General features: G+C 33.0%; 4 protein-coding genes across 4 annotated transcripts; 1 reads left to right on the forward strand and 3 right to left on the reverse strand.

Annotated features, from left to right (window-relative positions):
- Positions 1-1,137: 1,137 nt before the first annotated feature.
- LOC120267460 (membrin-11-like) lies at positions 1,138-5,304 on the reverse strand. Its single transcript, XM_039275125.1, is given in 7 exon segments — positions 1,138-1,578; positions 1,726-1,752; positions 1,754-1,846; positions 1,848-1,874; positions 2,072-2,137; positions 2,140-2,194; positions 4,952-5,304. Coding segments are annotated over 7 exon segments (738 nt in total). The 5' UTR covers positions 5,260-5,304; the 3' UTR covers positions 1,138-1,416.
- A 48,571-nt stretch (positions 5,305-53,875) lies between these two features.
- LOC120267236 (monothiol glutaredoxin-S3-like) lies at positions 53,876-54,238 on the forward strand. The gene has a single exon (XM_039274922.1). The coding sequence runs from the start codon at positions 53,876-53,878 to the stop codon at positions 54,236-54,238; it is 363 nt and encodes a 120-aa protein (XP_039130856.1).
- Positions 54,239-58,647: 4,409 nt separating this feature from the next.
- On the reverse strand, positions 58,648-59,121 carry LOC120267237 (ethylene-responsive transcription factor LEP-like). Its single transcript, XM_039274923.1, has one exon. It carries the CDS (start codon positions 59,119-59,121, stop codon positions 58,648-58,650), a length of 474 nt encoding a protein of 157 aa, XP_039130857.1.
- A 7,558-nt stretch (positions 59,122-66,679) lies between these two features.
- LOC120267239 lies at positions 66,680-68,492 on the reverse strand. Its single transcript, XM_039274924.1, has 2 exons — positions 68,189-68,492; positions 66,680-68,025 (listed from the first exon to the last, which is right to left on the reverse strand). The coding sequence occupies exons 1-2, from the start codon at positions 68,490-68,492 to the stop codon at positions 66,680-66,682; spliced, it is 1,650 nt and encodes a 549-aa protein (XP_039130858.1).
- Positions 68,493-72,089: the final 3,597 nt, after the last annotated feature.

Consider the following 72,089-nt stretch of genomic DNA (forward strand, 5'->3'; position numbering starts at 1 on the left):
GCAAATAGTTGGTCTTATAATTCTAAAATAATTTCATAAAAATAAACTATAAAAGATAATTAATGTGAAAAGATATTAAGATTTTATTAATACGGCCAAGGTTGGAAAACATTAGGTTGAAATAGCCCATGCATCATGGATGTCAATGTGGGCCCTTATGTCATTATAGATCAATTTAAATTTTAGATATTTTTAATATAGAATTCATTATAAAAATAATTAATGTGAAAAGATATTAAAAATTTTATTAATAATTGACTTTCAATTAAATTATTAATAGTAGGGTAAATTCTCGATTTATTTCGAAATTAATGATGGTTTTATATTTTTACCCGTGAGAGTACAAATATAGAATTAAAAGATTTGAACCATTTGAATGTTTATATTAAAAAAATTACAGCAAAAATTTATACATTTTTAAAGTTGAAAGCAGAATTGAGAAGATTATGAGCATGACTTCAATGAATTTGAGAAAAAATAATTTCTAATGATTCCCAATTCCCATCTAATGAATTCACAAATGCCCAATATTTCCCTGCAATAATTTTTAATAATAATTACCTATTTTTATAAGGGCATTTAAGCAAAAGCACCAAAAGAGAATTGAGTGAATAACTCCAATAAAAAAAATAATAAATAAAAAAAGTGTTTAAAAATCAACTTAGAAATCATATTAAAACACACATTCGACAAAAAGAAAAAGATGAAGAGCAACTTACTTTGCCATACAAAATAATCAACACTTTTACCACCCCCACCAAATTTTTATCTTTTTGTAAAAATAATACCATTTATTTTTATAAAATAATTATATATAAGTGCTTATTTCATAAGTTAAGTAATTATAGAGGAAAGATCAATTCCAAAATTGGCCTCTGCAGTTTTTATATAAGCAAATATGAACACCCATTTGGACAAAGATGAAAAACAAGGACACTTTTAATACAATGCCAAAAGCTACAAGGAGTTGAAACATTTACCTGTCCAGGTCCAAAGCAGCTAGTAAAGGAAAAGTTCTTCCTGAATCAACATGGCAATATAAAAGTCATCGACGAACTTCAATGCACTGAAACAGATCGATTGCTGCAAAAACCCGCACAGAGGTTAAAGAATACAAATGCTTAGGTAGAAGCACAATCATGCTAAAAAATTACTCAATTGATGGTTCCTCCGTGAGCAGAAATTATACTATATGTTGGGAACAACTTACCTTTCGAGGGTTTTGGCAAAACAAAAAAAATCTTCACTGTATTTTGTGCCAACCAAACATATGAATACAACGACGGCATCCTGTAGGTATTAATTGAAAGCTATTGCTGTAACTTGCCCTTAAACTGCTTCATTTGTCACAGAACATTATAAGTTTCCCAAGATACTTCAAGTTCCGGGTAATATCTCATCGTTGCCATTCACAAATCAATGAGTCCACCTCCAGAACAGATACACGACGATGATTGTTGCTATCATGCCACCATAAGCAACCCACTTGTCTACACGGTGGCGCCGTTCAATCAGCTTCAGGACAGAATTAGAGAGCCCGACTGTGTTCAGAATGTCCAAAGCTTTCCTTTGAGCTCTCTGCAAAATAAAAAATTGGTTTCCAGTAAAGACATTTGGTATTGAGAAATTTAATAAACATCAGTGTTCATAGATACTGGAAATCCCTTGTCAAAGACAAGAGTTTGTAAAATAATACAATACAAGATCTGGCAGAAGCAGAGTTACCTTCAGACGATCCCTCTGTTCAGCGTGATTTGGATAGGACAGCTACCCCAGTGGCATAAGCTTCTTCAAGCATCATAGAAGAATTGCGGGCTGACTGAAGCGCTTGTGCTTCATCGTCAAAAAATCCTCAAAACATGCTCTGATTCGCCCTATTCTGCAATTACATACTGTTTAATTTCTGGACTTGATCCATTAACTAACATACAAGTTTCTGCCCAATTAAGATTCAAAAACTATAATGAAAGTAATATAGAGGCTAGCTGACATCATATTAACAATAATTCAGCTGGAAAATACAAATTGGTTCCTCTTCCTGCTCAAGAAGAATAGAAGGCAGATAACATACTGCTCTTTGAAACAATTCTGCTCGCTCTTTAGCCTCCATCATCCGCTTTTTGTTGGCGCTAGAAGAAGTTTGTCAAGGCCTTCTTTGAGTGAATCAACCTCTTCTGTTACTTGTTCTACTTTCCTGCACCATTAGACACAGAAGTTTGTCAAGGCCTTCTTTTTAGTGAATCAACCTCTTCTGTTTACTTTGGAAGCAAAGGGAAAAACCCCTACAGACATGCAGTGCCCAAAAATCAAAGAAAAAGGTTCTGGACTTGATATGGAATGGCTCCTGCATCAGGATCTCAGGACTCATCCTTTTCACATCAAGAGACAGATTATGATAAAATAGCCATCAGAGAGCATTATGGCGCAACATGGGAAGAGAGGAAACACAACTTAAAATGTGTGAACAACTTATCAAAAACCTGAAAGGAGAAGATTGCCGTATTATGATAATGTTCAAAATAAAAAAAAAATATAGCTGGTCGGGAAGAAGATGATCCAAAAACTTTTTCTCTTGGAAGGAAGAAAGGTGGTCTTCCAATTTGTAAAGTTACCAACTGACTTTGAGTTTTCCCACAGTTGACAAATAAAATCCATTGTGAAAGAGTGCAGAATGAGAAAATTCTACAACATGGTACATTTAGAATGATATATGGTTCAGAGAAAGACTGCCAATAAGAAAAACATGACTTATATCCTTGCACAACATGCATGTATCACCTAAATACCTCGAAGTTAATGCAGAAAATTATTGACACTCATGCTACAAGGCCACAATCAGCCAACAAAGAATGAAACTCTAATAGGTAATTGGAAACAATGGAAAAAGTCATCCAGTAAGTTATCTGGCTAAATGAGGGAGGAGGTAGTCTAGTTAGTTTGTTTAACTTATAAACCAATAAAAATGGACCCTTATTTGATCAAGATGGAATCAGTCAAGAAGTTGAACGTATCTTGCAGAAAATGCCTGGGTGCTGATGGATCTCAGCTAAAAGCTTTTTGGTGCATATTAGCATAAATTAAGCATGTGAATGCAAAAACTTAAAAGTGAGCCAATTTCTAGTTAGAACAAAAGAACTTTATAAGTAAGCATATGAGTGGAAGCATTCCCACAATCAATTTAAGTTGGAAGCATTTCAAGTTATGGTTACCCTCCATTTTTATTCTTAGTCTCCGTATTACTCAAATGTGCCAGTCTTTTTTCTTGAATCATCAGGCTAGAGCCTGTTATCTTTTGAGTTCCCTATATATCATGCAGTAATGCTATCCTAAACTTTTCTGTTTCCTGAATTTTTTCATATTCTTTACAATTCTTGAAACTAACAATACATAATGGTACTTTCATGCTCTCTCTCTCTCTAGGACCGCAATTAACACTTAGTAGTGCAATTACAGTACCTCAAGCATATATATTTGCTTCAGTTGCACACAAAAACATGAAACTTCCTTGATAATCAGTTAGAGAAAGAGCAACAGGTTTAACTGTTAAACAGAGTCCCTTCATAACATGCATAAAGCGGATATGACAATTTTCCAAATTGAGAGAATCAATTCAATGGAAAATCAACTGTTGAATCTCATTTGCATACTGTTCACTTATGTCCTACAACACACAGTGAATTAAATAGCCCTCAATAATTAAAAGCTTTTTACCACAAATGGCATTTTCCACGAGGTTCATCTCCCCAAAAACCAACTATCCGTACAACAATCTCCATCAAACATCAGTCCTCATTATACAAGTCTAAAGGAAAGCAGAGTAAGCATTGGGTGCAATACCAATAAAAATTCCCTATAAAACTTTAATGTCAGAAACTCCTTGTAACAGAATACCTTCAGTAAAAATTTATATCTTTTCCAAAATGCTCTCAAGAGCAAGGTATTTATCATGAAGAGCAAAAATTTCACATGATGCCCATATTTCAAGAATGCAAATCTATCTTCATTTTCTCTGAGTCGTTAAACTTCATTAAGCCAAAGAAACCTAATATCCTCAAATCAACAGGACAAAGAAAGCACAGAAATGGACGAAAAATTACATTATGTTTCTACGGGAAAATTCATTCTAAAATAATCAAATCAAATGGGCCTCAGTATAAATTATACATCTTTGAACCCAAAATGCTCTCAAGAATATCGGATTTATCACATAGACCAGCAAATCTTTTCACACGCACATAATTCAAACTCACAAAATCTTTCTTTATTTTTCTTCCAAGCCCTTAGACTTCATCAAGATAAAGAAATCTAAACTTCTCAAATCAATAGGACAAAGAAAGCAGGTAAATGGATGAAGATTCCATTCCAATTAGGGAAATTTTCATTTTAAAAATATTCAAATCAGATCAACCTTTCAGTAGAACTCATCCATCTTGGACCCCAAAATGCTCTCAAGAACCTTGGACTTATCACATAGACCAGCAAATTTTTTCAGATTAGATGCATACAAAGTTCAAGCACAAAAATCTAACTTCATTTTCTCTGGGCCCTTAAATTTCATTAAGCCAAAGAAATCTAAAATCTTCTAATCAACAGAACAAAAAAATCATATAAATGAATGAAAATTGAAGGTTCTACGTATCCAAATCAGATAAACCTTAAGTAGACGACATACATCTCTGAGCCTAAAAAGTTCTCAAGAATCTTGAATTAATCACATATGCCAACAAAATTTTCACACCATTCGCATAATTCAAGCACACAAAATCCATCTTTATCTGCTTTTAGCCCTTGGACCGCATTAAGCAAAAGATATTTAAACTTCTTGAATCAACAGGACAAAAAAAAAAAGAGTAAAAATGGCAGAAAAATGGGAAAATTTCAATCTAAAAAGATAAAATCCAGATGGAGAGGGATCCAATTCGACACATTCAAGAAGGAAAGGAACACCAACCTCTTCCAGAGATCGCGTTGGCCCTTGGCAGGAATGGAGCGCCAGAGGCGGTCCATGTCGGTACACAGGGATTGGATCTGGGCGATGTCGCGCTTAACGGAGAAGGAGAGCTCCGGCGAGTCGAGGCCAATCCCCAGTGGGGCCGAAGACGATGATGACGCCGCGGCGGAGGAGAAGGAGGAGGACTCGAAGCGCTCGAGGCGGGCAAGACCATCTCTGGTTCGGAGGAGAAGGCGGCGGGCGTTCTGGTAGATCTCCGACAGCGAACCACCTCCTCCGGCTGTGGCTCCGGCGCCGGCTGGATCCATTGGCGATCGAGGTCGTGAGATCAAGCTTGGTTTCGTTTCGTGAGAGGCTTTTGGAAATGCTTCTTCGGTTGTAATTAATAAAACTTTGGTGGTTTTCTTGTTTTGTGTTTTAATTAATTTTTTTTTTAACTATTAGACCTTTTTTTAGTAAAGTGAGGACATAAATTTCCATTAAATTAAATTAAATGCATAAAAAAATTTGGTCAAAATATTTTTAATAGTTCATGTTTATGCACATATACATACTTATACACATTGGAAAAACTACCATTTTTTTATATCTATATATACAAAATATTAGAAAGCTAATCGAATTGTTTCTGCAGCTTAATTTTTGATTTATTGATTAGTTTTCTTCCTGGTGCTTTCTTAGGTGTTTTGATTAAATTTATTTTTTTAGTTAATGCCCGTACTCATTCATGTATAAATATTCATTCTTTGATTGTTTTTATTGTTGCATTCATGTATAAGTATGCATTCTTTTGTTTTGTTTTTATTGTTGCTAATCCTTGAGATTTAGGCCACTTTACATCCTTGAGATTTAGGCCACTTTAGGGAGGGGATTACCCTCTAATTTAATTGTTTATTATTAACTACTTTTGTTATTTCTTTAAGTATTGAATAATTTATTTGCAATTGTTCTCGGAATATTATTTATTTTATTATTCTTTTATGTATTAAATTGTTAATTGTGGTTGTATATTTAGTTCTTAGTATAAATTTCCAATTTTTTTTTGTGATTTTTAAATTCTCTATCTTTTCACTATTTATTTACTCTTAATTATTCACTTATTATTATTATTATTATTAATATTAATGGAAATTGCCAAAAAAACCTCCTAAGTTTGCAATATTGCCAAAAACATTCCCTTAATTTTGCAATCCCTAAAAACCCCTTCCTTTTAAACTCAATGTTTTTCAAACCCCCAAAGCATGTAACAGTGGTTAACGGAGTGATTGTTAAATTTTATGGACGAAAATGCCCTTGCACGGGAAGTTGTGGCTGCAGCCATTTCGGTGGTTTGAGAGGAAGTGGGGGGTTTTTTCTTGGGGTAATCCCAAGAGACGAATTTACTGGAGCCGTATACTTGTTTTTTCTCAACTCGTGTCCTCAGTTTTTTCCTTTCCGAAGTTGTCTCTACCTGCACATCCTCTGTAATTTTAGCTTTTCCCTTTCCACCGGTGTTTCGAACGAGAAGTCCGGCGCAAGTATTCGGTATTTCATCAGTTTGCAATCTAAGGTATTGATTATGGATTTATGTTAACTATTTTGTTACAAAGAAAGATTTTTTTCGGTTTTTGTTTTTGTGGTTCGCTTTTTATTGGAAGATATCGAAGTCTGCAGTGGGGATTTCTACCGGGGTTTTGTTAGTCTGAGGCGATTTCTGGCTAGGGTTTTTGTTTTTGTTTTTGCATTTTCATCAGTACACACTATCGAAATAGTTTTTTCGATTGTTATGTTTGTGTAATGTTTATAATGTACGTTTTCCCTTTCATTTGATATGGTTGCAGTTTTACAAATGAGGTTTACATTTAATAAATGAGAGGTTACCGTTTAAATACTGTTGTCTCTGTTTAAGTATTGTTGTCTCTGTTTAAGAAACTAGGTCTCTGTTTAACAAGTGATATCTCTGTTTAAGAATTGAGAGGTTACCATTTAAAACCTTATATTTCTGCTTAAACATTTGTAAATACTGCTGGCTGAATGTGTTGTTATTGTCACAGGCTTGTGATTATGGCGGTCAACCTAGCTAATGGGCGATGCTACTTGACACCGGTAGTGGAGACCTTGACTGGATTGAAAGTTCACATGACCCCTCGACACTGGGAGATCATCCGAAGAACACCATTTGTAACATTTACTGAGCTGGAAGCTATATTCCAAGAGAGGGCCCTTCTTGATTCTCTATTGCAAAGGTACGATGGCCGCACCAATAAATTCAGGATCGGGGAAAGCCTGCTGAGTTTCAGGCCTGAAGATGTGACCCTCATTCTTGGTCTGCGTTGTGATAGAGACGCAGTCGTGTTTCAGAAGAAGAAAGCACGCTCAGCTTTCGAAGATAGGTATTTATCAAAAATCTACCAGAGACACGAGAGACTTTATCAAGAAAGCACTCTTGAGCAACTCGTTGGACGAGAGGGAGAAGAAGAAAATTTTACCAAACTCCTGATGGTGTACCTCATGGGTACAATCATCTTCTTAAATAGCTCATGCTCAGTTCCGAACTAGAATGTTGATTATGTCGATGATCTACCTGGCATGGGGCGATACGCATGGGCAGCGCGACACTGAGTGGCTTATGGATGACATTCCACAAGCGACCGCTCGAGTGCAAAGCTGGATGCTGCGAGGGAAGAAGACCAATACAATGTATATTAAGGGTTGCTCGGTAGCGCTTAACATCTGGTTTTACGAGTTGACTGAAACCGGAGAGGAAGTCCGTTTCGGTAAGATCTCAAGGATGCTGTGCTACGGTGAAAATACTTAGTGGAAGCAAGAGACGATAGAAACCAGTTTGTCATCTCTCGAAGGAAAAGAGGTAATAATTCATGAACAATGTGTTTAACAGTAGTCGTTAGTGGTTAAACATATTATTTAGCGTTTAACTGTGTTTATTTACTGTTTAAAACATATTATTAAAAGTTTAAACATTTTGTTCTTTGTTTACGTTTATGCTATAATGTTTAAATATATAAGTTAAATCTTTAAATATAGTTTTTATTGTTTAAAACTCGAATGATTTCGCTAAGATTGTTTTAGTTTCACGTATGTTGTCTCAGAGTTGGTTCCGTGAATGCTTCGATGAAGATATATTTGATTCGGACCAACCGACAGGGGTGGATGCTATTGCTTCAAGAACTCACTTGTCAAGGTCAAGACGAGAGGGCAACCCTCTTCCGTCTAGCGCCGACGCCATTCTCCCATTACCTCAACACGCCGCAGCATTCCTCGACGCCGAGAAGCCCTCCCCTACCCCGCCAGATTACGACAACCCCTGCCGACCCACGACACAGCGGTCAACCGATCTTAGTCCCCCCATCAGCGGCATCCCCGACGGCACTCAGCCAGCGTAATGCGCACCTGTCTCTACGAGCGCGCAGATATTGACGACCGAGTTTCTCGCATGCCGCTCGGGTCGAGGCATGGAAGACGGCAATCACCGACTCGCGGGCCGTCCCTCCAAACAAAATGAAGCACCCGGGATGGACGAGGCGTCGAAATTTGACGACAACGACTTCATCGAGATGGCCATTCCAAAACGGCCACGTTTCGAAAAGAGACTTGCAAAAAAAGAGGAAAACAATACTGCTCCTCAGTATCCACTGCCCGATCGACGATGAAACAATAGCAAAGCGCATCGGCGGCGATCGTCGATACTGCTGATGACATGGAGCCATCGCGATGGAGATCGTAGATGATGTTGGTGCATCGACATCTGTGATAAGATCGCCGACTCTATTGTTAATCGAAATCCTCCGAATCCTGGAGGACCCGATAGACAGCATGCAGCATCAAAGATGGACACGATCATCGAAGAACAAGAACCGAGGTAAGGTTGTGTCTCCTGTTGATGTCGTTGTCAGCGTGGCTACGCGATTGAGAAGATCATTGATTGCAGTGTCATGAAATCATAATCATGGTGGAACCAACGATCGACGAGTGCCACAGTCAGAGACGGATCCCACAACGGCAATGAAGCGTAAAGATATGCTCCTATTGATGTCATATCGCGTCTGCATCGCAGAATTTGTCGCTAGTGTCAACAGTCCATCAACAATGCTCGATAACGATCCCAAAACAGCTGTTGACTAGGGGAAATGGAAGCCACTCACGCAATGGCAACGAGAGATATGATCCTTGCCAATCAAAAATTAAGACGAAAGTTCGGAGAGTCTTTATCTCAAGATGACAAAAATACGCTGGACAATCGGCGCTCAACAAATACTGAATAAGAGTTGATAAAGATCTTCTTCAAGCGCCCTATGGACAAAGTAAGTTTTGAAGTTTTTATGTTATTGTTTAAACTTATATGTTAACCTTTAATTTATATATATACCGTTTAATTATTTGCAATATCATTTAAACATTTGTTATATCAGTTAAATAGGTACAATATAGTTTAAGTATCTCTGATACCGCTTAACCGCGCACTGTCGTGTGGAAGAATGACTTTCTCAGCACCACACGGTCCAGACTATTCACTCTACTTAAGGGGAAGGAGATGGTCTCAGACGATGTGATGAAACCTTTCGTATGCATAATACAAAAGTCACTGAGCATAGTGTCATATCCTTATATGAAGCGCGCCTCCATCACACGACCATTGGCGTTGTTTATGTCAAAGCAAGACGACGCACATGAAACCATTATGGCTATGATCGGAGATGCTGCGCACGACTTGCATGATGTTGAAATTTTCATCCTCCCGATAATCATGAATGACCACTTCCATGTTAGTGCTCTTGACAATAACAAACAAAGAATACATGCATTATTCTTCATGCCAAAGCGAGGGAGTACGATAAAGACGCGTTCGAAATGGTAAGTTCTTTAATAAATTGTGGTTGATTAATAGTATTTAGTAAATAATCGGGTATTCTAATCTCGACTTGTATACCTCCAGCAGGGAGGCTATTCGAGCATTTGTAATGATATGGAGTTCGGCGAGTCGGCGACCACGAAAAGTACCCACTAGTTCACGATATTGAAACCCCACGACAAAAAAACAAGGAAGTGTCGATTGCGACTGTCTATGTCATGCGGTTTTATCGAGCAATTACTCGCTAATGAGAAGCTACTGCCTCTGCGAGACGGGCGTCCCTTATCTCGATGATTAAAAGTATGTTTCCCGCATACTTTAAGGAGGGGAGGGCAGCAGACATCAGCTAACAAAGGGGGTCTTGAGCGGGTTGATAGAATTCCTTGTTTTTGTTTGTTTTTAAATGTAAACCAATTTAAATTCAATTCATTGTTTTCGAAGAACATGACAAATTTTTTTCAATGTAAATTTACTAGTCTCTATACTTATATACTTGACTTTTTTTTAACTTTCAGTTTCATTGTTTAACTTTCAATTTCATTGTTTAAATATCAGTGTTTTTGTTTAAAATAATGTAGTCACTTGTTAAAATAAGTATTTTCTGTTTAAACTGACAATGTCTCTATTTAAATATATGTGTTAACTGTTAAGAATAAGAGTTTCACTGTTTAAAAATCAGCTTATTTACAATGGCTATTTGGCGATAGTTTCATTGCAACATCTGCGATTGTGACCGGAGCCGTAGTAGCGGCTGTAATGTAACTCTCGGACCTCAAAGACTTGCGACACGATCCTTTTTCAGTCTAGGGGCGACCAAATTGCCTTCTCGTCGTAGAGCGGTCAGCGAGCCTTGATTCACGATTTCCGTCCAGTGGAGCTTGTCGTTTATCGGGTATAGGAATATAGCTTCTTTATCGCAAGTTTGTAATTATTGACGGTGAAGTAGCGCTATTAAATCAATGAGCGTTGGTGTGCATGCGCATTATTGCAGCACAAGCGTGTTTACATGGGATACCATAAACTTGCCACCTGCGACATGAGCATGTTATGATGACAAGATATACAAAGTTTCTGCACTGGTTAATCACTTCATAACGATCATCGACACAACGACCAACACGAAAATTTCGACTATCCTCAACAAGTATCTCTACCTTGAATGTATGTACGGGCGTAAGTAGGGTCTCCCATTTGTTAAACGCTTGCTCAGGCGGTTGCATAACATGCACATCAATTTGAACCCTGTCTGACGTAGAACACAAATCTCGAAACAAGTTTAAGCAAAGACATTGATAGTTAAACATAAACACATTTGGTTAAACAATATTATTATAAGTTAAACAATGAGGGTCGATAGTTAAACACGAGACAATAATATTTGAACATTTCTAAAAATGTTTTTAAAGGATAAGACTAATTCTTAAGTGTAAATCAACATTCGAAATACCTTATGGAGTCGAGCCATTTTTGTCATGGTAAATGCCGAGACTTCTTTGATCCAAGCGTTGAATGACTCCGCGACATTTGAATACATCTCACCCCAACGTTCACCTCTGAATAGATAATTCGACCAATGTATCATATCTGATATATTAATCAACCCGATGATGGGCTTGGGTGTTGTGGCACATGAGTTCATTCACGGTATCATCCAATTCTTTAGCCTTGGATGCCCTTGTCATACGAAGATATGAGACCCGACACTCCTCCTCAATGCCTTCCCAATTCGATGTTGGCTTTCATAACATTGGCCTCCAAGTGGCGAAGGCGGTATGCATGTGGAGAAGAAGGAAGACTCTCACAATAAGCGTTCACGAGGCCCTTGGACTGTCCGGAATATGAATGTAATTATCTCATGATAATCTCGATTCCTCGTATAAAAGCATCGCTAACTTGGATATGAACCAAGTCGATTGGCGTCGGTCTCGTTGTCGAGCAATACCGAAAAGGCGGCGTGGAAGAAACCATTATTTCTATCTTTTCCTGTGGCACCTAGTAGAGTACCCCAATACTTTCCAAGGATGTGGGTACCATCAACAAACAGCAGCGTCCTGCAAGCCCTCTTCGATCCCACGATACATGCTGACGAAAGAAAAGAATGCACGTTTAAAAGCGCTCATCGTCTCTTTTTTCGATGGGATAAACATAACATAGTAGAATCTTACTACGAGAAAAACTCATTTTTCGAGTGGGATTCGAGCAATGGCACTATCGTCTGTCTCGACAACAAGATCGACTATAAGCGCGTTTGAAGATGGAGTACATGTGACACATCCAGCTGGAAGTCGACATCAGTCTTCTCTTTGGACAAACCATTTTTATATCCATCGAGTGTGATAAGCTTCACCCTCGATAGGAAAACATCGAGGACCCCATTTCTCACATATCTCAGTAACACGACTCCCGAAGTCGACACAGTGAACATTACCACTCTTCCCTCCCGTTGTATCTAGCAATACCACAAAAACTCTCCATAATATAGCGAGCAGAACTCAGATCGAACAAACTAAATGAGGGAGGAGGAGAAGAAGAAGAAGAAGAAGAAGAAGAAGAAGAAGAAGAAGAATAAGATGATGTAAGCGACCTTCTAAAACTTTGTTTCACAAAAAAACAAGTAGAAAAGGCGAAAAAAACAAATACATAATTGTATGCATAAAAGGTCATACATGATGTGATTGGGCGGTATTTTTCCCACCATTTTCAAGGGAAAAAAGGTATTTCATAACATGGATCCATTTGAAGTGACCAGAAAGAGGTAATCCCAAGAGACAGATAATTCTTGGCGCCTGTTATACTTTTCTTCCTCTTTCCAACACTTCAGCTTTTCTTTTCTGTCGGGCATCCTTAGCTCGAAGTTCTTCTTCGCTTTCCATATTGTCATCGCTGGAAGGAAAGTTCTCATCTTATCATGAGTCTCTGTTTAAATGTCAAACTATTATGTTTAACAAATGTGATTTAGTGTTTAAACTATTGGTCCACTGTTTATAACTTTTTTATATCGTTTAAACACATATGTAAACCGTTTAAATATTATCATTTTACTATTTAAAAATATATGTTATTGTTTAAATTGAATGCTTTTACTGACATTATGTTCACTGCAGAGCCTCCATCAAGAGAACACTTGAGCAGCTTGTTCACTGTTTAACTAGTTTAGATATCATTTAAACACATAAGTAATGTGTTAAATATTTTTGATTTAACTGATTAATGTTATTGTTTTAAATTGAATGCTTGTTGACGTTGTTTAAATATCATTTTCATTGTTTTAATTTCTAAGTTTATCATTGAAAAAAACATTGTATCTGTTTAAACAAAAATATTTAAGTAAAAGCGTTAAAGAGAATGTCTCTATTTAAAAAAATCAAAAGTTAATACTCAAATAAGTTTGTTTCATTTAAGATAATTTACACATTTACAATGCCCTCTATTTAAATATCAAAAGTTGACACTCAAATAAGCGTGTTTCATTTAAATATTTAAACATTTACAATGCCTAGTTGGACCTTCGACCCGGCATGAAGATCATCGACACCACGGCCAGCATAAAGATTTCGGCTTTCCTCAACAAGTATCTCTACCTTCGAATGCTCACGGCGGTTTGCATAACATGCGCATCAACTTGAACTCATGACTAGCGTAGAACACGAACACTTAAACAATGTTAAACAAAGACACTGATAATTACCTAGGAAAAAGTATATTTAAATGAAGAACGAGATAGTTAAGCAGCGACAGATGATGTTTGCACATTATGGAAAAGATTTTTAAAGGATAAGAACAAATCTCAAGTGATAAATATCAACTTCGTCTTAAAAGGATGTGTCACGGTCAGTCCTCCTACTGTAGAATCTTCATGATGATGTAATAAGTGAAAACTTTTTTTATCTTGCCCAAGTCGAAACAACCATAATTACTTCCTCGATCGTCCTCTGTTTGGGGAATCTTTTCGCATTGAGGCGATTCTGCGAGCATTTTCGACCTTGACGATAAAAGATAGTTCAACTTGTTGATCTCAAAAATAGTGAGTGCAGGTGAGCCGAAAATCCTGGACACTTGAAGAAGAAACTCATTCGAGAAGAAGCAGAGGAGGCGAAGGAGGAAGATGAGGGGTGTCCAGGGGAAGGGGTCTTCCTTCTCATTTATGGTGTGAAGTCCACGAGCCGGTTGACAATTCGGATCCGAGAAAAAAAGGGAAACACACGGGGGGACCGAGCTTTTTCTCGTTACTTGAGGAAGGGGTCTTCCGATATTTATGTTAAATTTAAGAACATTTAATGGCATCATTAATTCTTGTGCACCGGATACCATAAACTTGCCATCATCACACTGCAACACTTTCAATTTAAGCGGAGAAGATAAATATTTTTAAGCTAAGACATAAAGTTCTTGAATAGTAAATTATCAATTTTAAGCGTTAATTCAAATAGTTACATCTTGAGAATTATATTAAACAAAAGAAGACAATGTTTAGATGAAAATGTAATATATTTAAATAGAGAATGACATAGTTAAGCGATAATGAACTTATACAACTAGATAAACATAAAAGAAGAATCTTACAACGAGAAAAAAACTCATTTTCGGTAAGATTAGACAATGGCACATCGTCATGTCTCGACGAGGGATCGACTACTGGCGCATTTGAAGATGGAGTACCGTAATACATCCACTGGAAGTCAACATCGTTTTTCTATTGGACAAACCGTTTTATATCCATCGGGTGTGATAAACTTCACCCTGACATGGGAAACATCGAGATCCTATCACTCACATATCTCGGTGAGCTAACACCAATTTCAAAAGTCGGTAGCCGTGAAAATTAGCACTCGAATTGAAGAAATTCTCACCTTATTAGGAAACCGGCAAAATTCAAATCGAACAAACCAATTAAGGAGAGGAAGAAGAAGAAAAAGAAGAAGGAGAAGATTTGAGAATAAGTAAAAACATGATGTGATTGGGCGGTTTTTTTCCCACCATTTTCAAGGGCAAAAATTAAATTTCATAACATGGACCCATTTGAAGTGAACAGTAGGGGGTAAAAGGGAACTTAAACAATAACGGAAAGGGTGTTTGGAGTTTGGCAAAGTTGGAGGGGCTGTTTAGGAACATTTGAAATTCACAAGGGGTAAACAATAATTTTTCCTATTTTATAACTATTATTATTTAAAACAAGTAATTGACCCGGTTGTCTTAGTCGAGTACCCAGTTGAACTGATCAAGTCAAACCGGGTCAACTCAAAGTGAAAGAGTTACGTAAAAAAAATTATTATTTATTTTTTAATGTTATTTTCTGCTTGAATTTATATTTTAAATAATATTAGATTATCATCACATATTTATTTTATTTTATTTAAGATATTATATTAATATTTATAAATTATAAGAAAGGGCATTTTGATTATTGGAATTTTTTATATTATTGTTTTTTTAAAATTTTTTTATTAATTGATAATACATCTAACATATTTATATACAATTATATTTATAAAAAAATATATTATATTCATGATAGAGTCAATTTTGATTTGATCATTGACCTATGACTCAGAAACCTTCCCGAGTCTCCCTTGGGTCGGGTTTAAGAAAATTAATGTTTAACATAATTTTGATAATTTTGATAATAGTATTTAAAAAAATAAAAAAAACTTAATTTAAATTTTTAAAAAAATTGTTTTATTGATTCTCCCATTATTTATAAATCGAAGGATTCTCTAACTTGTTTGAAAACCAAATTAGAAGTTTGAAAATTAAAAAAAATATATATTCTTATCGAATAGAGATATTAAAAATGCTATAATTAATTAATCATTTCAATTATGTTTTTGATTCTTCAATAAAAATGAGTGACAACTAAAGGATAATTTCGATTTAAATGAAATTAAAATAATAAAAAATATTTATCCTTTATACATTAATAAAAAATTGATAAAATTGTATATAAAAGATATTGTACTACATATTATTTACAATTTACTCTCTCTAATAAATCATAATTAATTTAGGATCAAATTACAAATATCTTTTGGGTATAGCAATACAACACCTCAAATAATTTATAATTAATTTAAAATTAAATTATAATAGACACATTAAATTCTTTGAAAATATTATTTTTACGCAATAAGATCAATCATAGACACATTAAATATGAAAAGTAATTATTTTATAATCAAAATTTGATTTCAATATAAGAACTTGTAATATTTTTTGATATCAACTCATTTAACCTTGTAACCACATAGGGTTCATTGTGGTGAGTTTTTATTTGTATTTTTTAGTTATTTTTATTTATTTTTATTATTTTTTTAGCTAAAGCATCAAACTCAACGGATAAGATATTTATCCATTCAAAACTGAAAGTAAATGAAAAAATTGTTATATAATAAAATGGTCATGTTTGTTAAGTTTGGTATTGTTTAATTTTTGTCAAATTACAATGTTACAAAAATTACAAAATTACCTTTATCAAATCATGTCTCAAATCAGATTAATCAAGTAGTCACAAGCATTCACGAACCTACAATAGTTTTTGAAGAATTACCAAACCTATCAATTATCCTTGAACCTTGAAGCTTATCAATCAAAACCATCTCCCAATTAACAAAGATAACAAGTAAAATAGTTTTTACAAAATATTAAAATAAATAATTGATTAATATATTAATGAAAACTTGAACTTCCCATAAAATTAATATGAGATAGGATATTTATCATTATTAATTTTTTAATTTGATAAATAAATAACTTTTATTTATCCAATATAATATTTTTGGAAAACATATTTTAAAATATTTATTGATTAATCAAAACTTGAATTTCCCGTTCATAGAAAATAATATAAAGATCATGATAAATAGAAGACTTTGTTTATCATGAGTTAAATTAATTTATTTCTGTATTTTAAAAAACCATTTTATATTTTAAAATGATATGAAATAAAGCAATTTAATTCATATATTATACACATTATAAACATTATAATATTATTATAATATTGTAGAGTTTTGGCGGTAAATTTTTTTTATATTGCTACTTTAATATATATATATATATATATATATATATATATATATATATATATATATATATATATAATATTTTGCATATTAAATAATAATAGCCTTGGTTTACCAAGCAAATCTATATAATTAAAAAATTTAACCCACAATGACTTAACCTATTGATATCAGGCCCCTATGTGCATGTGAAAATCAAGGGTCGAATCATGGTAATGGCGTGTGGTAATTTTTAAAAACTCACACAAGCGTGGCTTATTTACAATTGAAAAAAAAAAAAGATATGTTATCATATACTTTGATTATTTACACACACACACACACACACACACACACATATATATATATATATATATTATTTTTCCATTATAAATATTATTATTATGGGAATATAAAATTTTTAATTTGGACAGACAGCACACAAAACAAAAGAAAATTCGTAGTTGAAATATTTATTTGTTGATTTAAACATTGAAAAAGAAAAGTATGGATTGATTGGTTCATTTCTAATGAGTTTTTATTCGCATGTCTTTGAAGAATGTATCACCAATTGACTCACCCAAAGACCATTACCCTTGTTCTTAGGTAATCTTTTGTTTGGTTGTGAAAAGTTTTAATAAACTATATTTTTTAATTTATTTCAATTTTTAATTAATTTTTATTTTTTAGTGTCAACGTCTTTGGGTATGATTGAGTTGTAATTTCAAGAGCACGAGTACAATTTTTTTCTTTATTATTTGACTTAAATTACTTGCCAGCCCTCACTCTTTCATAAATTGCCTCAATTCCCCTCTTTTAATTATACTTTTTCAGGCCACGCAGAGGTTTTTAGCTTAGTTATATATACACACACATAATTTTTCAATAGAAAAAAATCATAGGAACTTTATAAAAAAATAAATTAAAAAAATATTATATTTAATTAAAAAAATTATGTGACTATTATGGTAATAGCTTAGCAGTGTTTCGATAGAACTAATTTGATTGTCATATAAAAAGATACTGGGGTTCGACTTCTTCCAAAATGTATAGTTGAGATTTAATAATAAAAAAATTTTTGTGTGCATTTAGGACTCCATATTGTCAAGTATATATAATAATAATAATAATAATAATAATAATAGATAGATAGATAAATAGATAGATATTAAAAAGTTTAGATAAATAAAAAATAAAAAAAATTATTTACATGTATTGTAATAAAAGTTAAAACACTAAAAATTATTTTCAGATGACAAGTAAAATAACACTTAAAAGATACAAGTACTCCTAATTTATCCCATGTGTTGCATGAGGTGGAGAACAAATTGATTTATCCACATCTTTCAAAAATAATAATAATAATAATAATAATAATAATAATAATAATAATATTATTATTATTATTATTATTAATATTATTATTAGAAACATGAAGTCTTTGCTTATATTTTACTTCACCAAAAAACTTTTTTTTAATGCAATATAGACAAAACACTTATCTAAGATTTTACATAAACATGGAATAAATTCATCAACACAATTATGCTCTTATTACGTGTGCTCTAACCTACTTTCTCAACAACACTCTTAAGCAAACTCTCCTCAGCATGCTCGCGTGTGACCAAAGCCAGAGCAAGGGAGGGGCCGCCCAAGTTTACCTTAACATTAGCGAGCCATGAGCATTGCTCATTATAATATATAGAGCTTGGCTCGTAACTGATAGCAGAATAGTCACACCTTGGTCAGCCACAATATGACTCACTAAGCCCACTGAGTCCATGAAAGGAGATGGAATAAATGAGAAGAAAAAAAATACAAACAAGTTAACATGCCAACAAATTTAAATTCTCCCAGTTACAATGTGGTGGTAACAAATTTTCGGTGTGGGTTCAAGTTTGTAAACCGAGCTTCACGTTCCAAATGAAGGGACATGGTAGGATGATCAATCTTTGACTTTGCGTACACCCCAGATTAATTGTGATTGTCGCTTTTATCCAAAAAAAAAAAACATATAACTTCATGTAATAAAAACATGTTAATGGTATGGGTTGAAAGGTAAGGATATTTTTGGCCTATTGATATCGAGTTCTTTACGTAAGGGTTCTTATTTTCGGGAGAGGTTCGAGATCGAAACCCTATGCAAGAGCGAGGCAAGTGTTGTTGAGAACTTTGCAAATGCGCTCCATATTTGTACCCGTCCCTGACTTAAACATTAAATGAAGATGCTTGTAACCTAGTGATAAATAAATAAATAAAGAGGTTTTTAGGCAAAAGTCTTCTAAGGTAAAAAATCCATTTTTTATTATTATAATGTAAATGAATGGCTTTAAAAATTGGCTCCAAAAGTATTTTAAGTATGCATGTCAAGCCAAAAATTTCACAAATAACCACCATCAGTAGGTGAATTGGTATTCCATTTCTCCTTAAGTCAAAAGCCTTGCTTGAGAGTCCCATTATGTAGCTTCTCCATATTTCTAAAAAAAAAAATATATATTAATAGAAACTTTCCATTTACTCTGGAATTTAACTTCATTCAAGAAGCTTCTTGGTCAACCTTCATGCGCTCCTGGAGAAACTCGAAGGGAGGGTGAAGCTCTCTGGTGAAGCTCTGGTGTGTTTCCGCCGGTCATGGCAAGTGGGGTCAATCTCCAGACCCCTATTACTAAGCACAACCTGTCAGCTCCCTCGTCTAGCGCTTTCCCTTGAAGGAGTTGGGTTAATGTTGCAGGTAGCAAATAACTCCAAGCCAAAGAATCCTCGGTTGTTCGTGGGACTGCCCTAGATAAATTAAAGGCTTCTGTGTTTGATTTCTTTCAAATTGATGACGAAGCTAAATTCTGTGCTGAAAGTCGTTTCTTTAACGCTTTGTATGGAAAGTTTCTTGGTCGCACCCCCTTGGATGTCATCAAAACCGATCTCTTGGAAAGGTGGAAGGTGTGGGGGGATGTCACTGTCGTCGATCTTCCAAACTGGTATTTTCTCATCCAATGTAGCTCCAAGGAAGTCATGCATAACATTATGTTCAATGGCTCATGCATGTGAATAGGCTTATCCTGCAGCTAACTCCCTAGCACCCTTTTTTTCAACATGTTTCTGCTCATCCCTCAACTGCTGCAACTTGGATCCAGTTGCACCATTTCCCGATAGAACTCTGGATGGAGACATTCTAGAGAGCTTGGTGAGCAACTTCGGACGTCTTCTTAAAATAGATGAACAGACTGCCTCTCTTAGTTGAGCAAAGTATGCTCGAGTTTGTATTGAGCTCGATATTCTTACCCAGCCACTATGGAGAGGCTTTTGGACTGGCGATGAAGAACATCGTGTTTTTGTTGTGATCCAATATGAGAGATTACTTACCTTTTGTTATCATTGTGGACTTATTGGTTATGGGAAGTCTTCCTGTCCCAATCGATCAACCTTTGTTTCAAAACACTCGTCTGTTGTCAAAAACTCTGAATGTGTATCCATGGAAATGGCCGATCAGGAGGATCAAATGGAGCCTTTAATTCTTCACCAAGTCTAGGATCACCCCTAGGATGGTCCAGTTGGCCTCCATCTGAAGATCCTCTGGATAACAAGGAATTCGGGCCTTGGATGATGGTATCCCATCGCTTGCGTGGTCGAGGGCGAGGAACAGTATCGTGTTTCGGTACTCGAGATTCGCACATGATGCCTGCCTTGGCAGTTGAGCATGGACATCTCTCAAGCTAGTCTCATGTGTCACACAAACCAGAGCCTCCCACTACCATGCAACCTCTTCATTTGCCACGTGGTGAGTGAGGGCCTAGTCAGTGTGGTGGTAGAGGTAGGGGCGGCTACTCCTCTTCATCTCAGGAATCCCATGCTCTTATGGATTCAAATAAAGACATTGTGATTGGATGTCTAAGTGACTTTCCGGTCCTTGCAAAATCCGATCTTGATCCCTCCTAGGGAAGATGGTAGCCCTTTCATTGGACCGAGAGATACAGTAACAACCTTAACTCTTCCTGCTCCTCAGTCACATCGAGCCTTTTTTTCTTCCATTGAGAAAAGTAAAGGCAAGGAGGTTGTCAGGGGTGACGTTAACCTCCCAACTTTCAAAGAAAAACCTCTCTTTCTTACTTCAGCTAACCATAGCTTGCGAGGAGCTGACCAATTTCCCACCTCCTATTATAATGATGTGGTTGCCAGAGTTCTAAATGCTCTATAGGGACATCTCAGCGATCCTGTAACTGAAGATCAGAGCGGTAATTCAATCACTGATGGCGACATGGAGACTGATCCGGACCCGAAAGAAGGTGACCTTGAAGATCCTATGCTTGTCGATCAAGCTTAAGATGGAATCAGAAGAGGGTCCCTCATTCACAGGGGCTCTAACCTTTAAGTCATTGCCCACACGAAGGGACGTTTGGCAACAGGAGCCTCATGCTCCCTTAGTGTCCAGTAACATGATGCTCTTTAACCATTTTCTTGTTCTTCTGTTGCTTTCTTTCATTCTTTTCATATTATATGGTTTTTATGATGAAGCTCAAAATGATTTGTTGAAACTGCGGGGGACTTGCTAACAAAAATATGCTCAATCATATTCGTGAGCTGATTAAGGTCAACAAGCCTATTCTAGTTTGTCTGAGATGCTAGCAGATGAAAAAAGAATCATGACTTTTTGCGCTAATTTTAAAAACTCTTGGAAATAGGCAGTAGTCCCTCCTATTAGGTTCTCGGGAGGCATAATTGTGCTCTGGAAACGATCTGTTGGCTGGATTACTCCTATCGCCATCTCCAGTTTTACAGTTCACCTAGTAATTTCTTCCTAATTCCTTGGTATTTGGATCTTGTCTATTGTTTACAATGGGAAATCGATTAGGATTCAGAGGAGTCTTTAGAATGAATTATCTCGTTTATTTATTTTAAATGTTCCTTGGTGTATTGCTGATGATTTTAATGCGATTAGTTCATATTCTGAACACCATGGTGGCTCTTTTTAAGTGTTATGATCACAAATATGAGTTTTTTTAATGATTTTATTTCAAAAAAATTCTACTTGATGTGCGTTTTAGTGGATTCGAGTTTACTTGGCACAATGGTCGCTCTGGTCCTGTCCAATGTTGGGCCAGGTTGGACAGTTGTCTTGTGAACTACAGCTGGTCTCATTGTTTTAATACTTACTTTGTTTCACATTTATCGAGAATTTGTTCTGATCATTCGCCATTACTTATCTCTGCTTTCTTCAGGACTCCAACTAGAGCTAGGGTTTTTAGGTTTGAAAATTACTGGCTTGAGTATGATCATTGTCATACTTTAGTTAGGTCTTCCTGGGAACTTAAGCCTCATTCTTCTCCCATGAATGCCTTCTCGCACCTTCTCTGAAGAGTTAAGCATAATCTTTTATGTTGGCGTAAGAATGGCTTGAATTTTTTTTATAAAGACATTAGAATCACTGAGTCCCTTTTAAATGACATTGATTCATAAATCTTTACTTCTATCATAGATATTACTGTGGATTCCATCCACCCTTTCGGACATCCGTAGAGGTCTTCATAATAGATATAGTGCCCTTGTAAGACAGTAATATTAGATGGGCCCAACGTTCTAGGCTCATGTGGATGTTACATGGTGATTTGAACACTTCCTTCTTCCATGCCAATTTCAAGATGAATAAACATAGAAATTCCATCTTTCAAATCTTTGACCAACAGAGAATTGTCCAATCCAGTAGAGAAGGCATTGAGCAAGCATGTTTAGATCATTACAGCACTCTTTGGTTTGAAAATTCTAGTTTTTCCTTTTCTCAGTTGGAAAATGATCTTCCTCCTAATCTTCCCCCGATTTCCACTCAAGATAGTGCTCAGCTTATTAGGAAGGTTTCTAATGAAGAAATTTTCAGCATCGTAAATTCCTTAGCTCTAGGAAAAAGTTCGAGACTTGACGGTTTTAACGTTGAATTTTATTGGTTTTTTTGTATTGATATTCAGGAAGAGCTTTTAAATGTTGTTAAGTATTTTTTTTTTTGAAACTACTACAACGCTTAACTCTTTGGGTCTTACTTATATTGCTCTTACTTCTTAAAAAGACAACCCTCACAACGTTTCTAATTTTTGTCCAATCTCCTTGTGTAATGTGTGCTATAAGATAATTGCTAAGATTTTAGCCAACAGATTAAAGATTGTTCTTCCCAATCTTATTGGTGAAGAAGAATTTGGATTTATCCATGGTCGGTCTTCAGCTGACAATATTGTTGCCCTTCAAGAGATTGTGCATTCCTTAGGTAAGGATCGTAGCTTTCCCCCTAGGATGATTGTCAAAATCGACATTGAAAAAGCTTATGAAACTATTAATTAGAAGGTTATCCTTACTACTATGGCCAAGATGAATTTTCCTTCAATCTGGTTAGCTTGGATCAAGTCTTGTATCTCTACTCCCACTTGCTCTTTTCTGATCAATGGCCAAACCAGCAAATTCATCAAGACCTCTAAAGGCGTGAGGTAAGGGGACCCCTGTCTTCTTACTTGCTCATTTAGTTTCTCAAAATTTGATTGTCATCCTCCATCATGCTCTAAATCTTAATTTGATTCATGGATTTGATGCTAACCTCAGTCATAATTTTAATCACTTGATGTACGCTGATGACTTGGTCCATATTTCCAAGGCATCTAGACATGTAGCTAGAAACATCAATTTGTGCCTCTCTATCTATTCTAATCATAAAGGTCAACGGGCAAATTACAATAAATTAGTTGTCTTTTTCCTAATTGGTTGAACCATAAGCTAGTCAAGGGTATCAATAGAATCCTTAATTTTCAAAAAGGGTCTTTCCCCTTCACGTATCTGGGTATTGCTATCTCTTCTCGTAGACTTCCCATCTCTCATTTTTCCCCTATGATTGATAAATTTCAAAGACTCACCTCCTTTTGGACTCAATTTCATATTTCTTATGCTGGGAAAGTCATTTTGATTAACAGTGCTCTCTTATCTATTCTTTCTTACACTTTTGCTGCTTAATATATCCCTGATACTGTTTTTGATAATTTAACCAAGATTGCTAGGAAGTTTCTTTGGCACAATGGTAGCAAACAAAGTGGCCTTCTTCTTGTTTATTGGAACAGAACTATGCTTGATAAGCCTGATGGGGGACTTGCTATCAGAAATCTAAGGATTGTTCAGACTGTCTAAAAAAACTCTTTAAATCTTATTAACAAGGAAGATGTTTTTTGGGTTAATATCATAGAGCACAAGTATGGTAAGGATATTCCTTGGAAAATCAGTATTCCTACTAACTGCTCTTGGTTTTTTAGATCCTTGTGTAAAACTCTGGAGAGTACTAAGTCCAACTAGAGAATTAAAACTATGAAGCCCAATTGTACTTTAGTTCTTGAGAATTCTTGGATTTTTGACATGCCTATCAGTATTAAACCTAGCTTTGTTAATATGGATCTCATTGATGAATCTCTTCACCTAAATGATTTTATCCATAATGATAGGTGGAGTCTTTCTCATATTCATCAGTTTTTGAGTCCTCATATCAATTTTGAGAGTTTGAATTTAGGTAGTATTGATGACAATAATCATAATATCTGGAGTTGGTCTTCCAAGTCCCAAGGTCATGGTATTATTTCTGAGGTTTATAAAACTTTAAATGCTTCTCAAGCTCACATGGATTCTTGGAAGGGTTGGAAAAATATTTGGAGGATCAATTCTCCTCCTAAAACCAAGTTTTTTATTTGGCTTCTTCTACTTGGGATAATTAAAACTTTGGCCTTTCTTCACAATTTAAACTTGGTTTCTAACTCTTGTTGTGGCATCTGTGGTGCTCATAAGAAGACATCAAACATTTTTTCAATTCTTGCTCCAAAATCAATTTGATTTGGAGGAAACTTAAGGAGATCACAAGTATTCGGTTTGATGTTGATAATATTCAGGCAGGAAATTGGATTGAAAATATTAATAGCTCTCCTGCTAATTGGTATGCTACCATAATTTCTATCACCATTTGGAACATATGGCGTGCCAGACAAATCCTTATCTTCAGAAGCCAACAGTTTGATCTTGTCTGGATTGCTCAGTTGTCTGCTGATCAAGAGAGGGAGTATTTCAGAAAGGTTAATCAACAAAGGGAGTTTTTCTCTTGAGTATCATTTACAATTTTCTTTCCATATATTTCCTCTTTGTTGATGCTTCTTTGCTGGTCAACTCTCTATCTGGGGGATGCGGGTTTTACATTATAAATTCTTCTAATAAAATCTTTATTGTAGATTATTCTTCGATTGTTGCTGAAAGTGCTCTAGAGTCTGAGCTGGCCGCTGTTGAACTTGGGCTCTAAATTGCTGAAGTCTGGAAAATCGATGTGCCTGTCCTTTTTACAGATAATTTTAATGCCAGAAATGCTTTTTCTCAAAGCTGTAGAACGGACAACCTAAGGATGAAGCAAAGATGTATCAACCTTCAAAGATTATGCAGTCTCCTCAAGATCAACATTAAAGTCATTCCTCGGTAATGGAACATGTTAGTTGACAAGTTGGTCTCCCATGGGAGGTCCTGCCATGGCATCTCTCTATTTCATCTGGGTATGGATCTCCCAAGATAATTAATGAAATGTTTAAGAAGAAGTATTATTATTTTTAAATTTCTTGCTTTCTAGTTCTTGTTCTAGTTCGTGTTCTCAGTCTTGTTTTTTAATTCAAGTTTGTTTAGAGTTTTTGCAGTTGTTGCTTCAGTTAATATAATAGCTCTCGGAAGCTCTTTTTCTAATCACAGCTATCTCAGAAAATTTAAATGACTTTTGATATTCATTGGGTCCATTAATTCCTTCTGTGTAGTGGTTTGGGAGTTCAATTACTATTTATTCACTGTTGAATGGGTTATGGCATCTCTCTATGTCATTTGGGCATGGATCTCCCAAGATGGTTAATGAAATGTTTAAGAAGAAGCAATTATTATTTTTAAATTTCTTGCTTTCTAGTTGTTGTTCTGGTTCGTGTTCTCAGTCTTGTTTTTTAATTCAAGTTTGTTTAGAGTTTTTGCTCTTGTTGCTTCAGTTAATATAATAGCTCTCAACAGCTCTTTTTCTAAAAAAAAAAAGAACAAAGAAAAAAAAATCACAACTATCTCAGAAAATTTAAATGACTTTTGATATTCATTAGGTCCATTAATTCCTTCTTTATAGTGGTTTGGGGGGTAAATATCTTGAGTGGGTACTATACTATAGTCAAATTTCACTTTGAGCATCAAACTTCAATTTGTATCATTTCGGTTATCCAACTTCAATTTGGTTTCTCACTAGACGAGTACCAAGAGGCTTCTGTGAGGAATTTGATGATCTTGTTGCCATAATTGCCTTGTCAGTAGTAATTAACAATGTCATCTACTGATGTGTGTATGCCACATCATCAACAATGTCCATATTACCACCTATTATGCACACGAGGACATCATCAAATTGCATAATAGGTGACTATATTGACATCGTTGATAATGGGATATGTAGCCTCAGTAGATGACCCCATGAATTGCTACTAACAATGCAATTCTGGTACCATCGTCATTAAATTCCTCTAAAAAATCTCTTAGTACCCGCTCAGTGAAACCAAATTGAAGTTGGATAACCGAAATGATACAAATTGAAGTTTGATGCTAAAAGTGGAAATTGACCATAGTACAGTACCCACTCAAGATATTTACCAGTGGTTTGAGAGTTCAAGTACTATTTATTCACTGTTTAATAGGTTGCTAAAATTGATAAACATTATTTATTCACTATTTACTAAGTTCTAGTATTGGTTTTCTGTGGTAGAAATTGTATTCTCCACCCATCTAGGATTTCATGAGAGAGAATTTATCATTATGGAGTTATGGTTTCTGATATATCATTTTGGGCGCATTTGACAAATATTCATCATCTGGCATGTTAGCTCACCGTACATGATAAATCTCTAGAGGAATGTTAAGCCACTGTAATTTGTGCATTTTTATACCAGTTTGCTCCTTTAACGCTTATACTTCTTTAAGTTATTAATAATAAATACCATAAAGGGACGTTTGGATTACAGTAATAGAGGAGTTCCTCTGCCGGAGGAATCATTGATTATATATTTCTATTCGGTATAATACCCTAGTTGGTCCCTCTACTTTTCTCTCTCTTCCCTTTTGGTCCCTCTACTCAGAAATGCTCCCGACTAGTCCCTCTACTTTTGAAAATGTGCCCACTTAGTTAAAAATGCTCCCAACCAGTCCCTCTACTTTTAGAAATGTGCCCACTTAGTCCCTCTAAGTGGGCACATTTCTAAAAGTAGAGGGACTGGTTGGGAGCATTTTTAACTAAGTGGGCACATTTTCAAAAGTAGAGGGACTAGTCGGAAGCATTTTTTAGCAGAGGGACCAAAAAGGAAGAGAGAAAAAAGTACAGGGGCTATTTTGGTGATTATACCTTTCTATTCTCATGCAATGTTTTTATAACCAGACCGGTTATCGACCTGGTTAGGCAACTGGTTCCGGTTGAACCAGTTGAACCGGCCAGTTCAACCAGATTTAATTTTTTCAAATAAATAAATATTTTAAAATTAAAAAGCATTAAAAAAATAAGTAAAAAATAATTTCAAAAATAAGGAATTAATAATAAAAAAAGGTACAAAATTACATATTGCAAACAATGCAAAGTTAAATTACCTTTATAAGTTCACAAAGTCTCAACTTTACATAAAATTAAAATTTTCAAAATACAAATATACAAGGAAACAACTATAGAACAAATATTGAAAAATAAAGAATTAAATAAAATTTAAGTATACAAGTATACAACAACAACAATAACAACAACAACAAATGAGGAATAAAATAAAGGTATAATACCATAATTGGTCCGTCTACTTTTCTCTCTCTTTCTTTTTGGTCCCTTTACTCAAAAATACTTCCGACTAGTCCCTCTACTTTTGAAAATGTGTCCACTTAGTTAAAAATGCTCCCAACTAGTCCCTCTACTTTTAAAAATGACCTAATTAGAGGGACTAAATCTTAGTTAGAAGTGCTCCCAACTAGTCACTCTACTTTTAAAAATGACCTAATTAGAGGGACTAAATGGGCATATTTTTAAAAGTAGAGTGACTAGCTGGGAGCACTTCTAACTAAGCGGGTACATTTTCAAAAGTAGAGGGATTAGTCGGGAGCATTTCTGAGTAGAGGGACGAAAAGGGAAGAAAGAGGCCAACGACCTTCGGGTCTATTGGTACACGGGTCGCCGATAGAGTTCTCACCGAGTGGTGAGAGTTCGATTCTCGGCTGAGGGCACATTTCTGGGAGTTGTGAATAGTGGTTGTGTACGGGTGGTTTCAGCGCCCACGTGAGCGCGGCCCCGTCCCCACTTATTCCATCGAGGCTTGTGCACGTCCTTGGGTCTCTAGTGGGTTCGCCCCGCTCCTCTTTCCCAAAAAAAAAAAGAAAAGGGAAGAAAGAGAAAAGTACAAGGATTATTTTGGCGATTATACCTAAAATAAAATACAAGCATACACTCTACAACAACAACAACAACAACAACAACAACAATTTCATTCAAAAATGAGGAATGAAATAAAATACAAGTATACTTATACAACAACAACAACAATAAAATACAATCATGCAACACCACCACTATCAACAAAAATTTGGACCGAGTTAATGAGTTTACTAACTTTATTTAAGTTTTTAATTATAAAATAAATAAACCAATTAAATAATTTAAATTAATAAATTAGCCGGTCTGGTCCAACCGATTTACCTGTTGAACCGGTTGAATTGATCAGTCCAGTTCTTTAGTATTTAATATGAGTAATCGGACCGGTTTACCGGCCGGTTCCCGGTTAAACCTGCAAGTCCAGTCCAATTTTTAAATCATTGTCCTCATGTTTAGATGAGTTTTTAGATATAAAAAATCATTCCACACATAAGGTCATCATAACCCCCATCGGAGTTAAACTTCATTCCATATGGTGAGACAAATATATATATATATATATATATATATATATATATATATATATATATATTAGGTTAAAAGGACTCTTTTATTTTTTTTAATAATAATAATTAAAAAAAACATATCCATAGAATCCTAATTAATTGAAACTCCAGTCAACAATTATAGAAGAATTCTTTCTCATGTGATCTTCCCTCGTATTGTGATCATTGTCAACGTCGGAGCTTATTTTTTCACTGTCACCGTCACTATGTTGTCGACTTTGCCGAAAATTTCGGCAAGAATCCATAAAGTTTGAAACTCTGATTTCTTATCTTGGGTATGTGTTTGTGCTGTAATGCACTTGATTTTTGTTTTTTTATCATTGAAAAATTAGTCAGCACATCAAACATATTCTTAATATGTCCCTGATTTCTATGGTTTTGTTAGCTTATCTATTTATCTTGGTTGTTGTTAGGACAGCCGAACCCATTCTCATGCAGGTCGCAATGATCAAGGAAGATCATATTGCTTAACAAAATTACAATATCATTTAAGGTGTGTTTGGATGACGGAATAGAAATGGAGATAGGAATGGGGGTAATGAAGAGAGGGATGTGAATAGGGGTAATATAGAGGGGATAAGAATGAAAACTATGTTTGGTTAGAGAGGGTTATGCATTGGGAATGTAAAAAAATAAGTGGAGGATATATGAGACAATTACCTTTATACTCTTCTTAAAAAACAATTATGTATATATGTTTAATGACAATTAAAAATTATTAACTTAATTAATTAATTAAATTAATTATTTTATTAATTAAGTTAATCAATCAGTTTATTAACTGAATTAACTAAGTTAACCAATTATTTTATTAACTTAATTAATTAATTTAACACAATTAATTATTTTATTAACTTAATTAATTTATTTTATTAATTAAGTTAATCAATTATTTTATTAACTAGAATTAATTAAGTTAATACAATTAATTATTTTATTAACTTAGTTAATAAAATTAAGTATTTTATTAATTAAGTTAATCAATTATTTTATTAACATGATTAATTAAGCTTAATTAATTATTTTATTAATTATTAATTATATTAACTTAATTAATTAAGTTAATTAAGTTAATTAAATGTGGTTAGGTTTTAAGTTGGGATATACAAGTAATATTTTTATTTTGAAATGGGCAAAAATGTAATTTCAAATCTCATTAATGGGTATTCTCTCAATATGGGGGGAATGACTTATGCTTTCAGGGGAGGTAATGAATTTCTCTAACTCTCAATGATTACATGCACAAAAGAACATCAGGAAAGAAAATGTGTAATCAATAATTACCCTACCAAAGATAATCATTGATGCCATTTATTTTCAAAAAAAGACAAAGGCACGTGCTTTGCACAAGCCATCAATAGACGAACCGAAACTCAAAGCTCCATTTGTCATCCTCTGGACCAAAAATAATAATAATAATAATAATAATAAAAAAAAAATGCAACATGGTGCATTGCCAATCCCATATTAACTCGTGGCATTTTAAATGATTGACACGTGGATGATAACTTCATAAATTCTTATTCATTAATATTCCCTCAGTTTTTTTTTCACGTATTGATGCCATTTATTTTCAAAAAAAGACAAAGGCACGTGCTTTGCACAAGCCATCAATAGACGAACCGAAACTCAAAGCTCCATTTGTCATCCTCTGGACCAATAATAATAATAATAATAATAAATAAATAAATAAATAAAAAATGCAACATGGTGCATTGCCAATCCCATATTAACTCGTGGCATTTTAAATGATTGACACGTGGATGATAACTTCATAAATTCTTATTCATTAATATTCCCTCAGTTTTTTTTTTCACGTATCTACTTTACATCCATTAAAAAAAAATTGATTAAAATTAATTAATAATATAAATTTTATAAAAAATTTTATTAATTTCCAAAACTATCTCTAGTTATTTAATACGTAGTTGATTATTATTTATTAAAACTATATAAATACATTAAATTTAAAAATAAATTTAAAAAAAATTATTTAATGCTATACAAAATTTTTAATATAGTAAGTAAAAGAAAACAAATAAAAGCTCCAAAACGTGTCAAATAAAAAAGAATAGAGGGAGTACATAACTCCACATATATATATATATATAGTTGATGATATTACATATTTGGCCTTATAAAAACTTTTATTTACAATTATATCCTAGGAAATTTCATCACCCATTTGTTAGCATTTTTAATGGCTTTAAGTAATATCAAAAAAGAAAAAGAAATTAAACCTATAATTTTATTTTATGGTTCACAAATATTAAAAAAATGGAAAGGAATAATGGAAAATTGAAAATTTATTGAGGTGTATAAGCATAGACATAAATTTTACATGATTAAATATGAAGTAATGAGATTTTTAAAATGATTCATTTAGTTTATATTTTATTTTATTTTTTAATGGATTTAAATATTTATTTAATTATATATATATATATATATATATCTTTCAACGTCATAATATTGAATCAATGTTTTTATTTAAATTAATTGGTTCTTTTTCCTAAGAATTGAGACAAGAAGTTGTAGATCAATTTTTTATAATTAAGAGGGTTTCTTACATCATCTCTAACCCACTACTTCACAATTTTACCTCAAATCCCAAATTTAATTCTGTTCTAGTAAATTATACTCTAATCACAAATCCTAAATTTACTTTAAAAAGTATATTCTCAGAATATTCCTTACATATCATATTTACTATTCCCTCTTTTTTATCTGTCATAAACCCATATAGCCATGTTCCTTTTTATCTGTCATTTTTAAACATCAGGAAGCATTTATTATTATTTTTTAAATTACCTTAACACTATTCAATTCTTTTTTTGAAATTTAATATTAGAGAGAAATGTGAAGATATAAATTAGTGGTAATTTTGGAAAAATACCCAATTTTTTATTAAATTATGTGAAATAACCAATTTTTTTGGTATGCGAGATTCGGTTATTCACGACAGAGAAAAAAGAACGGAGGGAATATTACTATTTAATCACAAAATATTTGAAATTAATTATTTTCAACTATTTTAGTTCTAAATTCGTAGTGCATGTATCTTTCATTGTTATATATATATATATATATATATATATTTAACTATTTTGGTTTGATAAATTTATCATAAATTAATTTAATTAACAATTTAATTAATTAATTAATTAATTAATTGCATTTGAAATTTATAATTATATAAATTAACTACTTATAATTATATTCATCAATTGTTAACTTTATAATTTTATTTACAATAATAAAAAATTTAAAAATTATTAATTAAAAAATTATTAAATGTGTGAGACCTTAAATTTAGGATTAATTTTTGGTGATCCCAAATTTGAAGTTATACACTCCTAAATCTCAAATATAGAGTAAAATTTTGGGGTGAGTTGGAGCTTCAAATCACCCCAAATATGAGATTCGGGGTCATTATTGGAAATGACCATCATCTACCATACATTCTCACTGATAATGACTTGGAATAGTGACACTTTTATTTGCAAGTAATTAGTATTAGAATTTTTTAGTAAAATATCAATCATCAACTGAAAGAAAAAAAAATCAAAAATTAATTAAAATATTTATAATTGGGTCAAATCTGGGTCTTCTTCATTTATTTAAAAAAACAAATTCAAAGTGTCAAACGGCAGCCTGAATTTATCTTCTTTTGTTTAAGTTTTTGATTAATTAAATATTAATTAAATCAACTTAATTTATTTTTTAAAAATTTAAGTCCAAATCAACTGAAGTTATTTGTTAGAGAAATATATCTTTATGTATAATGTATATTAGAGTAATGTATCTTTATGTATAACGTATATATATATATTTTGTATCTCCCTATTAATACATACTCTTACATATTCTTATATTTATTTATTGGGTTATTGCCCTATTGAATGATAGTATACTTCTCTCACATTACCTTACATGGTATCAGGCACCAGGTGATGATCTTGCCAAATTCTGCATCGCCGGACTCCGATCTGCATAAGCTCTTCGCAGATCTGTCCTTCTCGCCGAACCTCAATCCAAGTTGTCATCGTCGGACTTCGATCTTCTTCGGCTCTTCGCAGATTTGTTCTTCTCGCTGAACTTCAATTTTGGTTGTCGTAGATTTGAGTTACCCCCCTTTGTCGTTGACGATAGAAGCCTTTGTTCTCTTCTGCCGCCATGTCCTCTTGTTCTGCTGAACAAGCCCTCCTCGCCGTGCACCATCACCACACGCTGTCCATTGAACACCTCGTTATCTTCCTCTCAACTCCCTTTCCATTAATAGAAAAAAAAACTACTTCTCTTTTTGTGAAGGTTGCCGTGAAGCTGTCAACGCCGTTGAACTCCACTACCCTTCCTCTTCCTTGAGCCATCTTCACCTGAACGCTTTCGTGCAATTCAAGTCCCGAGAATTGAATTTTCTTCTCCCATTTGTTGCCCAGAACCCTGGCCACGTCTTGGATCATGCGTGAAATTCCGGTCTTGTTTTACGTGGCATTCAAGCCTTGGGTTCTGTGAACTTCACTTGACATTCAAGCTTTGATATTCGTGACATTCAAGCGTTTCTCCACAATACTAAGTTTATATATATATATATATATATATATACATGTATTAAAAAAAATATAATACCCGAATTGATCCCTCTACTTTTCTATGTTTTTTCTTTTTGTCCCTCTACTAAAAAATGCGCCCCACTAATCCCTCTACTCTTGAAAATAACCCAATTTAGTCCATCTACTCTTAATCTCTTTCCATCTAGTCCCTCTACTCTTGAAAATGGTTCTCTTCCCATCTAGCCTCTCTACCCTTAATCTCTTTCCATTTAGTCCCTATACTCTTGAAAAATATAACCAATAATTGGCCCATTTTAGATTAGAAGGGACTAAGTAGAACCATTTTCAAGACTAGAGGGATTACTTGGGATTTCTGAGTAGAGGACCAAGAGAGAAGAAAGAGAAATGTAGAAGGACCAATTCGGGTATTATATCTAAAAAAACATGGTAATCCATTTCTAATGGTGGCTGACAGAGAGGTAGACAAACTAATTTAATAGTGATCATGTACTATTTCTTACAGAGACATTGTCCCTCATCTTCTACAGTGACAACGCACTGTTATTTACAGTGCCACGCACAGTGTTTCCACTGTACATCCACATTGATGCTACAGTGATTAATTAAAAAAAACATGACCTCTTCTTCATCTTCTCTAGTGTCTTTCGTCATATGCCATTACTGTAAGCGTTCTAGACATATGAAGCGTTAGTGTCATAAGCTTCAACAACAACAGGAGTAGCAGTCTCACCCTCTGCCTTCTTCTTTTGTTATTTCTTTATCCTCCCATTCTGCTTCAGTCTTAGCTCTTGATTTTCCCACTAATCTACTCTCTTAGGTTGCTCAGCTTATCGAGCAAATCCATGCCATGCAACATGCTATACAATCCAATACTTTCTAGGTCATGTCTGTTATTTCTGGTATGTCTTCTTCTTTATATCTGTCCTCTTCTATGTCTTCTTCCTCCTGCATTTTAGACTCTGGAGCCACTCATCATATGACTGCTGGTGCCTATAGCCTAGTTTCTATCTCTAACCTCCCTCACTTTTCCAGTGTTCACACTACTGATAGGAGCGTTCACCCTGTTATGTGGTGCGGTCGTGTTCAGTCCACTTCATTTGATATTCCTGAAGTCCATCATATTCCTAACTTAGCTTTAAATCTTCTCTCAGTTAGCCAGCTCACTGATCATGGTCTCACAGTCACCTTTTCTTCTTTTATTTGTTCTGTGGAGAATCATCTTACAGGACAAAAGATTGAGACCGGGCGTAGACTCGGCGGACTTTATCACTTAGACCATCTTCATTATCCCGCTCATCAACCATCTGCTATTGTTGCATTTGTGTGTTCTCTTGATCGTTGCCATACTCGTCTCGGTCACCTGACTCACCTGTCTAGTGCTCGCCTAAAAATCTTAACTACTTCAGATAGCCTTGATTCTTGTTCTACTACTTCTTTATATCCATGTATGGGTTGTCAGCTAGCTAAGCACACAAATCATCCCTTCTCATCACGTGAATCTCTTTCAAACTCTCTATTTGACCTTATTCACTCTGATGTTTCGGGCCCAGCCCCACTCTCATCTCTTGGTGGTTTCTCTTACTATATCAGCTTTATTGATGATTTCTCCCGTTATACTTCGCTTTACCTACTGCGTTCTCGATCTAAAGTCTTTACCATTTATTCTCAATTTGCGTAAATGGTATATACTCATTTCGGCAAACACAAAAAAAACTTTAGCTCTGATGGGGCACGTGAGTATCTCTCTATATCCTTTCGAGAGTTATGTACTCTCTACTCGTGGCACTCTGGCTTAGCAATCATATCCTCACACACCAGCTCAAAATGGTGTTGTTTAGTGCAAGCATCGTCATATCTTGGAAACTTCTCGTGCATTTCTCTTTTCCTCTTCTGTTCCTAAAATATTTTGGGATGAGGCTATTAATATTTTTACATCCGTCTATCTCATAAATAAAACTCCTTCCACCACTCTTTTTGGTGACACTCCTTATGAGCGTATTTACTCTCAATCTCCTTCTTATGGTCACCTTCTTACTTTTGGTGGTACTTGTTTTGTCCTTTTGCCCACTGTTGAGCAAACAAACTCTTTCCTCGTTCCACCATTTGCATTTTTCTAGGCTATAGCTCTAAACATAAGGGCTATCGCTACTATGATCCTTTATCTCACTGTCTTTCGTATTGCCCGTCACGTAACCATTCTTGAAGGCATACCTTACTTTTGTTCATTTTCTCCGAATATTTCTTTTCTTCAGTCTTCCTTTAGTGTGTCCTTTTCCTTTCCTTAAGTTATTATTCCTAGTTCCACCATCACTGTCAATTTTGTGCACACTCTCGTAGTCTCCATTGACATTTCTTCTATTCCTCGATCCTTTGGGTGCACTAATGGTTCTAATTAGACGTGGCCATTTTGAACCGAAACCGTGGAACCGAACCGTAACCGAACCGTCAAAAACCGGAACCGGAACCGGAAAAACCGTAACCGTCCTAAAACCGGAACCGGAACCTTCATATAAGGTTCGGTTCCGGTTTCAAAATTTAAAAACCGCGGAACCGGCGGTTCAACCGGCGGTTCCATATGCGGTTCAACCGGCAGTTCCACATACGGTTCAACCAAAGGTTCAAAACAAAAGTTCATATTATATTATATAAATATAATATGAATAATGTCATACTATATAAATAACGTCATTTATGATTAGGTTTTTATTTTGTTAATATCATTAATTAGTAATTAATTAAGTAATTGCATGTTTAAAGATATTTTAAATAATTAATTAAAGATATTAACCAAATTGATTATTGATTAGGTCTGATTCTGAATACTTGATTAGCCGATTAGGTCTGATTTGTGACATTCGTCTAACTTATAAGTACTGTGCCATGCGAAACTTTGTTACTCATGCAAGAGGATAAGTTATAATTAATTGATTATGCCACAAATTATTAGTTACAAATTAAATATGGATTTATTAAAACAATTTAATTAACGAGAAGTACTTAAATATTTAATTCTTTAGTAGATTTCCATATTATTTTTATAATTTAATATAAAAAACAAAGACTAGACTTTATATATCTTCCGTTTTGAAACTTACAAAATTAATGTAGTTCATATTAAATTATATTTATTTTATATAAATGAAAATATATTGAGTAAAATGCTCTCATGTAAAACATTTGAATCATTAAAAAAATATATAAATAAATAAAATAAAATAAACATGAATATATATGTGTATATATATCAATTTGCCTGATTTTGTTGATCATTTAAAGATATATATATATATAATATATAGATAAAACTCCCAAGATTTTCAATTTGTAAACTATGCAACTTATATAAGTATACTAGAAATAAAAAAGAAAAAGGAAAAAAAAAATAAAAACAATTCCTAAAGAAAAACAAATAACATACATGAACATTAAAAATAATAACAACAAAATAAATAAAACATTGAAACCTTGGGTATACCCTATACCTACTAACTTAACCTACTATCATTAAATGCAAAGTGCTTAGTTAAATCTATGATTGCAAAGGGCTTATATTAGTATTAAATTAATTCTTGTATTTTTGTGTTAATTAATTTGAATTATTTAGTTAAAAAAAAAAACCGAACCGTATGAACCGTCAAACCGGAACCGTTGAACCAAACCGCCAGAACCGGAACCGAAACCGAACCGGAACCGAACCGAACCGAACCTTGCCTAGGCGGTTCGGTTCCGGTCAAGTTTCTGAACCGAACCCGGCGGTTCGAGAATCAGTAACCCGGCGGTTCCTGAACCGTGGCCATGTCTAGTTCTAATGATTCGCCTCCTCTCTCCACTGGCTCAACCTCTCCTGAAGATACTTATGATGTCCCCCGTCGTTACCTAGACCGTATTCGCTATCCTCGGCCCGGTACGCGCTTTCTCTTTACTCTACCTACTCCCAAGAGTTCCAGGCCTTCCTTACTACTGTTCACTCCCATTCTGAGCCTCAGTCTTATCGTGAGGTTGTGAGTCTTCCCCATTGGTAGCAGTGTTTATATATAAATAATATAACGCATGTCCTAATAAAATTCGATGTCCTAATGGAAACCAAATTCCAATTTAATTTAAATTCTAATATATCCTAATCGTAGATATATTTAGAGTTAAAATTTAAATGTCCTAATCTTAATTTTAATTGATTATTTGATTGTTTTTGACTAGGATGCAAATTCCAAAGTAAATACAAAATGCAAATTCCAAAATTGCCCTTGAGAACATATCTAGAGGCAAAAATAAAAAAATTACAAAATTGCCCTTGAGAACATATCTCAAGGCATAAATAAAAAAAATACAAAATTGCCCATATCTCAAGGCATAAATAAAAAAAATACAAAATTGCCCTTGAGGACATATCTCAAGGCACAAAATGCAAATTACAAAATTGCCCCTTGAGAACATATCTCAAGGCATAAAAAATTATTATTATTACAAGATTATCCTTGAGAACACATATCTCGAGGCGATCTCAAATTTTAGGATTGCCAAACTGTCACACCCACCCCTTCCACCGAGGTAAATGTGGCACCAATCTGTTAAAAATTCCTTTTTAACTGTAAACCTGACTCTCCTCAAAATCAAATCAGACTTACATATTACAATTTACAACTTTACACCAACTACATGTTCAAATACATAAATACAACAAGTATAACTACTCTAATTTGCGGGTACAACCGCTACAAGATCACAACACCAATAACAAGAAAGAAAGAAAGAAAGGGGGGACCCACTGCAGTCCTGGACTCAACCCTGACTAGCTCTATAGTCGAACAGTGATCTACTAAGGTCCTTCTCCTGCAACTACAGCACATTCAGTTGGTCGATAGTGGCTTAATAATTTCGAATAATGTAAAAGTAATATACATAAAGCATATAAAGATCAATTGCTCAAATAATTTTCCCAACTTTCACAAATACCAGTATTTTAGAAAAAATACAACTTTAAAGAGCTTTTTGAAAACATAAATTCAATAGAAATCAACATCAAATCGATTTTCCCAGAAAACACAAATTTTGTGAGAGACTTCTGTCATCACATTTAAAAAATAACATAAATCTCAAATTCAAAATAAAGTAATACCCAACACTCACCCAGCATAACATGGTCTAGAAAACTCTGTAAACCTTCGCCGTGGCCGCGGCTAGGTTCAGAGCCGTCAAGGAACTCATATCCTTAACGTTGACCCATCGGTTCACCGGTCGGTGTCCCCGGCTACCCGATGAATATCCAGTCAGGGCTCTCCGCTCCCACCTGAACTGGCCCTCGTAGAAATCAATACTCAGGTCCACCACGCCACCTCTAAAGGCTGGCCCGTGGGGATCCACTACTGCAGTAGTCGGGCCTTAGCCCGCCGTCACCATCCAAACCATCAAGTAGATATAGCAATAATACAATCGGTATAAATCATATCACAGGATCCTTATCCAGGACAAGCATTCACATCTCGTAAATAAACATTATTTTCCACAAAGCCAATGCCAAAAGTATAACAATGCATAACACCAGTAAAGCCCAGATCCACGATACCATTCCTATACCAGGAATGAAAACCAATTCCACTAACAATGCCGATAAAACATTTTTAATATGCTCACATGGTTTCGCAAATCACTCCAAATCAAAGTATATATACCCATCAAAAATAAATACATGAGTTGAATACTTAAATCACATATACATGTATTTCCACTATTCACAAATACGTATAATTATACAAAACTGATGTATCAATACGGTTATCATGGCACATCGTAGGAAAATAAATATAAGTATATTTCGACCTTATACGCAATTAAACATAATAAAATGAAATACTTAAACATTTATTTCCAAAATACTAGCCATTAAACAATTATTTCAAAATAATAATATTTATTTATTTATTTAAAATAATAGCTACTACCAACTCACCTGGTGTCCTTTGGTTCCTTGCTAGACCTGGAACTCACTCCCAAGACTGAACAACACCTAACATAATAATATAACAAAATAAATACTACATTTAAACTCAAAATAAAATACAAAAATAATAATAGACTCTCTATTGGGCCCACTCATTCCAATCGGTTAAAATCCGACCTTGCATAATCCAACTGACTTTCAATTGCACTTAAACCAACTCAGTTTAGGCTAAATACTGCTGAACCAATCTCGATTCCACTGAACCAAGCTTAATTGCACTGAACCAAACTCAATTTCACTGAACCAGCTTGAACCAACTCAATTCTTATTCAAAATCCATTGAACCAACTTGGTTCAGCCCAAAACCCTTAACCCAAATCAACTGAACCAAACCCAAACCATCTCAACTTGGTTTGATCAAACCCTGACCAAATCAATTCAATTAAACCCAACCAATTCAATTCTCATCCAAACCCAATTTCAATTCAATTAAATGAACTTGGTTAAACCAAATCAAACTCAACTCAATCAATTCAATTCAACTCAACCAAATCAATTCTAACTTGATTTGATCCAACCAAATCAACTTAGCTAACTCAACCAATTCCAATCTAACCATCATCATTAACACCTTAATCATCATAATCATCAACTTAATTAACTAAACCAAACCTCCGGCGATCTATAATCATTAAACATGTTTTTCCTACTCAAATCCATCATTATCTTCATCAAATCCATCAAATACACATATATACATACATACATACACTCATTCATCAAAAATACACCAAAAAAACTCTTACCAACTAAAACCATCCCTCCGGCGATCTCCCATCCCCCACCTCAAATCACCCATTTTTCTCCTCATTTCTTCATTTTTATTTTTATTTTTCTTCTCGGGTACTGTAGCAGATGAAGGGAGAAGAAGATGAACCATCAAAATCTAGAGTTTTCTCCAACTTAAGTTTTCAGCCGAAATTCACTTTTACTCCCTCAGGATATAATTTCTTACAAAACAGTCAATGCCAAACTCACCAATGGTCCCTGAATTATAAAATTGTATTCTCAAACGGTCCTATCAAATTATTCAATAGTCCCTGGATTATAACACAATATTTCAAAAAGATCCCTTCATCTTACCTTCCAGTCCTTGGTTTTCTGAAACATTTCATCTCAATCCTTTTCCTATTACTCTTTAACCCAAAATCTTTTAAAAATTTTACATTTAGGTCCTTAATTTTCCCACTTGGGGTTTCTCAACAAGATTACTCTGTAGAAAAATCTTACTACCACTGTATAATATCCTGAATATATTTTCCAACAGTTATTCACAGGTTCAGGGTATTACACAAACACACATCCCAAGACGATCTTAAGTTTCACGTAGCCTGAGGGAAGATCTCGAGGCAATGGGAGAAATGCAAATCCTGAAGCACTTGAGTACGCATCCCGAGGTAGAGTGAATTTTAAAATAATAATAATAATAAAAAAATAAATAATGAATATATAATGAAAAAAATAAATAATAAAATAATAAAAAAATAATAAAATAATAAAATAATAACAAAATAATAAATAAAATGCGAATAATAAAATAATAAATAAAAAAAATTCGAAATTTAAATTTTTAAATTTGAGAAAAAAATAAAATAAAATAAAATAAATTCGAAATTTAAATTTTTAAATTTGAAATTATTTAAAAAATATATATAAAATAATAATAATAAAATATATAGATATATATATATATAAAAAGGGGAAGTTAGGATTAGATAGGAATTTGGGGGTTTGCGATTAAAAAGAAAAATAATTAAATAAAATAATAATAATATATAATAATAATATGAAAAAAATATATAATAAAAATAATTAAAAATAATAATAATGATAAATAAGTAAAAAAATAATAATAAACTTTTTAAAAAAATAATTATTAAATTGAACTAAATTTAAAAAAATTAAATAAAAAATTAAATTAAAAAAAAAAGAAGTTTTAAAAATATATATATATATATATATTAATAATAAAATTAAAAAAAAAGAAGTTTTAAAAAATATATATATATTTTTAATAATAAAATTTTAAAAAAAATAAATTAAAAAAAAAATTAATTTAAAGATTTTTTAAAAAAATTAACCTCATCCCTTTTTTGTTGTTATTTGACGGAGGGGTTGGTGGAATAAAGATAAGATCCAGGTTTTTTTCTCTTAAAAAGGTGGGAAAAAAAGGAAAGAAAGATAGAGAGAAAAGAGAGAAGAAAAAAAAGGTGAAAAGAATTGAAATAAAAAAAGAAAGAAGCTTGAAGGTATATATCTCTTCCTCTCTCCCCGTATTCATAGAGAGGTCACATTAAAAACCGCCGCTCGTCGCCGTTGCCACTGCTCATCGGCATGCTTGGATGACTTAGATAATGCCGCCAAGCATGCCGCTGCCGCCGCTCGTCGCCGTTGCCGTTGTTCACCACCGCGGCATGCTTGGATGGCTGAGATAATGCCGCCAAGTCGCCACTGCTTTCTGTTGCCATTGATCTTTCTCGCTGCCTGTTCCTCTCTTTGCGCGCTTGACCTCGGTCAGTGAGCCCAGCACATGTAAGCAAGACCAACATGGAAACCACCCCTTTCCTTGCAACCGCGCTTGTCGAATGTACTGCAAGTGCGGCAGCCTGGATGATGCCATTATGATGTTTGGTTTAATGCCTAGCAGTGCTAAAACCGTTCAAGTTTGGAATTCAATGCTTCATTAACCATTATTGCACAAGCTGGAAATCAATGCCTTGTAGATGTTTGATGAAATGCAACGCGTTATGGTGCAACCAAATAGTGTCACCTTTATCACACTTCTCTGCGGTTGCACACACTCTAAGTTAGTAGAGGAAAGGAAGATGCACTTTGGGTTGATGTGAAGCAAGTACAGAATTGAACCTGGAGTCAAGCACTTCGGTTGCATGATGAATTTGCTCAGCCGTGCAAGGTTGATTGACGAGGCATTTGATATGGTTGCTAGCATGCCAGCCCTGGCCAACCATGTCATATGGGGAGCTTCGTTCAATGCTTGTAGGATGGCAGAGATTGAGCTTGATAGAATTGTCATAGAAGAGCAAATAATGAGTGGAAGGATTGCATTGTGAGTATAAACTAGATGTTAGAGTTATTTTGCTGACACATGCTGGATGGGTTGCAGCTCGTCACTGCTAATCATATTATCAAAGAAAAGTACCTTTCATGCACCACAAATTCAATGTAAAGACTGGAGTTGTATGCTCATAGTGATAATAATAATGTGGGCATGCTTGTGAAGATGATGATCGTGAAGGTTGATAGGGAATCTTTCTAGAGGTTACTTCGAAGAGTTCTCATATGGAAATATTGTAGTGGATCAAGTCGGAAGACCTGCTCAGTTGATGTTTATTGCTCAAGGATTTGGAGAAAATCAGAAAGAAAAGCAATGTTTGAGTTTATTGTGAATTACTGAGTGAAGCAATGAAAGAGACTGAGCTAAGAAGTTTGCCAACTATTGTGGTGTAATACGATGTTGGCCAAGGTGGCTTGATCGTAGTTGATAATTGTCACTGTGATATTATTTGAACTAATATCTGCAGTTCCACTAGAAATAGTGGCAGGACTGTTGATGTCAAAATGTTCAAAGGCAATCTGCTGCTCATTCAAAGGAAAGGAATGATTAAAGATGCTAGTAAAATAGAAAGAAAAGTGCATACTCTTAAGATTGAAACGAACACTCTTAAATTGTACCTGCAGGTTATGGAACAGCAAATCCATTTTGGTGATGCTTTAAAACGAGACATTGAGAAAAGTCTAGAGGCTCAAGATAACAACAGGACAAATGCTTAACATAAACGGGACCATCACAAATTAGGGACTCCAACAATCTGCTACGCCATATCTAAGGATCATACTGTTAGTTCCTCCGGTGTGGTTTGTGGGTATTAAGTAGCACTTAAGCACTCATAGAAGTCTCACACAAACCAATAAAGAAAAAGCACACAAACAAACACAAGGAGACACACAACGTTGGTAACCCAGTTCGGCATCCACTCGCTTACGTCTGGGGGGCCAAGCCCGGAGATAAACAATCCACTAAAAGAGGTAAAAACAGATGAGTACAAACACTTGTCACTCACACTCTCAACAATAAAGATCACTACCCTCTCTAGATTGTCTGGTGCTCACACACTCTCCTCAAAGAGTCACCCAAGAGTCACACCTACAATCTACGAGCAAGGTAGCTTATATAGACGCCTCAACGTCCCAAATATAGCTCATACCTCTTTTGGAATCTCCGCGGCTACTAATTTAAAAAACTGCCAAAATTAGCTGTTGCAACTCCTGTTGTAACATGAATTACAACATGGCCCTGACTGCTGACTTGACTGAGTTCTAGTTACGTTGCGGATGACCTCAAGACCCATCAACCTCCCGGTCATGCTTAGTCTGAGTCGATGCAGCAAAATCTCCCGATCCCGACTGCCGGCAACTAGCCTACCTCCTCAGTTCCTCATCACGCAGTCCCCTCGCAAGGGGCGCACGTCCTTGTGCGTCTTCATGAAACTTGCCAAACTTAGTCTTCAATCCACCTAAATTTGGTCTTCAAAGATTCTCCAAACTTGATCTTCAATTCACCCAAGTTTGGTCCTCAAATCTTGCCTTCAATAGACTTCAATCAATCTTCATCATATCTTCAATTAGTCTTCATTCACACTATGAATAGATCTTTCTTTAATTAAGCTCTACCATATTTAGTCTTCAATCAAATCACCTAAATATGGTCTTGATATGATCTTGTCTCCAAAATGTAATGCATTGCCAAAAATAACTCCACAAAGATCTTTAAGATAGCTTTACCATGATCTTCAAGATATTTGCCTTGCACTCCAAGTCTCCATGCCATGTCACCATGCTTGCCACGTCATCAATTATGCCTGTTACCATGGTTGCCACGTCATTTGCCTTGGTGTCAAATCATGCCAATTTAAATAGTGCGGTTGCACTAACAATCTCCTCCTTTAACATAAAGGACTAACAACTATAAAAATGTTCCAAACCAAACAATAAGACTAAATGTCCAAGTGTTCACGAAATGAAAAAACAGGTCAGTCTGGTGCTAACAAAACTTCTCCCCCTTTGTGACATAATTTATGCCGAAGTCTTTATGAATTGTTGCAAGTCTTGTTACACCTTCTTCAGCAACGCCCCCTATCTTCAGGTTTCCAGGTCTTCATCTCCCCCTGAGTCGTGGCCATCGTCTTCTCTCTTCTTCTTCTTCTCAAGAATTTCCAGGCGAGATAGAATCTTCTGCTTTTGTTTGGCAATGATGAACAATTCTGCAGATAATGCTCGTTGCCTCCTCTCCGCATCTTCTAGTTGCTCTTTCAACATCTTCTCATATTCTTCTTCAACCAATAGATTTGCTTCTTCTTCATCTTCAGGCATTGGTGGTGGAGACACCCTTCCTACAGGTAAATCAATCTTCTTACAGGGGCTGAGCAGCTTTCGAGAAATCTTGACTTCTTCATCATTGTGATTGCTTCTCCCTTCACGAGTTGTACTCCATGTTGTAACAAATACTGCGACAGTAGTGTAGGATACCCAAGTGATGTTGAGGAGCTTGTACGATCGACATCTTTTTACAATGTTACGGAAGATCGACCCTTGCAGATTGAACTTCTTCCCCGTTCCAATAGCAAACAACAATAGAGCAAGCTCCTTTACTATGCTGGAATTGTGCGGGGCTGGTAACCAATTCTGAATGCCAAGTCTAAACAGAACATTGTACTTGGTCGTAAGGGTAGATGCTGGGAGTCTTGTTTCTACTCCCCATAACTCCGTTTTTCCTCCAGTGATCTCTTTCAGAACTTCTTCATTCAACTCAAGCCCTTCTTCAAAGTTTCCTTTCACCTCTGGTTTAAACTCCAAGAATTTGTTCAGACAAGCGGGAGTAAATGGAATCCACTTACCTCGAACATAAACTCTAGTAATGTCTTTGTCAGATGGTAGCAAATTCTTGTAAAACTCTTGGACCAATGACAAAGCTGTAGCTTTTACGGAAATGTTGCGAGACTTATATAAACTTCTTTTGTTGCGCAGACTCGGTTAACCCATACTTCTCAAAAAAACTCCTTCATCAATCATTCTTTCAACTACAACTCCTCTCCCTTCAATGATTCAAACTTCTTCTCGGATACTTTGTCACAAAAATCATCTTCATCACTGTATTTAGCTTGTCGGGTTGCTTTCTTCTTCTTTTCTTTCTTAGAACTTGCTGATGCTTTCTCCCCCTGTTTTGTAGCTTCAGTACACCTTCTCTTGTGCCTAGGGGAGGCTTCTTCTTTGGGATCTGAGGACTTTCTTTTGGGCTTGCTAACCTTCTCCTTCTTGTGGGTTTTCTTCCTTGACTGGGCCTTCTTTTCAGACGCCACTTTCTTCCCTTTAGCAATCTGGGCAACATGATCTTTGAGTGGAATCTCATCAGAACTATGTGAACTGTCGGATGTTGCAGAAGATGTTATAACCGGTGCTGTGACATGTTCTGTTTCTATAGGTTCTTCATCATGTCGTTGTAGATCACCCAAAACTTCATTTAGAATAGTAGCAGCCTTTTCTTCAACACTAGTGGGAGCATCTGTACTTCTTTCTCCACCAGTTTCTTCTTCTTGTGCTCGGTTTGCTTCTTTTTCTGCAATATCTTCATCCCTAGTCTGTTGTTCTTCTGTACCTTCTCCTACTGGAACAGTAGTGTAGCCCTCTTGCTCATCTTCTTTTGTACTCTGAACATAAGCTCCTAGGAATGACTCACGCACCCATCTTAAGAGATCATCTCTGTCCTGAACACTTGAAGGCACATCTTGAGACGATGTTCCTGCTTCTCTTTCTTCAGCATCCTGAGGAGAGACAAGGGGGACGATAGCTTTAGACGAATCTTCTGGTTCTTCTCCTCTTGATGGACTCCCACCAGAATCGGTCTCTCTCATCCTTACTTCTGTAATTCGGGCAGCTATTTCTTGTGGGGTCGCTGGAGCACGGCGGGCCATCCTCTTCGTCCTCATCTTTTTCTCACTGACTTCGTCTTTTTCTTCTCTTTCTCCTGATTTCAAAAACAATCTATGGAAACAAATTGGGATTTTAGGGTTTTTATGCCCCTTTAATTAGTTATAACTTCCAAGGCACCCTTTCACATTTCAAAAAAAACTTATTTCAAAAATAATCCCTCTCCTTTTTTTTTGAATATTTTTTTTTTATTTTCCCTCCTTTTTATTTCCCCTTTTTTTATTTTTTATTTATTTTGAGACACATCAAGAGATTTTCACTCGTTGGAGTGTTTTGCTTGTTGACTTCATAGGACCTTGGTCAACATATTGTTTGTTGTACCATAATGTTGTAACTGTCTGATTTATCACCATCTTCAAACTTGAACTGGAGGACTCTTCTTCTTCTCTTGGTACTTCACCTTTTCGAATCCACAATTTCTTGATTACAATAGTCTTTCCTCTGATTTTTCTTTTAATGATTGCCTACTCGTGTCCAACTACTCTTCCAACCTTCAAGTCTTTTTTCAATTTGATGCACTTGGGTCTTATATGGCCAGCCTCTCCACAATGAAAGCATGTAGGCACTTTACTTTTTGATTCTTCTTTTTCTTTGACTTGCTTTTCTTCATTATTTTGTTGGACAATTGACTTGACAAACACAACACCTGAACCTTTTGTCTTAACACTCGAGCTTCCTCCAATATACCCAATACCATGTCGGGCTTTGCTTGTTCTTCCAACTGATAGAATCTCATCAAGCTTAATGGTACCCTTGTTCATGGAGTTCAAGGTCTTCTCAGCATGTTGTAATTTTTCTTTGCAATCACTCAACTCCTCTTCTAACTGTTGATTTTGCAACATCATCTCATCGAATTTATTCATCATGAGTTATATCCTGCAAGAAGGTCATTTTCTGTTACCTCATTGAACTCACTGTCAGTTTCGGTTGATGTTGTAGCTGATGTTGTAACATATTCTGCAACACGGTTGAATCCATTCATCACAGCAGGAAAGGATGTATGGTGGTTGTTCAGACTTCCTTCATCGTCTTCTTCAATGCTACCGTCTGAGTCATCACTCCATCTAGCATTCAATGACTTTCCTTTCTTTCTGAGAGTATTAGCACAATCGGCTTGATAGTGCCCAAAGCCTCCACATTCTCTACACTTGATCTTCATGAGACGATCTTCAATTTCTTCCTTTTTGCGATGATCTTCAGCTTCTTCCTTTTCTTTATTTAGATCATCTTTTCTTTGAAATTTCTTGCCTTGTGTCTTGTATTTTCTTACCATCTCACGCAGCTTTCTTGTGAGGATAACAACATCATTATTATCTTCATCTTCATTGTCTGTTTCAATAGCTTGTTGTGGTTCTTTTTGCTTTGTTGCTTCAACTTTTAAGGCTATATCTTCTACTCTTCTTTCAGGATTGAGGTTCATCTCATATGCTTGCAAAGACCCCATCAGCTCATCCAGTTTCATAGTTGAGATGTTTCTTGCTTCTTCTATTGCTGAGATTTTTGCATCAAATCTTCTTGGGAGAGATCTAAGTGTCTTCCGGACTAGCTTCTTATCTGAATACTCCTTACCGAAGAATCTCCCAAGCTTTCTTGGCACTCTCACATGTTGCAATATACTTGAACTGGTTCTCATCAACACCGCCAAAAATTGTGTTGAGAGCTTTTCCATTAGCATTAGCTTTGCGCATGTCTTCGACACTCCAACAGCTTTTCTTCTTCATAATCACGTTCTCGTCTTCATCAACTAGAGTAGGAGGAGACCATCCTTCTTCTATAGCAATCCATGCACTCTCATCAATGGACTTGATAAACGCCTTCATGCGAGCCTTCCAATATGGATAGTTGGATCCATTAAGCAACGGTGGTCGTGTGACGGAAGCTCCTTCTTTTTCGGCCATCAATAGAACTTGTTAGGACCTTGACGACTTTGTAACCAAAGCGAATATGGCGACCAAGGCTCTGATACAACTTATTAGTTCCTCCGGTGTGGTTTGTTGATATTAGGTAACACTTAAACACTCATAGAAGTCTCACACAAACCAATAAAGTAAGAGACACACAAACAAACACAAGGAGACACAACGTTGGTAACCCATTTCGGCGTACACTTGCCTACGTCTGGGGGGCCAAGCCCGGAGATAAACAATCCACTAAAAGAGGTAAAAATAGATGAGTACAAACACTTGTCACTCACACTCTCAACAATAAAGATCACTACCCTCTCTAGATTGTCTGGTGCTCACACACTCTCCTCCAAGAGTCACTCAAGAGTCACACCTTACAATCTACGAGCAAGGTAGCTTATATAGACGCCTCAACGTCACAAATATAGCACATACCTCTTTTGGAATCTCCGCTGCTACTAATTTAAAAAGCGCTAAAATTAGTCATGTGCAACTCACATTTGTAACATGAATTGCAATATGGTCCCTGATTAGCGACTTGGTCGAGTTCTAGTTACGTTGCGGATGACCTCAAGACCCATCAACCTCCCGGTCATGCTTAGTGCGAGTCGATGCGAGCAAAAATCTCCCGATCCCGATTGCTGGCAACTAGCCTACCTCCTCGGGTTCCTCATCACGCAGTCCCCTCGCAAGGGCGCACGTCCTTGTGCGTCTTCATGAAACTTGCCAAACTTAGTCTTCAATCCACCTAAATTTGGTCTTCAAAGATTCTCCAAACTTAATCTTCAATTCACCCAAGTTTGGTCCTCAAATCTTGCCTTCAATAGACTTCAATCAATCTTCATCATATCTTCAATTAGTCTTCATTCACACCATGAATAGATCTTTCTTTAATTAAGCTCTACCATATTTAGTCTTCAATCAAATCACCTAAATATGGTCTTGATATGATCTTGTCTCCAAAATGTAATGCATTGCCAAAAATAACTCCACAAAGATCTTTAAGATAGCTTTACCATGATCTTCAAGATATTTGCCTTGCACTCCAAGTCTCCATGCCATGTCACCATGCTTGCCACATCATCAATTATGCCTTGTTACCATGGTTGCCACGTCATCTGCCTTGGTGTCAAATCATGCCAATTTAAATAGTGCGGTTGCACTAACACATACCATAAACTCAATGTCATTGTGCGAGATCTTTTCTCAGGATGTTGCTCAACAAGTCACATGTATCATTAATGTTGTATTCATGCCCATGTGTACTTAGGTCTTTGCATCAGATATATATTTGTGGTTGTAAGCATCCTGATATGCTTAATAAAAGCATTACAAGACAAAGTGATGATTATATATGATTTAAATTAAAAAAAAATACTCCAAATCAACATGTGCCAATCGGATAAGCACAAATGGAAGTATCTGCTCTTAGTTTGATGATGATGGGATAATAATAATAATAACTAGATTTATGTACCCGCGCTAACGCTGCGGGTTAACTATATCTATAAAGAAGATTGCAAAGATAGTATAATTTTTTAAAAAATTAGTAATATCTTTTTTTTTTTAAATCATTTTCAGTATGAGAAGTATATTCGCAAGATGTGAAAGGTTGAGAAATATATTTCTAGAATATATTATATTGTTTATTAAATAATGAAGATGATTGCATTTCAATACTTTGAAAAGAAAAACAATTTTCAGTATTAAGCCTTCTAATTGGGGTTTTTTATTTTTTTTGCTGTAAAAATTGGAATAATATAACTGTCTAATGTATATATATACAGATACTTTATCATTCAAGAGAATTTGTTATAATTCATCATCACATAAATATTAACTTAAGAGCAATGTTGTTTTTGAGATGATATTAAAGAGGCATTTAAGATGGGTTTCTCATTGGTTCTTTGACTAAAAAAAGGAGAAATCAAGAAATACTTTAAGATGGATTACCGTATGTAATTTTTTTTTAATAATTATAGAAACCATGAAGACAAATGGCATATGCAAAAGAGAGCTGATAGTAGAAGATATTTAGTTATAGGATTCAAAAGTTGTTCAAGTTCTCATCTTCAACTAAAAAAAAGTGAACAGAAAAGGGGGAAAAAATGAAATAACTTCATCCCATGTATGGTTGTATTATGGATGTGTATCAGAGACAGTGGAGTGTTCAACGTTGTCATCCATAGCAACAGGAAGGTTGAGGTCAATCAGAGTGCGTAAAGATGGGATTTTGGGAGATGAATGTGGGGAATATTCCTGTAATCATAATGTAAAAATAATTAATAATAATGACTGAAAAAGAACATGTTGTAAATAGTATTCCAAATTCTATAATTATTACTTCGAGTGTTTCAATTAATTCCTTTGCATTTGCAGAAGAGATGATGATCTGTCGTGCAGCTAGGTTGATGAACCCTTCTTCTAGAACTTTATCGATGAATGACAATAGCGAGTTATAATATCCGTCAACATTTAACAAACCAATCTGGAACAAAGCATAAGTTATGTATCATCTTTTATAATTTCATGTGTGTATATAGAGCATTGAGATCAAATTACCGGTTTGTTATGGATGCCTAATTGTGCCCAGCTAATTACTTCAAAAAGCTCTTCAAGAGTTCCATAACCTCCTGAATATTTAAAACAGTATACTTACATGAGGAAATTTTTATTTTTTTAATTTATAGTTGTCTATTGGAAGAAAGTAGATATAATAATCGATTAGAGAATATGTGAATTTTAAGTATAATTAATGATAAAAGAGTGGTAACAAAATTAAAGCTAAGTATATCAGTGTTCTATGTTAACTATTAGTAAGCTTTGCAAATAGATATATACTAAAAAATTCATAGTAGCTAATTTATGCATATTTTCAGTGATTCACATGAGGAAAGTATATTTTTTCATTATATTTATCATTGAAAGTTTGAATTGCAAACATTAATATATATATATATATATATATATATATCAATAGAAAATGAGTTTTCATTATATGTGATATTAAGTGATAATAAATGCAATTTCTATACTAACCTGGCAAAGCAATAAATGCATCAGCATAGCTGCCCATCTCTGCTTTCCTATGATGCATGTCTATAACCGTTTTTACTTCTCCGACAGTGACACCGGTGATCTGAAACTCAAATGGGAAAATGGGAAATTACATACAAATATAGTATTGTAGAATATGTTTTCATATGTGTGGACAATTGTAGGGATATGTTTTTTCATTAAAGGGCAGGAAAAAAAACCATACACATCAGAAAAAATGGAAGAAAACTGAAATAATTTATTGTCATACCTCTCTACCCATTAGAGCTTTTGGAATGACACTAAAAACACAAATAAAAGATTTTGTTAATAACTTTAGCAAATTTCCATTAAATAAATGAATGTATTTTTGTTTTTTGTTTTTTTGAAAATGTTTGGGGGAGAGAGATCCATACCCTATAACATTTCTACCACCATCAAATACAGTTTGAGAAATCAAACCCATTAATCCAATACTTCCTCCTCCATATACCAAATCAATGTTCTTCAACACCTGACAATGGTAACATTTAGTAAAATATTCCATCGGTGTTTAAGAATTTACTTATGTTTTAAGAAGAAAAATTGAGAAGAGGAAAATGAAGGAGAAGAATTGTAAGATAAATGACAATAACTATGTAGATAGGAACCAAACCAGTTCTTTGCCAAGATTTATTGCAGCATCTTGGTTTTTTTTCCCCTTTCCTGCACTACTACCACAAAAAACACAGATTGATTTGAACTTGGATGCAGTGCTTTTCTTTTCTTCCTCCATTTTCCTTTTCAGTTTTTCTTTGGTTGGGTTGAAACACTGACAATTTGAATGGATATCATCCATTATATGTGGAGAATACGGTTTAGCTTTATCGAGAATAAATTAATACTTATGCATTATTAAAGGTCTTATCTTGTTGTGTCATGTCAATTATTGATATAATTGAAATAACATAAAGTTGCAGAAATGTCAAACTTTGTGAAATGTTTAGAAGATTAAAACAACTGATTAATAGCTCGATATTGACAAACATTGTAGTAGTTAATTAAAAAAAGTGTTAAGCTTTATAAAAATGACTATATATTTTTTATGCTTTAGTATTTTTTTTGTATACTTAAGACATATACTATGTTTAAGGTGATATAATGATTTAAATTAAGCAAAGATAGATTATTATTATAATTTCCTATTCTTCAAGTTTTAATTTGATGGATATTTGTTCTGCTATGAAAGAAAGCCACATGTCCTGCTATGATTAAGAGAGCTTTATTTTTTCTCTTTTTTTTTTAACTATAATCCTAACCACCGCAATCAATGGCTGGATCTCTTACTTTCTTTCCCTTTTCTTTCTTTTTTTCACCGACAAATTGGTTTCCTAGGCTTAGATGATCTTTCAATCTTAATCTCATCACCCAAATATATATATATATATATATTAAGCTTTTGTTTGATGGACATTTGTTCTGTTCTGGTTAGAAGAGAAATGTCTTATTATGATTGAAAGAGCTTTTATTTTTCAAACCCTAGCCACTGTAAGCAACGACTGGATCTCTTACCTTCTCTCTCTCTCTCTCTCCTCTTTTTTCCTTTGTCGAGTCATTTTCCTAGGCTATAGGGTTAACTTTTGCTAGTTTGATTTGTATCTTTTAATAGGATTTGTTTTTCTTATTAAAAAAAGTTTCAATCATATCTTTTTGTTTATATATGGACAAAATGAGTACAATGCCTAACTGAGATAATATTAGTATTATAGTATTATATATATTATATAGTTTTAGCCCTAGGTGTAGAATCGCTTAGCTTGATTCATATCTGTTGATAGGATGTTTTCTTTAAATGCTGCATTAATTCTGTCGGGAGGAATTAGGATTCAGGTTTAGATTTTTTCAGTTTAATTTTTATTTTTTTATAGGATGTTTTTTTAATTACAAAATGTTTAAAAAGATGTGAATGACAGAGGTAGAATATATGAGTGAGATAATATTATGATAGTTAAATAATCTGAAGTGTGTTTTTGTGAATAATTGTTAAGTGATTGTTATTATTGATACTATTAGTATTATTATATATGATATATTATTTTTAAAATATTTTATGATATAATAAGTATTTGTACATTTCTGTATTTTTTTTATTATCTATGGAGTATATATTTTTTTTAATCTTGCAAATCTTCTGATATCTTGGCATGTAATTTTTTTTTGTACTTATACAGGAAATAAAATAAAACATTTAACCTTCATTGCTTACAACAGTATGTAACTGTATGATTATTATATATGATATGTTATTTTTAAAATTTTCATGATGTAATAAATATCTATTAATTACTGTATATTTTTATATTTTTATTATTAATAAAAATAATTGGAGGATTTAATTTGTTAATTATCTTTACATATGCTAGATTTTGTTAACATTAGTCTTTTATGTATTTTTAGTAGTTTTATGAGGGGAATAAATACAAATAATATATTGGTAATGTCAGTGTATATTTATGATATATAAACAATTTAATATTATACTATATAATGAATATGGTGGGGAAGAACAGGTTATGTTATATTTGAGACTCTTTGAGAGTGAGAGATCGTGATGGAGCAATTATTGATGGTAGCAATCAAAGAGGAAGTTTTGATATCAATTGTGGAGGGCAGTATGGTGGTGATTATAGGTAGAAGAGGTTGTCACATGAACTATGTTGCTCAGAGATTGTTGGAAGGATTGAAAGCTTATCCAACAATGTATGAAGTTAGTGAAGGGTTTGTAGCGAGGATGATGTTAGTGAGTAATGTCAGAAGAATTCTTAGTGGAGATGATAAGACTTTCGTTCCATCATTGTTTCCAATGGTATTCATTGGGGGGGAATTGATTGGGAGTTTGGATCGGCTTATAGCTATTCATGTCTCCGGCGAGCTCATTCCTATGTTGAAAGTAGCTGGTGCTATTTGGCTTTGAGTGGTTTGCTATATTTTTCCTCTTTTGGTGGTTTATTATATTTTCCTTTTTTCATAATTAACATATTTACTAAAACATAATTTATATTATGTATGGTTATATATTAGCAAAAGTTAATTGCATATTTTATTGTTGTATATTTCTCCCTCTTAAAAGTTGCATGCATATAAACTTAAATAATTATGCATTATGTGAAATATTATGCATTTTTTGCTTTTGCTATATTATGTAAGGTTGGTATAATGCATAGAGAGGACATGTATAGTGATGGTACAATTAATGAAGAGATGATAAAGATGAAGATGGAGAAAATGATAGGAGGGAGAGAAAGAGAGAGAGCGCATAATTAATAAACAATGGTAAAAGATTCATTCTTTATTGTTTTAATTGTGCTCTCTGCTTTATATATCATCATTATTTTCTCTCTTTTCTTCTCTCTCCCTCTCTAACACTCTATGTTCTTCTAGTTTTTTATGAATTCATTATATATATATATATATATTTCCATTCAAACTTTAGTACATAGTTCATACCAATCAAATGTAGTTATACTTATGGTTTTAAGAGCTACAATAACAATGGTGTAATCCTTTTTTTTTTAATTTCTTTTATCTTGTTATTTCAGGCTATGGTTTTTTTATATATTAACAAAATTATTCATATTGTTATTGCTTGGATTTATGCAGATAATAGGGTGGATTAACGCTTGTCAGATGTCTTTAGATAGCACCGTGACCATTTCCTTCTTTTGAAGCCATTTCCTACCAAGATGTAGATTTAACTAATGCATTTTTTTTTGGTTTATTTGTTTTTCTTTTGCTTTTGTGTGGATGTTCACATGAAGTGTATTATCTTTTGTTATTGTAATATCATTTTTTTTTCTCTGTTTAAGGCTTTAATCTTTTGAGTGTTTCTCTTATTATTAGTTTATATTGTATTTTTTTTATTTAATAAATTAGTTGTTTATCTACTTTTAATGAAAGGATTACATCATATATTTATCTCTTATAGTTTTATGTCTTTTTGGTGATTAATCACCGCATGCATTAAATATAGTAATTAATCTATTATTATTATTATTATTATTATTATTATTATTATTATTATTATTATTATTATTATTATTATTATTATTATTATTTAGAAACATTTTTTTGTTCATCTTAATTTGAACTTAACATTATAATCATGATTTGTTAGCTTTCATGAAATGTTTTTCATGATGGCGTATAAATAAATTAGGTGTGGATTAAGGAATTGTAGGCGAGGGGAATTTATTCGATAATCATATATTATATTTGTAATGTAATTTATTAAATGTTAATAGATGTCATACTAAATATTTTCAATATATTTTTTTGAATTTATGAGTTTTTTAACCATATGTATTACAATATCTAAACCAAATTGATAATTTTTAGAAAAAACTAAAAAATATCATAAAAACTTATATATATATATATATATATATATATAGATAAATAAGTAGATAGATAGATAGTCAGACATATAGAGAGGGGAGTGAGTTTAAGTAGTAAAAGATTATGATAAAATATATATTTTGTTAAGTAATTTGTTAAATGTTAATAAATAAAATAATGTTTTTTCTTATGTTTTGTTAAAGTTTATTATTTTATAACTTGGGTATTAATTTGTTTAAAGAAAAAATAAAGAAACACGTGAAGAAGGGGTAAACATTTTTGGAAAGTGATAGTAGATTGTATACATAAAGCGAGATGGAGACAAAAAAGAGGGAGTGAGTGTTTGAGTGTGTGGCAAATGTCTATGATATATCTCTAAAACAGATTGTTTTTTTTTTCCAAAAACATGTATCTAAATAATTCCATGTATTCAATGTATATATATGGAATTAAGGTAGTACTTGCATGTGCATAATTAGAATCAATAGACATGTTTACATGCATGTATGCAGAAGGAGATGTATACTTTATGTACATATATGTATATGCATATATATATATATGTATACCTACAACATGCAATGTATATATATCTATGCATCTATCTATGTGTACTATATAGAGATGGAGAAAGAGATGTATATTACATGTATACATCTTTGTATATCTAAAACATGTAGTGTACATATATGCATATATATTTTAAAATGTGGGGAAAAAGGGAAATATATGGAATAAATAAAGAAATATGTTGTAAGACATTAGTAATAGCGCAAAGTAGTTTGTCCCCTATTAGATTGCATAATGATGAAGGAGGTGATTTTAGAGTTATCATCATAACATAGCTTGTATATATATTTCTTTAATTCCATTAATATTGACATGGGAAAGCAAAGACCAAGGCAGAGGACCTAGTTGATCTTTTTGACCATTTCATTATCATTATGATATTGAGAAATTTCTAAACTTGTTTTTGGGATGGACATTTGTCCATCTTTTATAGGATAATTCTTTTTTTTTTTTTCAACTCTAGCTATCCTTTACTCCCACTAATAATCATGCTCTTAACCCTAATAATCACTTTCCCTATTTCATCTTGTTCTCCATCTCATCATTGTCCTTTGATAGAGGACTTGGGTGAGTAGATAAGGTCTTGATGGAAGGCAAGGTATTTCAAGGTAACACTGCATCATAAGGCTTTTCTTTCTATCAAGTTTGATATCGATTTTGCAATTCCCCTTTACTTATAGTGTTGTGGCCTCCTTTGCAGTAAGATTAAGCATCATCAACATCATCTATATCACTACAGTAAGACTGATCATCATTACTATTGTTATCAGTAGAATCATTATTATTGCTAACACCATTAGAAAGATGGAGGAGTAATACCTCCATTGCAATAAGCTTTCTTTTCATCATATAGGTTTCCATCTTTTCTTATATATTTTTCCTAGTTCTTCTTACATTAGTTTTTTGTTTTGCTTATTTTTTTTTATTTGTTCTGATTATGTGATTATTATATTTTTTTTTTGTTGGTTTAGTATGGCAGATCATTATTGCAGTGATTTTTTTGGGAAAATTCCTCAAGATATGGTCGAAGAGATTTTTAGATGTGTAGTTTCAACATCTTCTAAATCCCTTCATGATCTCAAACTTTTGCGTCGATGGTAATTTCATTAATTTGTATAATGCGAAGAAAAATTATTTATTTCAATAATAATGTAAGTTATTTTCTAGTTGCAAGAATTTTTATGAAGCATCCAAAAGCCGGAGAGTTGGCCAGATGATGCGGATAGATAATTTATGGTATATTAGCATGGAAGAATATATTACTTTTCTTCGGAATTGTGCATCAAGTGGAAATTTAGAAGCTTGTTTGAAAATTGGCATGGTAAAAATTTATGATTACAATATTTATTAATGTTAGATAAATTATAGTATTACCATTAGGAACTAATTTTAATATTGGTTGACAGATAGAAGGTATAAAGCTAAAAATGGATTCAGGCATCCAATATTTACATAATGCAGCTTGTAAAAGTTATTTGCCTGCAGGATATGCATCGGGGATTATTTTGTATAAAGATCATATGAGACGTAATTATGGTATAAAAATGTTGAATTTAGTTTCTTATGGGAAAATATGTAATGTTTCAGAAGAAATAGAGAGCAAAAGATCAGGTAATCCTATAATAAACAAATGCCGATATATTGTAGCAGGATTTCTTCGAGAGATAGTATGGAGTATAAAAGACAAATGGATGGAAAAGGAGGTATGGGAGTGTGGTAAAGAGTCTTGTGGTCGGAATGCCAATGATATTATTTACAATGGATGGTTAAATGAAGATGGATTAGTGCGAGAGTTTTGCAGCTCAGTTTGTAGATGAAAATATGAATTTAATTTGCTTGCAGAACTTATGTAATATTTGTGTTGTTTAGGTTTTCTTTTTGTTTTAGTTTTCTATGTTTGTAATCTTGTATTATAGATGTATTTTTTTAAATGAATGTAATATGTAATATATTTTTAAAGTAGAAACTGGTTGAAGTTTTAATATGTAACAAAGGAAAAAAGCAATATATAGATGTGTATATGTTGAGTTGGTGTTCTTCAATTAGAGATGGGATAATGCAATAGTAAATAAGTTGTTATATTATTATGCTTACATTTTTCTTATTTGAATTTCTTAATTGATTAAATTATTATATAGATTAATTTAGTATATATGAAATAATATGATAGCTAATAACCCATTTGAAAATTAATGCAACTTGTGCTTACATATATATATATATATATATATATTATAAGCCTTTGATCTATTTCACAAAGGTCTTGATGATTAAACTACATTCATCTTCTAACAAAAAGAAAATATAATAAAAATCCTATTTCATTCAAAACAAAACTCAACTTAGTTATTTTATTCTTTTCAATAACATAGCTTTGATTCGGCAGCACAACATTACAAATGATGGACATCATTATTGTTATAGTATCAAAGATGAAAGAGATGCATTCGATTGACCAAAACTCTGCAAAATGGTGGTAATATTGATCCAATCATCGTCATGATCACTAATATCAAAGTTATACTCAAAACAATATTCCTTCTTCTCCTCCAATAGAGGAGGTGGCGGAGGTGGTAGTGGAGAAGGCAGCGGAGGTGGTGGAGGTGGTATTGGAGGAGATGGAGAAGGCATAGGAGGAAACATATAGAAAAAATTAGTTTGAGCTTTGTCAATACCACTAAAGGTGATTGATGACGTGTCATAGGCTAATGCTGCTTCCTCCGGTGTATCAAATGTGCCTAACCAATGTCTCTTCTTAGTATAAGGGTTTGTAATCTCCGCTGCATAACGTCCTGATTGTCTTCTTCGTACTCCTAAGTACCCTCCTGATCCTTTAGATCGTCTTCTTTGGTGACGGGATGGTCTGATGCATTGTAAGTCCGGTATGTCCATAGATATGGTAATAATTGCAAGATTGCTCTATATCAAAGCTATGTTATTCATATATAGTTCCATGCAATATATATGTATTTATATAGTTTGGTAAAACAGTTGAATTGGAGTTTTCTAGAGTAAAGGTGGTGTTGCTAGGTTGCCTTACAATGGCGACTGTGGACGTACTTAGATTTGAAATTTATGGTTAACCTTAGATTGTGAATCCTCATATATATATACGCCATTACTATTATTATTATTATTATTATTATTATTATTATTATTATTATTATTATTATTATTATTATATATATATATATAAATCTTAAACTTGTAGTTTATATATGACTTCTCCTTTACTTTCATTAAGAGTATGGCATTTAACGATTAAATTATAAATTTCTAGCAAAAAACACAAAGTATAAATCAAACCCATTAATTCAATACTCTCTCCTCTGTATATCAAATAAATGTTCTTTAACACTCGGAAATGATAACATTTAATAATATATTTCCATGATGTTTAATAATACTTATATGTTTCAAGAAGAAGAATTGAGAAAGGTGAAAGGGGAAAAAGAAAGATTTCAAGATCAATGATAATAAATAAATAGGCAGGATCAAATCAATTCTTTCCCAAGATTAATATCAGCATTTTGGTAAATTCTTTTCTTTCTTGCAGTACTACCCAAAAAAAAGAAAACTTTTGTATTTGGAAACATTGCTTCCCTTTTCTTTCTTCATTCATTTTTTCTATTTTCTTTGATTTGGTTGAAACACTGAAAATTTGAATGCATATCATAAGTCAAATGTGGAGGATATGATTTAGCTTTATAGAGGATAAATCAATATTTGTGTATTATCAAAGCTTTTATTCTGTCTTGGATTGTGAGTTCTTGCAATAATTGAAACAACATAAATTTGCAGGAATGTGAAATTTTGTGAAATATTTAGGAGGGAAAAACATAATGATTAATAATGGAATATTGGATAACATTGTAGTTAATTAAAAAATATTGAGCATGATCAAATGAGTATGTGGTTTTGTATGCTTTAGTATTTTTTAATATTTAAGGCATATACTATGTTTCAGGTGATAATGATTATAATCAAACAAAGATAGTATATAATTAGAATTTTTTAAAGACATATAGGAGATAGTTAATATATATATATATATATATATTATGAAATAGTCTGAATGATTTAATATATCATTTTATGCCAGTGTTAAATTGGCATTAAGTATTTAGGGAGCAGATAGGCCTGAGAGTTAGATTTTGTTAGTTTAATTCGTATCTCTTGATATGATTTTTCTTTTATTTAAAAATTGTTAAATCATAACTTCTTTTAGATGCAGACAAAAACGATTGAATATCTAATTGATATATAATAATATTATTATAGTGGAAGATATATATTATATAGTTTTAGGGCTAGGTTTCAAATCTCTTAGACTGATTCATATCTATTGATAGGATGGTTTTTGTATCTCTTGATAGTGACATGAATATGATTTTTTTCCTTATTTCAAATGTTTCAATCATATCTTTTTGTTTAGATGCAAACGAAAGCGGTAGAATACATGACTGATATAATATTATTATTATGGTGGATATATATTATATAATTTTAGGCCTAGATCTAAAATCTCTTAACTTTATTCGTATATTTTGAAAGGATGGTTTTTTATTTCATATTTTAAATCATTTGTATCATATATTTTGTTCAAATGTGACATTAATTGATTAGGAAGGAATTAGGACATAGGTTTAGATTCATTTAGTTTGTTTTTTATTTTTGGATGGATGTTTTCTTCTTATTTAAAGATGTTGAATTTTTTTGTTTTGTTTTTTTAGAATCAGATGAAAGAGGCAAAATCTATGAGTGAGATACTACTATTATAGTGTAATATATATCATTTAGTTTATTTATGTTTAGTGTGGAAGCGGATGAAAGATCAAACATAATATTACTTATATGTAAATGAAGGAAAATATAGATAGCAGTTATAATATAGCAAAACATAGTATGCCATAATTCTTTAACCTCCATCCTATTGAAGGATAAAATAACATTAGTCATTATTTCAAGTTTATAGTAGTTTTTGATAGTTATTATAATAGATATTACCTGGTCTACTGCATTTCATTTCATATTTTGTATCATAACCAAAGATCTATGCATGTTCGCCATTTTTGCTTAATTTTTTTTCTTGCTTAGGTGGATTCCTTTGTTTCTTTGCTATTGTGGCTTCAATGCATAGATTCGAAGAGCTTTCAATCTTTGCTGATGACTCCAGCAGGTCATTTATTTTACGCTTGCTGCTTGTTTCATCAATTATTGACGTGGATTGCTCACTTGATTCGTCTACAACTAGTTGTATAGCCTTTTTCCCCTTCGAGCCATCCCCATGTAAAATAATTGGCTTTGCATTGTAAATTCTATAGGTGAGCACATCATCTTTAATTGCTTGTTGTGATAGACCAACAGTTAAACTAAACTTCTTATTGATCATGCTATGAATTTGTTCAGGCACTTTTGTTTTTGAGATATCTTCTGTTGCGCATAGCAAATCAAGTTTTATGTTTGCCATTAATTCTGCATGTTTATCAAAGGCAGTTATTTCCATATCTCCAGTTTCATCCCTTACAATCATAGGTAGCCTCATCCTGTAACATGATTATTTTGTATAAATAATTATTAAAATTATGCGAAATAAGTTAGATTTAATATGTAACTGTTGATTATACTTACACTACTCTGGGAGTTGTAGGCCCGTGTTTGTAGCAAGAATAACTATATTCTGATTCAGCAAGCCGTTTGTTACAAAGATTGCAAGAGTTGTAAAACCAGCCATTAGATGTATCGATCTTCTCAACCCATACATCACATTTGAACATAGTTACCTATACATTTTTAAAAATAATTAGTAATTATTATTCTTTAGAAAAAGGTGTATATTTATATAATTTAGTTAACAAAATTTGTAATCATTGTTCTTTAGAAAAATATAGACTTAAACTTCAAGAGATGGGTTTTTACTTACGCCTATTGTTGATGGGTCGAATTTCAGCAATTGATCGATTGTTGCATATTCAGCTTGTGAGATTTTTTGTTGCAAAGTGGCTTCTTGGTCTTGTATAGATAGTAGCTGCACCTGTTGATTTTCAAGTCCGTGCCTGTTTTATTTCATAAATAAATAGTAATTTTTTAGTATAGAAATCAAATTGAGATTTTTCTTTCCCAAATTATTAAGTGGTAGGCTTACTGTTCTCTAATAATTTTTGTTTCTGGTATATCTAGATTTACATAGATTCTGGTTGCTGAAGTAGAAGCCAAATATATAGTTCCTATTAAATAATTTGAAATGTTAGTAATTGTTGATTGTCTATTTATGTATACTAATAATTTTGTATTATAACATTTTGTACTAACCTTGGAATGTTCGAACAACAGTACCGGCAATGATAAGTATAGGTCTTGACTTCATTTGTAGCAGTTCATGATCATTTAATTGAGGAAAGCAAGATTCCCATATAGTTATCCTAAGTTCATCGCCGCTTATTTTTTAAAAAAAATTATTTGGAGGAGGTAAGAATTATATGTCAAATGTATAAAGTATAATCAAATATGGTTTGTTGTTGCTTACCTTCGCTCTTTAATGAAAACATCTCTCTTCTGAACAGTTTTGGCAAACTTTGTTAATTGAATAGCAGTAATTGGTCCTATAGAGATCAAAGTACCAATTGCATATGTATTGTTTTTTCACATGGATTTGATTTCCTTAGTAAAAGCATGAATATATATGTCGTCAAACACTGATAAGATGTTAGAATTTCAATTGTAATTATCAGTTGCAAAAATATCACAAAATAATTAACTTTTTTTTACATGTTAAATATTTATCAGAGTTTGCATCTGATGGCATCTTGTCTCGATCAAAATATTGAAAGTAATGCCTTGGGTAAGGTGCAGGATCATCAAAGATTAACTTGAGCAGTGTATTAGATGTGAAAAATATGGCAAATTCTCTCATTATTGATAAATTTTTAGCGGTGGTTTTAATAACTTGGAATTTAGATATATGGTATACTGCTCCTTCAATTAGCATGTCTCTAAACCTTGGACAATCATTTTCTCTTATTTGGACATGGATGGCATCACCCTGAGAAAGACATTTTTATAACCATAATTTTTAACAGAAGGACCTATACATAATATTTACAAAATTTGATATGATAATATATGATAGATACCTTTGCATCTGTTGCTATGAATGCTATACCAAGGAATTTTTCTGAAGTTGGGATATAACAATCCCATATTCTTGTTATTCTAATCTTCACTGTTTGGTTTTGGTCAGGTGGCTTTAGTTGTGAGATCTCCTTAAGACTAATTGTTAATTATCTGCAAAACAACAAATACTAATTTATTTAGTTTTTTTTTTTTAGTTTTGATATTTTCCATTATATAGACAAAGATAACAAACCTCATATGCATCTTTCTTTGCGTATATATATGATTGTAACCATGATAGAACACAATTTCAATGTTCAAGATTTGAATTAATTTCTATACTATCAAAGATTTCCTTGTAGACAACATTTTTTGTTTTGTTTGTACTCTTTCCAGTATCATCAAAAATCAAAATCTTAAGTCATGTAGCAGAGGATACTCTGGACAAAGCAACATAAAGTTGGCCATGTGAAAATACAGGCTTGGGTAAGAATAGACCTACTAAATCAAGTGTTTGCCCTTGACATTTGTTTATAGTCATTGCGTATGAAACTTTAACGGGGAATTGCTTTCGACACATGATAAATGGTCATTTTCTTTCTTGTACTGTCATAATAATTCTAGGTATGTATACTTTTTCGCCTATGTTTGATCCAGAAATAATTATTGCCTCCAAAATGTTTTGATGCATTTGTATAATTATCAATCTTGTTCCATTGCAAAGACCATTCGCTTGGCTAACGTTTCTTACCAGCATAATCACACAACCCAATTTTAAAGTCAGCTCATGATTGGGTATGCCTGTGAATTTTAATGCATTTAAGAATTCAGTTGTATATAATGATGCATTTGATTCAGCAGTTGTGGAAGCTTTAGAGATGTAGTCTGAACTCAAATACTTCTGCTCATCAGCTTCAATTTTGCTGCTAATTGTTTCATTTAATATATCAACATTTTCATTGTATGATGTGACTATAGCTCTTTGCCTTAAGTATTCCGGCTTTACATAGTTCAGCTGAAATTGTGGATAAACAGCTTCAATGATTGATTGCACTGGATTGCCTAAGTCTTCAATCAATAAATCTTGTGGAATTTCTATCCAATCCCCTTCATTAAGATCACTATGATTTTTTTCTATAGATGTAATTGTACCATCACCAATTTGCAACAACCATTCTGCAAACTTTCTTAATTGATTTCGACTCTCTTCATCAAGGTTGTTTCTATGCAGTCTCATGTTAGTCCTGAGTTTTAATACTTTACAGTCTTTCCAAAGTTGTGATTGGGTTATAGTAGCATTTATGATATCAGTTTTACTGCCATATTGGATAACTGGTAAAAATTGTCGAAAATCTGCACCAAGAACCACTGTTTTACCTACAAAAGGTTTTGCTGATGCTTCTAGTGTTGTATCTGAGAGAAGATCTTGTAATGTTTTGTTTAATGCTTCAAGATAATTCTTGTGAACCATAGGAGCTTCACCCCAAATAATTAAAGTTGTTTTTTTCAATCAATCTTGCTAGTTGAGTTTGCTTGCTGATTCTACATGTGGAGTATTGTCCAATATTTATTGGGATCCTGAATCTAAAGTGCGTGGTTCTCTCTCTGGGCAATAAAAGTGATGAAATTCCTAATGAAGCAACTGCTAGTATAATCTTTCCTTCAACATGAATACCATTAATAATGGTGTTCCATAAAAATATTTTGCCAGTACCGCCATGGCCATATACAAAAAACATTCCTCCATTGTTGTTTACAGCTTCATGTATTCGATTATAGATATCTAATTGTTCATCATTTAAGTTTGCAAACATTGATAAGTGATCTTTCTGAAGCTGAGGAATATTGTAGTCTAGCTCTTCTTGAAGCAGTCGATCAGTTAAATCATTCATGTTTAGTGATTGTGGTCGAGGTAAATCATTCTCCTCAAGAGATGAAGAGTGTTTATTTAGAAGATCTTCAAGAGCAACTAATAAATAATTTTTCAAGTACTCCGCTGAAATGTTATAATTAGCAATGCAGTACATTTGTCGGAGCCTATAGTGTATATCTTCTGATATTAACTGCCAATGTTTTTCGAATAGTCCTTTCTTGTCTCCTACATCACAAAATAAGATTATTGTTATAAAAAGCTGTCTTAATTGTGCACCAGTGGCCCAATAAGCAGCTTGTATCAAGGCATTTGACCATTCTGAGTCATCTCCTAGTATACCAAGAGCAAAACATGCTTCTCTATATGTTGTATATATAATGCCATTAATCGTTCGAAGATCCTCATAACTCCTTGCACCTTTGATTTCATTAAGCAATAAGCGTAAGTAATATAATTCTCCTGCAGCTGGATGTATATAGATTATTCTTCCAATTGATCTGCCATTCATTCTATACTTCCATTTCTTTTCTTTTTTATACCATGTGAATTTAGTTGGGAAATCTGTATACAGAAGCGATCGGGCTCTTTCATCTATTTTATTTGTTGTCATCCATTATGTAAACATTGTTGTTTCAATACCTGGGATTGAAATTATGTTGGGGATAAATTGCTTGTCACTAAAATAGATATTATGTTCTTCTGGCAAATGAATTAGTAATCTTTGGACTGATGGCTCTCTATGATGAATTGGGAACTCAAATAGTCTCCAACAACTTTCATATGCTGACAAATAACGACAATCCAAATAATTTTGTACCTCATTTGTTTTAGTCGATGATACTGATGCTTCAAATATAGCTCTTGTTCTGTCTGGACCTTTATTGATATATTTGAATAGATATTTGACTGCTCTTGTCAAATTGCAGATTTCCACATTAATATGAGCTTGATAGCGCACAACCAAATCAACATTATGAGGAACAACAAATCGATTATCTAACATGATGCCATTTTGTAATGTAGTTGTTGCCATCTCTCTTCTCCGATATTGAGGGAATCCATCATCATCAATCGTTGTTGAATTGCGAAACGGCTTTGGATAGAATTTTTTGCATTTCCCATTTTCCATACATGGTGCTTGTGGATTTGCTAATCCGCATGGACCATGTATCATAAATGAACTTATAGCATCATAACCAATACGATCAGATTCTTTATTCGGTAATTCAGCAGAAACTATACTATCGATTTCTGACGATGTCATAATACCACTTTCTTTTTCTAACCATAATAAGATATGAACATGTGGCAGACCTCGTTTTTGGAATTCATCTGTATAAACAACTATAAAAGGAAAAAGAATATAAATAATTCAATTCGCAATCATTCAAAATATTTTTAAAAATTAGATATTTATGTAATTTACCTGCTTTTACAAGTCCAAAGTGTTGGTTCTTTATCAAATCATCCATCAAATGAACGTAGTTTTATACGTAAAACCCTTGAGACTATGTCAGATCTATCCTCAGGACGTTGGCCTATAATAGCGTTCAATGCATCTGCTATTTCTGTCCATCGAGGATTGCAAGTAAATGTAATAAATAGTATAGGATAGCCAAAAAATCTACAAATAGCCATTGCATCTTGGTATTTTTCGAACATATACCTAGGGCCTGGTATAAAGCTTGCAGGTAAAATAATGCGTTTCCCAATACTATTGCACTGCAGATCTTCTTGACTGGTTGCATCTCTAACAGTCTTGTACATTTCAGTCCTCAATGATGTTTGATGCTCTCTAATATATCGTAATCTTGTGTCTTCAATTATAGCATAACAATCAACTATAAATTGTTGGAAAAGTCGACCTCCTCTTAGCAAGGTATTATTCTCAATATTTCTTTGTTGGAGCAAGTAAGCATAATATTCTCTCATAGTTAAACATTTCCTTCCTAATTTGCTTCGTATTGGAGATTCTTCATAATCTATATTTAGATGGAAGCAATCTTCTCCATAAGGAAAAAGTAATGGATATTGAAGTGGCATGAACAATGGATGTAGATCACTAATTCTTTTTAAACCTTCTTGTTTGTGTTCTACTATAATATCTCTCCCATGCTCATTAATACCAATATCACCAACAATGAGAGCAGCGATTTTTGGAACTGATGGTGCAGAATAATTATGGACTTTATTATTTCGATTTGTAATCAGCTTTATCTTAACTGGTAATTCTCTAAATTGCATGTGAAGTTCTCTTGCACTTCGGAAGACTTTGACAATCTCATTGTACCCATCCAACATATTTCTTAATCCGCATACAATATTATTGTCCAATCTTTGCATATTATCATCAAATTGGAAGCATGACATTCTATAATTTAATTCAGCTTCTGATTCAATCATGTATAGCTGTGCAAATTTAGCTTTATGCCAAGTAATTGGAAGCAAAGATCCCATTCTATGATAATTTTGCCCTGATAGCTTGAATACATAAGGCCCAGGTATTTCATTGATATTATTACCAATAATTCCACCAAGTGAAGTAAATTGAAAAAGTGAGTTGTATATTCTGATCTGCTCTTTAAATTTTGAATTCCTTACTCCACCATTACCATCAAATAATTGGCGTAGGAAAGGTGGTGTTGGTTTTTGTGGAGGAAGAGAAATAAGCCCTTGTTTGCAACACATATTAAATTTTGGGGTTGAAGTAGATTTGGATAGATCAATTCTTTCATCATACCACATGAATGCATTGCAAAATAAGCATTTAAAAGTCGGGCCACCAAAGTATGACGGTTGAAATATGGTTCCTGTTATAATCATCGAAAGAATAACAATCCATATAACTATGTATGCAAGAGATTTGTAATTATAAATTTTAGAAATTGAAAATACTTAAAGTGTGAACGTGGCTACTTAAAAAAATAACGATAATAGGAATACGGGGAATAACTAAAGAAGTAGAAGACTTACTTTTATGTCGAGTGTTTGAAATAGCACCAGGATCATTTGCGTTAATATGATTGGACGAAAGATTGATATCATGATCAATAGAAACATTTTCACTGTTGCTCATTAGTAGATCAGATTCAAAGAGTCCGAATGCATATTCTGAATTACTTGTTGAAGCATTGAGATTAGAATAGGATTCATTATTTTTATTGGGATGGCCGATAAAATCATTATCAAGCACATGTGAATCTGATCGTAGTGTAGACTCAACATTGACTTCATAATTAGCATCAGTATGACAATGTGCTTGAAGATTGGTATTCATTGGTTTATTAATACTTCTAAGCACACTTTTAATTCCTTTTTTATTTTTATTATGCATTCTTTTAGCCTTTATAATATCCATCCGTCGATTCTACATTGTGTCACGACCTCACGATCTACTATCGAGGGTAACAAATCAGTATTTTTAATTTGACGGGGTTTAGTCATTTTTGAATAATGTATGGATTTTTGTTAAACATAACCGTAGTAAGATGATCAGCAATAAATAAAATAATATAGATTTAGTATGATACTAATTTTAAACAGTATCAATATCATATCATATAAGTATAAATTATATAAGGAAATTCTTACCTCAAAAGGAGTTTGCAATCATTATAATTAGCTTACCACTTCTAATCAAGCTTTTTAATCTGCATAAAATGGATGCATTAAGAAATCAATTGTCAAATTTGTAATATCAACACCATAGCATAATTTGATTAAACTATTCTTGATTCAAATACAAAATAATTTTATATTTACTAAATACATACATAAATGCATTTATCTATTAAATAATACTATAAATAATACAAATATTATTAATAATAGGACTAATAATAATAATAATAATAATAATAATAATGCAAAATAATATTTAAAAATTGAAAGTAAAAAATATTTCACTCTCAATACTTAATAGTGTTTTCTTATTTTCTTGTTAAAATAATTAGTCTTTTGAGTTTATTTTCTTTTTAAGTTATTTATTCAATTTTATTAGCTGGTTTTTCAAGAAAAGAATAATAATTTTGTCAAAACAAATATTATAGTATACAAATAAAATTTGAGCAAAAACCCACGGGAAAGAAAATGCACACTATTATAAAGTTTATATATTAGACAGTAATTGTAAAATAATATTGCTTGACTAAACTTATAACCTATGGATTTTGAATGGAAGACAATTCTCCAAATAAATGAAGTTATATTTTAAAAAACGATTATGAAATAATTATTCTTTTTAAATTACTAAAAACTCTCTATAATCACTAAACTTAATTAGCATTCAATCATTTGAATGTTAAAAACACAAAATCATTTTCATTGAAAGGGAGTTTTTGGCTTTTAATGTAAAATTATAGATAAGTAATACATTTATATCTGCATTCATAATCTTTAGAGGGGAATTAAAATATTGACTCTTCTCAAATAGTTCCACTTTTCTATTGTAATAATTGAAAATATAATTTCTTTCCACAAATGAATACACTTTGATTTTTAGCCTTATAACCCATGCATGGTTCTAAGCTTAGCTCAATTGGATGAATTGCTTCTAAAACTTTGGGTTTCTTTTTTCATCTATAACTACTTGTTTTGGTTTAAGAGCCACTGGAATCTATAACTTTAGATGGGAAAACTTAATTATTGTTATCATGTTAGGTTTGATAATGTGTTCGTAGGCAATGATATGTAGTTTGGATGAAACCAATTATGTGTGTTCACTTTATTTTGGTGATACATCTCAAATAATAAGCAAATAGTTAATTCACTTTGCATTGTCAAGGCTAACAGTGATAAATACATGTAAAATATGTAAAAATTGTTTTAATCAATCAATTGTTCTATAATTATAAGAGAAACTGAATAACATATTTCATTTTTTCATAATATTTCTATAGAAATTATTGTGATTGTAATATTTATAAACAATGGATTTTATATTGATAGATTGTATCATCTTAAAATAACAAATTTGTTGTACATAATTCAGTTACTATAAATATTAAATGTTTTATAAAAATAATAATGTCTCATAATGATACGAAGATCCATAAGTAACACTCTCATTCAACATTGAACATTTTAAAAATAATATTCAAAACGAAACGGACTTCTTCCTAGTTAAAATTATACAACAATTTAAAAGAGAGAAACATAAAAACAATATAATATATATATAGGATTGGGATTGTTTTATCTTCAATTGTGCATTTTTATATATTTAAAATTATTTAAATCCAAAAACTTAGAAAGTTTTTCACGTTGTTTTTGTTATTTGTAAAAATAAAAATTTAGAAAACATGTAAAAATCCCTTTTTGTGGGGTGATGCTTGTCGTTTTTGTAAACAAAATGTAAAAGTTCTTAGCTTTTGATTCTTAATTTTTTTTTAAAAAAAACAACATAAGAAAACACACTATCAAATAAGTTTTCAATCAAACACGCTTAGTTTTTAAATATTTTATTTATTGTTTTATATAATAAGAAGAGTCTTTGCCAACAATAGTTGACAGTAATGTTTTTCTTTTAAAAAAATATAAAAATAAAAAATTTAAAAGTAGAGTACAGTTTAGGATTAAAAAACTAATTGCACAAACTTAGTTATAAATCAAATTTTAAAACTTTTTTTCCATCAAAATTGAAAACATATATCAATACACTGACATATACATTTTATTTCTTATCATGTAAAATCATGAGAGACGAATATTAAATATTAAATAATAATTAATATGATTCCAAGATTTCGTATAATATTGATCAAATATTTATACCATAAAAATTAATGTTGCTAGTTTTCCCGTCTCATATTAGCCATCACATCAAATTATTTATCATATTTAAGAGTGTTATAAACATTAATTATTTTTTTTTATTTTACTTCTAGAACATATTAATAGTACTAAATAATTCTAAAATAAAAGTTTTATCATGATTTTTAAATTTTAACAATTTTAAAAATAATTTTAATATTTGTATAAAACTCAAGTATAATAATTAATATGACACATAAGAAAATATAAATAAATCAAATTTTATGCCAAGTAATTAGTATTTTGGTTAATAAGCTTTTGGTCTCTCTCACTCTCAACTCATGTAGTCTAATCAAGTGATATAATATATATATATATATATATATATGTATATATATTGTATGGAGAATGTGAGACACGGAAATAATTTAATAATAAATAAAAAAATAATGATTGATGTGGCAAAATATGACATTTATGCAAACCACATCAACTGACACATATCTAATATTATCCTATCAATGTACTTGAAAAATCCATGTAAAATCAATAATATAATGAACTATGGTGGAATTTTTTTATTTTGTTTGTGAATTTTACTAAAATAAAATAAAATATATGTAGGAATTTTTGAGTGTTTCATAGTAAATCACCTAACTTTGGTCAAATATCATTTTGACCACTGAATTTTTGATTTATTTCGGAATATGCACTAAAATTACCAATCATTTTATCGGTAGGTCACTTGATGGAATAACATCTTCATTAGTTAATGTGGAAATCTCCACCTATGTGATGATTGGGTTTTTTCCAGCCATACTACAGACTGTTTAAGGATCTTAGTTGCTATATAATGATAAGGGAATGAGCATAAAATCTTTTCAATTTTAGGTAATATTTAGAGTGTAAACATTGTATTTTTATAAAAAAATTATTACAGATATTATGTTACAATCATGTCATTAATTGCAAAATGTGTAACATCATTGTTTTTATTAAAAAGGTAAAAATACCATCATATAACAAATATTCCGATCATAATAATATTATAAATTGCAAAGTAGTTAACTTGAAAATCATTCTATTAAAACAATTAAAAAATTATATTAGTGGTTAAGATATG

This window comes from Dioscorea cayenensis, chromosome 8, assembly GCF_009730915.1.
Source record: "Dioscorea cayenensis subsp. rotundata cultivar TDr96_F1 chromosome 8, TDr96_F1_v2_PseudoChromosome.rev07_lg8_w22 25.fasta, whole genome shotgun sequence".
Taxonomy (NCBI): Eukaryota; Viridiplantae; Streptophyta; class Magnoliopsida; order Dioscoreales; family Dioscoreaceae; genus Dioscorea; species Dioscorea cayenensis.

Coding starts and splice junctions, on each gene's coding strand:
- LOC120267236 (XM_039274922.1), top strand. CDS start 53,876: ATGGAGCAATTATTGATGGTAGCAATCAAAGAGGAAGTTTTGATATCA.
- LOC120267237 (XM_039274923.1), bottom strand. CDS start 59,121: ATGGACATACCGGACTTACAATGCATCAGACCATCCCGTCACCAAAGA.
- LOC120267239 (XM_039274924.1), bottom strand. CDS start 68,492: ATGAATACCAATCTTCAAGCACATTGTCATACTGATGCTAATTATGAA. Junction 68,026..68,188: donor TTCAAACACTCGACATAAAA/GTAAGTCTTCTA, acceptor TGATTATAACAG/GAACCATATTTCAACCGTCA.